Source organism: Sinohyriopsis cumingii, chromosome 2, assembly GCF_028554795.1.
Source record: "Sinohyriopsis cumingii isolate HCF-2022 chromosome 2, ASM2855479v2, whole genome shotgun sequence".
Taxonomy (NCBI): domain Eukaryota; kingdom Metazoa; phylum Mollusca; class Bivalvia; order Unionida; family Unionidae; genus Sinohyriopsis; species Sinohyriopsis cumingii.
The window spans coordinates 61,141,754-61,213,842 of NC_142962.1; the positions used below are offsets into that span (position 1 = coordinate 61,141,754).

Below are 72,089 nucleotides of genomic sequence, written 5' to 3' on the forward strand. Positions count from 1 at the left end.
ACGATATGACGTCGATTTTATGCAAGATATTAATAACGCACAAAAAGATATTTTGAACGAATAGTTGATAGGCTATTTTGACAGGTGTCATGAATCTATTGTAGGCATTGGTATTGTTAAAAGTGCAGTTTTAGCTAAGGCACATTATTTGATCACGCTGTATTTGCAAGGAGAAGCTGACGATATTAGTTCACTTGCTGAACTAATATGCTAAAGTTCATTCCTTGAAGGAAGTATTTACTGACCTACCAAACTGTTTTCTTTGTTGACGCGCCAGAACATGATTCTAAACTCAGAGCTGAATTAGAAAGCATATACTTCAACTCAAGCTTTTCCAGGTGGTTCTTAGGAGAAAATCAAGATCTAAGATAGCTTATTAGTGATGCACTGGCAGGCAAAGCACCCACAGCATTAAGCAGAAAACGTTCAACATGAAATTCCCCAACCACACCCTGAAGCTACGGAGGAAACAAAACTATCTGGGAGAGGTTTATTATCTACTTACATGATCTTTGATGCGACTGGACGTTGGCATCAATTCGCTTTCTGAAGCTATCAATTTAGCAAAAGCAAACTAAAGACATCAAGATTGTACTGAGATACAACACAATGTTTTCTTCGCGAATTCACCAGAGCATGCTGCAGCTTATTAATTAAAAAATGAACGAGCGCGTGCCACCAGCAAGAGAGTAACACTGTTAAAATCGAGATTTGTGGCTGCTTTTCGCGTGCCACACAAAACCACTTGACGTACCACCTTGTGGCACGCGTGTCATAGGCTGACTGCTCTTCGCGTACCACACAAAACCTCTTGACGTACCACCTTGTGGCACGCCTGCCGTAGGTTACCGACCCGTGGGCTATATTGCACTGCATTTCCTTTTCCTCTGCCTTGTGAGTTTTCTCAGCAATTTCGAAATGCAGTTTTGAATGGTATCTAATTTTGTTTCTTCTGTTGTTTCATTTATACACCTCGTGGGAAATTGTCTACATTATAGTAACCTCATTATATTTTTGATGTGTCACATTTTATTGCAAAGCCTGTGCTAGTTTTGTATGCACGTTTCTTTGTTTGCTCTGGTGTTTCTGATTATATTTCTCGTGCCATGCATGTTTTAACTCCTTTATTATCTAATGCGCTACGGGTGTGGAGAGGGGGGGGGGACTTTTTAGATTACATTTGTCACATTCTGGAAAATGGATAGCTTTCAAATCTCAGTATTTTCATGCATTTGAATACTTTTATCTTTTGTGTTATTCGGTAGTATCCAATGGTTTTAGCTGTTGATTTGACTCAAGACGTACGTTCCATTTTTCGTTTTGGTCTTAAAGTTGTTTTCAGTTTTATATATGTTCTAGCTAGTTTATTAATGGAGAGATAATTCTTGTTGGTGAAACATACTCTATCTTTCCTCTCCCTTAAATCACATCAGTTATGAAGGTAGCCCGTTGAACAATATTGTTTTTTAAAATTGTAATATTTCGCCGAGTTTAAATTTACGTATTCTAAATGTATCAGTTGACAGGTAACAAAAATGACTGATCCATACATTTGATTTCTTTCTTACTTACTTCAACCAAAGTAATTTATATTGATAAATGTAGTATGACTGTATCCCTCAATTAGCTTTGCTAGAAAATATACACATGTTCTGGTTTCGTTTTATGTGAAATAAATTCACATTCTAGCCGTAAAGATTTTTCTAAATCCTCCTACTACATATCCCGTATTGTCTGAGTAGAAAAATATTCGATATTTTCCTTTCATATATATGAACACTCGTATTGTATAATTATGCTCCCTTATCAAACCGCATCTTCTCAGGTCTTCGCTTTCGAAATGTTCCTTTAAAAGTATAGTGTATGTCACCTCCCCTTTTGTTTTCACTTTGTAGTTTTAAAAGACATAGCAGTGTCAAATGTATTTGTATCCATGCCACAGCTCATCCATGTGACTAGCACAAACTCTTTTGTAAGAATCCTTTTGCTTGGGCTCCTTTGTATTTTGTCAAGGATAATGATAAGAATTTGTTCTGAGTTTAGAAAAACATTGCACTGAAATAAATGAAGGAACTTAAATCGGAAGGAGTAGGTGTATAAAAGAAATAACATATCATGACACCCTCAAAAGAGGCCCATTGTTCAAATTTTTACGAAATTTTATATGATGTAGGAGTAGAGATTAAAGATCGAAGCATTTCAAACCACATGATGTACTACTATCCACTTGAGTGAAGGATTGATACATAAAGCTGTGATAAGTAGAAGTCATCATTGCAGCAACATTGTTCACTCTGTGTCAGTGAGAACAATACAATTTTTTTAATGGACAAGACAACATCAATTTACTGCCCACCGCCCCCTTCTCCTTCTCCGCGAGAAAACGATACTAGACACTTCAAAGACATTTGAAAGAAGTAATTTCTAAGGAAGTATAACCAGAACAATTTGGTGACCTTGAATCGGACATATCAACAACTACTATTCTAAGTAAGGTGATGATAAAGGTGATTATGAAAGATGGTAAAAGATTCGCAATTTTTAATGTTTAATTTCGGTACATAAACAGGTTTAATCAATTGTTATCTTTCTCTAATCTTCTCTCTCTCTCTCTCTCTCTCTCTCTCTCTCTCTCTCTCTCTCAAATGTAATTTGGTCTGATCCCCACTTAACCTAGATTTCACTCATCCCTCGTTACATTGAGTTGTGAACTCAGTGTCACCCATGACGCTGATAACCAGTCGGCTGTCTCAGATTCACTGGATGGGTTGACCCATTATGTATGATATTTAATCATGCCGATAAGGATATTCCACAAATGAAATTATTATCGAACGTGGTTCGGCACAGCAACTGCAAAAGCTTTACCCAAACTGCATCTGTTGATATACCAACTTCTAGGTCACACTATCGCAGCCCGATAAAACCTAGCAGATATTATTTTCGTTGACATAACGATCACTGAAAACACTGCCTTACATTTCCAATGTACATAGCAACGGTCAAGCCAGATCTCTGACCTGAGAAACATACGTGTCACCTCCACGGATGATTCATGTCTCCACCATCAAACAAAAATGGAATTCAAGAATTTCATCCAGGTGTTGTAGCTTAGCAAATCAGGAATACGTAAAATGTCGCAGTGAAATATGAACGCATGAAATATTTTGAATGTGTGAAATACCTATAATTGTATCTACAATTTTATAGTGTGATGTAATATTGCTTGAGTTTTTTTATTATCAGGTTTAGTTTATTTTTCAGAAACATATCAAACTGAACATTTAATGTGTGTAAAACACGTACAAGATTCATGCGTCATATCTGAGTCCCAAAATTTCTATTTATAAACTTGACGAACACGCCACCGACCTTATACATGTATAAAATTTCCTTAAGAGCTTATTATTAATGCTCATAAATTAAAAAGCAAGCAAATAATATCGACATCTTCCAATAATTAGGCATACCTTTACCTTATGTTATCACCAGTTATTGAACATGACCTGAACTCCAGAAAGAGCTTTCAACAAATAACGGATTATTTGAGTTTCATACATTTCGTTTATGCATGTAAATATTGGAGATACTCTTATCAGAGTTCTAGGTGACGTGCTTTCTTCCAACTTGGGTTATATTATTGATATTAAACTGCCCAGTGTCACTTTGAACTGCGAACCTGTTTGATTCGACTTTGTGTTTGGGAGATTATTTATAAGCAGGAACTTAGCGGTAAAATTGAAGACTTGGTTATTATATACACACAAACTTGGACGGAGAATTAAGCACGATGTCTCGTGTACATTTGTTTTCTGTGTCTTCTTTTCTTTGGATTTGTGGATTGATTATTACTTTCATCAATTTTTGGTTTGTCATGACCCCATGTAAGTATTATTTCATACTTCTACATACAGTCATATATAAAAAAAACTTTTTTGTTTTTCATGACTCCGTTTAAGTATTATTTCATAGTTATGCAAACAGTCATATAAATAAAACCTGTTAGCATTCCAACTCTGAACTTCATAAAGTCTTAGCTAAACTTGATGAATTTCCGTAAAATATATGCAAAATCATATTCAAGTTAAACCCATTATTAATTAAAACTAGAAATCCTTTTATACGACAGTTTAATGACAACATTTTGAGTAATACAGTAATGGGTTTTCTTTTGAAGAATGATAGAAACTCGCCTTGCGTTTTCACCGATTGATCTCATAAGCGTCATAAAAGAGAATCTTATTTGGGGTATGTCGATATTTCGGATAAGAAGACTTTTGATGAAAATATATAAGATTTACGAGACGAAGATTTACATTAGAGATAAAATGAAAAACAAGCGAGACAATACATAAAAGCATACGAACTTGAGAGACAAATTGAAGTCATTTAGCAGAATAAACACACAGTAGAGGGCACTCATTGGGGTGAAACCAAAACCGTATCCTGCTTTTTGTTCAAGTAACTACGTTTAAAAGAGAAAAGTTGACTCGAGACATAATGTTTAAAATCCTTTATTATTTAGGATTTCATGATTTTTTAAACGAAATCAAATTGTTTGCAGATTATTGTCTCTGTATAACTTACGTCATATACATAGGAAGAACGCGGTTATTTTGTATAATTTGGGTCTAACTTTATTGAAAATGTGTATACTAAAATTTCTTTAGTATATCACCTTTCCAGATAATTGCAGTGTTTTTATATACGTATTGCTACCCTAAGGAACCTCACCAGGTCAAATGTTATCTATATATTGTACATTTTCTTATACGTAAATATGCATTCGCGATGGTACAAATGTAAAACTGTTTTCTACGGTTCGAGCTTCTCCTGAAGATTGCGTTTTATACTTGTCCATTTCTTTTGCCACTTGACAGTAAAACGTTGCATTCATATTGTTTAATATTTATAGCTGTATCTTACCTTGTGCCAGCAGGATTTGGTGGAATATTGTTTGAATATTGTTTCATTGTTGTTGCTTAATGTCATGATACAACATTCCTACAACCTCCTGAAAACGTTCACGTTCAAAGGTAATTGAAAACAGCAAAGAAGGAAACAACTTTGTGTTTATGAAAAAACCTATGCCCCTCCATTGTCAAAGATGTTCAATTTTAGAATTAAACATTACAGAAATAACTTAGCGAACCGTGTAGACCCTCGACACTCAGGTATCTTAGTACAGCATGTACTAACACAAATATACGCTTCAAAGGGCGTTATTATAGCCTGTACCTTATAGAAATGCATAACATGTCCACTACGTTATTATAGCCTGTATCTTATAGAAATGCATAACATGTCCACTACGTTCAAGAGTTCTACATCAAGTGGTTTGTGTGTAACTTTAGAAATCAATTTTTTTTAAAGTAAAGTTGTAGTGCTACTAAATCGGCAATCAGTTATTTTGTTTTGCCTGAAATTCAACATTAAAAATGTCTCAGTATAATCTCCCCAATTTGAGTATTTTTTTTTCTTCAATTTTTCTACAGATCCAGATTATTTCTATACATGGCCAATACTTTAATATGATCAATTATGGTGTTTTTTTTTAAAGAGTTAAAAGTCCGGAAGGAATGCAAACTGTTGCTTAATCATGATATCGTGTTTTAGCAAACATTCTTTGAAGATTTTGTCTGATGCAGAGGTCTCAGTCGTTCCAAATATTTGATAATTATTTACAGCTTGATATTTATTTTCTCCTGTGTATCGAGGACAAATTAAGTGTCCTTTGGCAAGGATTAAAAAACAATAAATATGCCAACATGCGGCTAACAGGAAGAAAATTTAGGTTTAGTCAAGTATAATTTTCTTCCTTTCGGTTACTTCTAGTAACCTTTATTTACCGTCTGCTACCCGTCAGTGACTTGGAATAACTTCCTGCCATGTTGTGTGTGTTTTACGTTTCATAATTTAAACAATAAAAAATAACTGATGCTATGACGAATGGGCAAATAAAATAGCACAATGGTACAATGAACATGTTAGTAACTTGAAACACACACACACACACACACACACACACATATATATATATATATATATATATATATATATATATATATATATATATATATATATATATATATATATATATATTAGAAAGAATTATTATATTAATACAAATAATATTATTATTTGCATTTGTATACTAATTCTGCCTAATATTATCAAGCATTCTGCAATAAAATCCTGCTATAGCACTTTCCATTCTTATTGATGTATATTTGTAATTCTCAATAATTAATTCTACATACCTTGATTTAATGGGCGCCATTTACCCTCGGACCTGGGTTCGAATCTTTGATCAGTACCAATAAAAATCCTCTAACCTGTATGATATTGTTATGTATGAATATCATAATTCTGCCTGGTAGTATGAAGTATTATCATACAGAATCAAGGGACCCCAGTTTACGTTCTGTTTAATATATATATATATATATATATATATATATATATATATATATATATATATATATATATATATATATAATATATATATATATATATATACAACACATATAAAAGGCATTGCAACATCAAGACCATTTTTGGGTGGGTCCGTTGGTGGACAGAAGGTGGCAGAGGGAAAGTCCTGGGATGTTGTTGAAACAGATAAATTTTTGAGGGGTATATCTTGAGATTCATAATTTATCAACTTTAATTTCCTTGACATTAAATTAAATTTTAAATAAATTTATATAAGGTCGTGGAAATAAATGTATCAAACGCGGTAAATAATATGTCCGACAGCTAATTCTAGCACCATTTGATGGTTATATTGATCAGTGAATATAGATGATCTTTATGGATAATATCACGTGATCATACAACAATGATTAAACGATGGCTATTTTTACTTTAGTAATGACGTCGATAAAATAGTGGAGGATTTAGGGTTCGTGCTTACTGCAGCAAATCTATTTTTATTATATGTCTGCTGCTTTTGTTCTTTTTTCCCCAGCTTTCTGGGGAAACATTTTTTATAAAGACACTGCAACACTGAGGACCAAAATTGGACATTTTTGGGCGGTGGGATGATAGAGGGAGATTAAGGTCATCCATGACCCTAAGCACTGAAAATAGTAGGGTTCACTCACCTTCTACTAAATGTTAAACTTTAAAAAAAACAATATCAAAAGCTAAAAAATTGGGAAAATACCAGTGTTGTCATCATACCTAATCAAAATACTCGTACATGCAGATCGAAATGGTCATATATAATTCATTCAACCTTTTTTTTTTTGGTGCCCCTGTTAGGCTGGTGCCCTAAGCACATGCTTAGTGTGCTTGATGGGTAATCCGGCACTGCCTGGTGTATATTTTTTTTATTAATAAAAGATCTACTTGAATTTCTTAGACATTATTTATAAATTAAATAAAACTTACATTACGTTAAGAAAGTCGTGGAAATAAAAACATTAAATACGGCAATAATTATCAAAAAACAAATTTTAGCACAATTTAATAATTATATTAAATTTGTAACAAAGTAAGGCCGTGAGCTTGCTCCATGGATCATGCACAAAACCTTTTTGGTCGCTTAATTATACGCTGCAAAAACAGCAGGTTATTAAGAATGTACAAAAGATCTGCACGGTTTGTGTGTGTGTTTATTATTTTATTAAGAAATGCATGGATTATCATTTCATGGCTATTTTACCAAGATTTTGGCAGTCTTAAATATAAAGATAAGATAATGTTTTAAATGAAAACGAAAATAGATGTCAGAGGAAATGAGTGTACTTAATGTAAATATACCAATCATTTAAACATTGTTGCTTAACAAAAAGACAGATTTGCACAAAATATCAATGATTATTACGTATTTTAATTTGTAGATGCATAAGTTTAGATGAATCTTTTGCTTCAGTCAGCTTCAAGAAAAACCCTTAATCCACGAACATATGTGCCATAACGGAGGAGAAAACCATTGCATTATTAATGGTCATTTTTCATTAAAAGCGGTCCTAGATGAGAATTAGACACATATTTAAGCAAGAAAAATGGACTTCTTTTATACGCATGGAATTTATCTGAATTGGACTGGGGGGTGTGTGTGTCAAAATCGTCATTTACCAAGCTTTATCCTTTATAAGTCTCAAACTGACCTATACTATTTTGTTCATTTTATTGTTTAGGTTGTTGTTGTTGTTGTTTTTCTTGTATTTGTTTTTAATTTCAACTCAGTAATATTCTTTACATAGGAAAATGGTTAGCATCACGAGCAATATGGCATACTACCTGCTAACTTAAAGCCCGTCGAATATTCTTTCGGGTGAAGGGATGAAATATTGTGCACAGACATACTGCTACGGGAGTGTAGTATTCATACAACACTTTTAGGCTATTTTTGGGGGTCAAGCGTTTCGGTTAGTATGTCATATTTCAGCTCATTCCTGTTAGTTTTGAATGTATTTTGAGATAATGGAATCACCCTTTATACAGCTGACACATCAGGTCTAGATACTGCACGTATACATCCTGAATGTCAAGGTCTGGTCCGTGATCAATGACACCATACGCGATTGTTAACCATAAAACACTCAGAGTACATGAGATTCAAATTACAAATCTCTTTAAATTAAAGTGTATGCAAATTAAATTTAAGGGTCATTTTTTAAAAAAGAAAACCAAGTCTAATTTTAAATTGTGCTTGGAATAAATGTACTAACTGAACGTAAATAAAATCCAAACTTGTATTAAAATCTACTGGGGCTATTTAAATATGTCACGTTAAAATTTCGAATATTCTTGTCTCTAGTTTGGACTACCAGATTCGACATGATGGATAAAGTTGTAACGTCACTAAATACTCTGGTCCGATTCACAACACAGTTTTATGGTGGTATAGCTTAGTCTTGCAAAATGGATTCTCATTCTCATTATATATTCTCATTCTCATTATATTCTAAAGTAGAACTTTATGTATTTTACTTGTTTTTTATGTGTTGGTTTTGTTTAGCTTTTAATATTTATTCGTCATATTCTAACACATAAGTGTTTGGTCATTTGAGGAAATAATGTTTCTGTGTATTCGGTGTTTGGTTCGTGTTTCTTAGTACACTGAATTACATACATGTCTGCGGTTTGGAATAGCGTACTGATCAGTGTTACGAATCTGAAGCCAAGCAAGTTTTAAGTTAGGGTCTCGTGAATGCGTGATGCTAGATCATCAGAGAAAATTATTTGTGGTATTTACGCGTTGAAGAACTCTTTCGTTGACAACGCCTGTTGTTTTGAGGCCCTTGGAAATAATGGCAAACATTAACCACAAACCAACCTCGCGCATTCGCTTGATAATAAGGCTCCATTGGACCCTTCGAATCTTACAATAATATATTTCTCACTGAACCAGTCACAATTATTGTTGCATACTGTATTAATTTTTACCCCAAGAGACACTTTAACAATGCGATTAGCACACGAAACATAATTAAACAATTCAATTTTTACTGTGTCTTGCTGCTGGACAAAGGGAACCGCCGCACCGGAAACATATCCATATTTTATATTAATCAGAGTTTACACAATTGCGTTAACTTTATCTTTAATTTGATGCCATTAACTGAGTCCTGTGTGTAAAATAACTGTAGATTTTCAACGCGGCACAGAAGTCGGCTACGCTTTACCTGATTAAATAATCACCTTGAATACCAACAAACCCTCATGGTGAATTCTTAAAGCAATAAGTCTCGCCAATGTTCGTCTTTTATCCAATCAGAGCAGAGCAGAAAGTGTATTTAACATTAAATTGCAAAAGCGATTTATAGCTATAGACATCATGATGCAGAGATGTTTTACTGTAGATGATTCGTTTCATAACTATAATGAGTATTACATTAAATGTGCAAGTTATTGAAGTAAATACCATTAAATCTGCGTAAAATGGTAATACCTAATTGTAAGTATTTATCGGTCTTATTGTATCATTTAGGGCTTAATTATGCACACACAGTAAGTTATTTTCTTTCCTTTTACACTGTGCCGGGAATCAAAGTTTAGACACTGTTTAGACTCCTTTGGAATTTACAGAAATAACAGATTTACAGGAAGATACACACATACATATGGTAGTGGTTTCTGTTATTTTGGGCCTGACACACATATTGCCTTTGATTTAACATTGCACTCTCTCGGCTAACTAGTAAGTTTATTATTAGATAAGAAACTGGTTTATCATGTCACCCGATTATGGGTACAGTACAATCAAACATTTCTCGCTATCTGACGCGGGGCCAATGTGGGTATGTGAGAAAGCTTGCCAGTAGCTTCTCGTGGGTCACTGGTTCTTTAAGGGGTTTTCCCGGGTTCTTCCTCCACCATTAATACTGGCCGCCATGTATAGCCTATCGTGTGCTGAAAAATGGCGTTAAACCCTACAACAACAACAACAGCAACAACTATCTGACGCGGGACTAAATTTAATAGCATCTGATTACGTTAATGTGGACCATAATAGTAACAACTCAGATGAATATAAAATATGGATATGTTTGTGTTTAGACGTATCTTTTATTTTGTAAATCTCAAATAGATTAAATAAGCTTGTAGCAGTCTTATGTGACACTTTTCATTACTTATGTGTCACTTTTCATTAGTGTGACAGACAACGATTATTGTGTACAATCAGGACAAACTTTTTTATTCTGCTTTCGTGTAAGTACACTCAAGATCTCAAAACAAATTCCTGTGTAGACTTATAACACATTTTCCATTTGAAGAACTGATGATCATTTTATTGCTAATAACTGCAGGTAGTTAATGCACTTGTGCTATTCATTTTTATTGCTAATAACTGCAAGTACATAATGCACTTGTGATATTCATTTTCTTCGTTTCCTTTCTTTTGTTTTTCTTTGCTGTATAAAAATGTAAGTATGAATAATAATCGTAACATTTAATTACGGAAGGTAGGAGAATAGTTTATAGGTATTACTTCTTTCCCAATTAAATTTCAATACGAACTTACAGTTAATTGAAAAAGAAAAACTCCGATGTGATTTCTGTAGAGATTTCTACTTGAGTCTTGAGACAGAACACTTTTAAAATCGTGCACACATCAACCAATATATAGATAGATAGACTGATAGGTCGATAGATAGATAGATAGATAGATAGATAGACATACTAACACACTTCGACGCACATTTACCACACATACACATGCATACCAGTAATTCAAATATGTGATTATAAAATTCATTGATTGTTCTATTGTCAAAAATGTAGAAGATGTATTATCACATGATCCACATATCTATCTATCTACCTACCTAACTACCTATCTATCTATCTATTGGTTGACTTACAAGCTTGAACTGGACAACTGTTATGTCCCAGAGGAAATATTTTAGTGTCATTCAGAAGTAATCATTAACAACCATAGCAATTAGATTGAAACTTGTTTTAAATCCAAGTTAATTGGAAGGGATCCGTATGACATTGTATATCTTTTGTGTATCTCTGCTGACCTTATTTATGTTATTGGATTATGATACATTTTAAAATTCTTTTGTCATTATTGTTGTTACATATTTACCCGTTCGTAGTAATGACGCGAAATAACATAATCCTGCATATTGAAGTCAGTGAGATAGAGATAGGCCAACATCGAGAGGATTAAGGACTCAAAGTACTAATTCGGTTCTCATGGTAACTATATGCGACCATTGAGATATTGAAAATTCAAGAACTTGATATTTCTGAATGCTCGTCATCAAACCTGTATTTATCAGTATAGGCATATACTTGATGATAGCTTCTGTGTAGAGAAAATCATGAGTCACTGCATGTTTTGGATCTATATGTGTTTGAAACATGCTTTTCCAACAAGTTGTTTTTACGAAAGTGTCGGGTTAATAAAGGGTTTTCCAAAATCAATAAAGGGTTTTCCAAAATCAAGTCTATAAAAAGAATGAAATTCCATCGATGAAACAGTGTCTCTTTTTTCAGTTAAAACTAAGCAATGCTTTCAATAGAATCTTTTTACTAAAATCTTACTTTCAGTATCAACCAATCCTGGCCAGCCAAACCCATAAAATACTCTAATTTATGTTCACCCATTCCCTGCTGGTTTCTATTACTCTATAAAATTAGTAGCGCGAGTCCTATATCCACCCTTGATTTTCTTGAAAGACCTATGCATGGTAAAAGACATACATGCAGACATAAGCAAACAGTGCATGTAGTTCTGCTTGTCAAAGATTACATTTATGAACATGAAGTTATATTGCAAGTTCATGAACACCAAAAATAGCAATGATGCAATTAGGGCAAAATTAAAAAAAATTAACTTTATTTCAGAAAGAAAGAAGAAATATCAAAATAAATTTGTCAATAAAAATGGTTGTCTTGTTTGCTATCACCATTTATCTCTCTTCAATTTATGATTGAAATATATAATCAGCCTTGACATAGTATGCAATAAAAATGTAAAAAGGTCAAGGTGACTATCAATATGTGCATGTTTTACTCCAGAAAAGGAGAATTAAATGACAGAAATTACTTAAAATTCCTCCAGAATACATGAAATTTTAAACTGAAGTAAGGTAGGTGCGAGCCAGTTAAGTACAAGATGCAAAGTTTCAAAACATTCACTGAATGAAATTGATGGGATAAAAAATCATATGTGGCATCAGCATTAGGTATGGTGGTAGAGACCTAGGTGATCATATTTGAAGTGTAATGTTTAGTAACACAAAAAGGAAATATAAAAATGGTGAAAATAATTACTCTATAGAAAATAAAGTGTCCAAACTTGATATATTTGATTGCATAGATATTAACCGATTCAGGAAACCGCTCACCTTATGATAGTCAAATTTAGAAACTCTGCACAACATATGTCATTTTTGAAATCTTGTTTAGCATTTCAATAAAAGTTATTTTGAGTTAGACAAAATGTATTCATTTTGCTTGTTATCAGACTGGTTCCCATTCCTCCATTCCGTTATTACCGTGGATCCCTTAAGAAGTGCAACGCATACCCCATAGCCAGCTTACTTACAAACAGACTGGCATGTTTATAAAAGAAAATAAATAATGACAGGCTTGCCATTGAATCAGATCCGCAGCTGCTGACTTTAATGAAAAAACCAGTCTTCGAGATAACATGTCCTTTCCCGAAACAAATCCAATATGGGAAAAGTTACGAAGTTCTTCGATTAACAGAAGAATGACTAATGAGCCAAACGCAGCGATGTGGCGCAGATTTCATTGAATGAGACATACCAAATCCAAAAATTAGCTGAAACATGTTAAATGTCCTTCGTCAGATTTATCATCGATGTTTTGAATTTAAATATAATTTCTAAACAAACAATTTTAGGAAAACAATTCACCCAGTCACATTATTCTGACACCAGGCCGACCCGTTCTAATACTAACTTCTTAATGCTGAGTGCCTAGCGAGCTCAGCTGTTAGTACCATTTTTGTAAGTTTTTAGTATGACTCGGCCGGGGTTCGAACCCGCGACCTCCCCCATTCGATGCCGATGCTCTAACCACTAGGCCACTGGAGCGATCCGACTAAATTAAGCATATACAGAAAATTTTATATAATTTTTAAGGATTGAAGAGGCACACCGTGAAGAACGAAAATATTACTGGTTATAGTAATTGTGTAACCTTTTTACTTAGAAGAAATGAAAAACCCCTTCCTTCATCATGTTACATGTCTGCGGCATGATGCCCCAGTGCTAGACATCACTATAAACTGCCACACTGCAGACTTCGTAGCGATATGACTGCAAAATATTTTAAAGTAACGTTAAAAATCCAAATCACACACGCACACACACACACTCATTTTGATCATACCAGACACTAATAAATGAATACATATTACAATGCGATCTATCTAAATTAGCATTTGGCAGATATATTTATCTTTTATTGTCTATTTTAATTCGTACCCACGCAATCAAAATTCATATTTATTTTAATAGTAATTATATATTTCCTTAAAACCACGTGAATACGTAAGTGCAATTCTAACATGTTTCAAGAAAAAATACATGAGAAGAATAGAGCTATAATCATTGTCAGGTACTTACATTTGTCGTTGCCCCAGAACCTAGGGATTAATTAAAAGCGTTAACAGTAACATTAGCGAATTGTTGCTTCAAGGTTAAGGTTAACAGAAAAAAATATGAATGTAGAGTCTGATTAGCAGAAATTTGTTCTTACCTCCAGCCATATTGATTGGAACAAAAAAATCTCTTTTTAAGTATTATAATATGCGAAAGGTTCAACACATATTCATTCATGTGAAAGAATAGAAAATTACAATTTTAAACTAAATCCAAGTAATTGTTTAAAAAAGTTATTATTTTATAGTTTAACGCTCTTACCTGTGGCTAACAGCTAGAACTAACACATGAAATCATCCTCATCCTTGGATCATAACGATAGTACTAAAAAAATAAACATAGTTTGTAACAATATGATAACTGCATTTTCAGAACACTGCTGTTATTGTTGTTGTTGTTGTTGTTATTATTATTATTATTATTATGTTGTTGTTGTTGTTGTTGTTTTATTTTATTTTTTATTTTTTGTTGTTGATATCTTTCAGTCCGTGAATTAATCGTTTCGCAAGATGTGCAGTAACTTTGTGTTGTGATCTGTAGACCGTAAATATTTGTAATTGCATCCTGAAAAAAAAAATTGTTGCCAAGTCTGTGGTGTCAGCATGTTTGATTCTGAATTTCCACATATTGAGAGAGAGAGAGAGAGAGAGAGAGAGAGAGAGAGAGAGAGAGGAGGGAGGGAGGGAGGGAGAGAGATATTACCTCATGAATTCGTGCATCATTTGAATATAAGCATTTTTTAAAGGGACTAATTATGATAAAATGTTCAGAATTTTCTCACGTCACGCCAGAATGCTGGGTGTCTAATACTTTATAACTACATAAAAACAATGAATAGAATACAAACATGAGTTTTCTTCTTGAGAATGCTGAGAAAGATTTCAGATTTAAAAGCGTCTAAGATTTTTTTAATTTATGTAACTGTCTATTGAGTACTTATGATCTCAAATTGACAGCCAGGTATTTTCTGTAATGCACTTTCTTCCTTCATTCTAAATTTTTTCAAACGAATCATATTAAGAAGAATGATTCTCCGAGTCACCTGTAATACAAACATTTCACATTTACACCCGTCTCAAATTAATGATGCTTGAAGGTAAAAAAACAAACAGTGTGTTGATGAGAGAGAGAGAGAGAGAGAGAGAGAGAGAGAGAGAGAGAGAGAGAGAGAAAGAGTGTTTGTGTGTGAGAGAGTGAGAAAGAGAAAGAGAAAGAGGGTGTGTGTGAGAGAGAGTGAGAGAGAGGGTGAGAGCGCATAGCTTGTGGTTTGGATTCTTAGCTATAATCCTGGCAGGCCTAAAAGTATGATTTTTATACATTTTTCGAGTAGATAATGAGTTTCCTATTACAGAAAGATTGAATAAGATTTCCGATTGTGAAACCTATTAAAATTCAATGTATGTAATAACAGTATAATACTTATTTACAAGCTCAGTTTCATCGCCAACGATTTTTAATGCATTGTCTTTGTTGTTTCTATCCTAGTTGAAAAAATATTCGACTGCATTTCCACCCCAAGTCCTTTTTTTAATCCGAAGTCTTTCTATGGGTACATAACTGCAATGTATTATATCTTCTGTACGCCAATCTTAGCAAACACTTGTAAGAATGAGAACGATGCAAGCATCCTACGAGGGGAGATCCGCATAGTCAAATGTAATATGAAAACTCGTTATGTTTACACTAGATTCAAATGAATCATACTAAAATAAACATCACAGTTGTATACTTGAGAGAAATAGATGGATCGGGTTCTTAGCTATATGCCTGGTGTGCAACAAATTATTACTCTCTTACCTGTGTCATGTAGATAATGAAGACTTTGTATGCAGCTTCACTTCGTATTAACATGCCCTCTCATGTTAGTTCCAAGGATACATCCTCTTTGTTTGATAAGAAATTGTGAATTTCAATTATTTATGTATCACTAAACCTTTTCCAAAAGTAATCTTGAAAAAGTCTTCATTTAGATTCGCCACTGAAGTTTTTGTTGTAACTTTGCTTTCAAGTTGACATGAATGGACGGTATATAAACTGGGACGGAAGGAGTATGGTTGTTTAAGGGTTTAGAACAATATTTGGCGTATGTGTGATCTCAGTACGATGTCAAAATGTGAGAAAATATATGTTGGAGAAGAAGACATGGCAGGTGCAGTGGCACAACGGAAGGTAGAGGTTGGAGGAACGGAGGTTTTCAAAATATCCTTAAAGCCTCCTCAGAAAGTAACTAATAATCCTGACAAATAAAGTATCATGAACTTATCGGATTCTAAGCAAAATAATATTTTCTAAAACCTTCCGTTGGTTGTTTTGCGACAGAGCAAGCGTGTTTTCTTGTCTGAATAAGGGTAGTGGTATGTACATGGAGAGTAAAGATATAAGTGTTAATGGCTACATTATGAACCTTATGAGTTAAATCACATTCCATTTATTAAAATATAATGAGTTACATCAGATTTAATTTCTTGCAATAAAAATCTGGTATTTTCATTGGGCTTAAAATTGTGGAAACTTTAGCATTTTGCTTCGTGGAGTAGTTGCTAGCTATAGGTCATCGATCAACTTCGTTCCACATTGGTCCTTGGCAGAAGAAGCTATCCTAACCTGTTTTGAACCATTGCTCTCTTGCGAATGAAAGTTACCGTCTATAGCAAGTAAAAATAATTGACTAATCAGAGAGCTTCTTACTTACCTTCAGGTTTTAAATATGATGACTTACTTGATGTCCACCAGCCTTGATTTGAAAGAAAATAGTGTATGTCTTATTCAAATTGGTGAAATGTACACAAGACACGTGTCGCTGTCTACCGATGATACTACAATTAAACCAGACTATCTTCTTATGCAAATTTTACGAATGATATGATTGGATCTGTTTCTTTGTTGTTGCATCCAACCTAGTCCGATAAATCAACCCCCAAATCTGTCTTGATACTGATGGACGATGTGTGGGTATGGTGTCACCTGTTCATTACAATGAACAATTTTGCTGCATTCAGATCTTTCCGGAACAAACCCGCGTACACGTTAAACACATGCCCTTAATTAGTAACAGCCATATCTAGAGCCAAATTCAAAATGACCACACGACAGGTGTTTGTACTATTCCATGTGGATTTACAAGTCAACAAACATAGGATTTGCTCCGAAAACAGAATTTACATGTCACCAAAAGAACCTTTCAGCCGATGATAGCTATACAGCCACGATAAATACCGGGAAGTGTATAAAATGTACACCGAATTTTGCAGCCAAAATTTTCTGGAGATTAATGCATCTTTGAATGAATAGCTGATATCAGCCCCTAAACCGAATATCAATATCATCACGGGTGAGGGGCTGATTATCGGCCTATATCCTAGAGTAACATATACTATTTTGGATTGCTACATATATACAGAGTGGATGTGGGACGACGCGGAGCGATGATCCCTTCTTAGATAAGATGAACGACCAACTCCTAGTAATTGCGCCGTTAGATTTAGATAGAGCGCGTGGTGTGCAAACAACACTCCGCTAAGAAAACAACCTAAACATCCCTTCCTTGTGGACTTGTCCAAACATGACTAAGCATAGTAGTATTGCTGCCCTAGCATAGTATTTTAAGCTGAACACACTGGAAGGCGCGCAGTAACCGATTACCTTTCAGTGTGATTAAATTAAATAGATAAAATATAAAGTGTAAACTCTTTCAACAGATTACCAGTAACATTATAATCGTGCTGAAACTAAGAACAATCACCGTGTGGTTTGTATTTGTCAGTTACAACAAAGTTGATACAGATGTGTTTAACTTTGCAAAAATAAAATATTACTGGTGATAACTTTGAAGTTGAACATTGACATGAATAAGTGTTCGTAAACCCGTAATTGTTACTCATGTACTATATGCATTTGTAGTACTTTCGTTCAAGGTAATAACATTAGTGAATCTTTTTTCCCCGGCCTCATGACACTTTTTAGTACTTTCAAACATCACTTTAAATAGTAGATAGCTGGTAAGTTAACATACCTCCGACGTTTGAAGCATTTTTTTGTAATAACATCAATTCGTCAACTGTTCCAAATTTTTCAGCAGTAACCTATATTCATATTATGTCTTCATTATTAGTCTCTTCTAATGATTTATATTACATATTTCCTCAGCAACAAACAAGGCTGAGAATGAGTTCAAACGTTGATCAGTTTCCGATGATTTAAGGATTTCACGCTATCTTGGATTCGATTTCGGATCTCACACCATCAAGTTTAATTGTCATACAAGTATTAAAAAAGTGATTTGATCTCTGATCCTTTTAAATATCTTTAGATGTTATCGAAATGTTCAGTTCCCTTTCGGTCATGTGTGTTCTTTTATTCTTTCTCTAATGAGATTCATATTTAAACATTGAAATATTTAATGCGTATATCATAGTCGTGATCTGCCAATGAAAGCTTAGTGCGCAGCAGTATGTTGTCCTTCACATAGCAAAATTTTACAGAGACAAAAGTTTTGGTTTTTGTTACTTTGAAGATTACCATCATTTTTTGATAAAAAAATATGTCAGCACAATTACTAAAAAACTATATGATTACATGCAATGACCTTTTCTTCTTCTTATGTATACGTGAAAAACCGATTAAATCTTTGTGCCATTAAAGTGAATTTCGTTATTTAAATTCTGGATTTTTTAACGTCAATGTGTTGATTTCAGTAATTTAGAAACAAACACTTAGATTCAAACGTGAATCATTGAACAAATGTTTTCTGAACGATATGACATTGTTTATTTTTGTTTTGACCAAAGTATCAAGCTTCTTGAAATTTCATAGATTTACTGACAGAGCTTTGAATCTAATATTTATCAAAAGTTATTTATAAGAATGCTGATGATCCAATAAAATTTGTAATTTTTAATATTTTTAGTGTAACTTTAACAATTTGTATAATACCTCTACCATGTCTGAAGTGTGGCACATTATAGTGATGACTAGCCCTGGGGCATCATGCCGCAGACATGTTGTATCATGTCCCACCCAGTCACACATTATCCTGACACCAGGTTTAACAGTCATAACACTAACCACTTAATGCTGAGTGCAAAGCAAGGTACCTGATAGTACCATTTTTATAAGTCCTTGGTATGCCTGGGTCGGGGTTCGAACCGGCGACCTCCCGCATCCGAGGCTTGCGTTCTAACCCGTTCCAACAGCTTTTGAATTAATTCTTATCACAGATAATGTTTTCAAACCCAGTTGCTGGGTTCGTTTTCCATCCAAAATTGCAATCTTACCTAATTTTAAAGAGAAAAAAAGAAAAAAAGATTTACTATGAAATTTTAGCTAAATGTAATATATATATATATATATATATATATATATATATATATATATATATATATATATATATATATATATATATATATATATATATATATATATATATATATATATATATATATATATATATTTATATATATATATATATATGGGAAAATGGTTATTCATAATCAAATCTAATATCATTGCTTTATTTATTATTATGTCTCTGCATAATACGTGATACTGATTTACTGTTTTGCAGAAAGACTGTGATATCGGTTGTCATTCCAGTAATTCTAGTCGAGGTGTTTAAGTTATCAGAGACATTTAATGTTTTCTCCACGGATATAGTTTTGTAAGCCAGATTCATGGAACACTGTTTACATCTAACATTGAACTTTTGTGCGATCTTGTAACAACTGGCAAGGAGAAAGGATTTACTGATTATCGCAATATATTATGCAAACATATATACATGTTACGTTTCTATTAATTGTTAAATATGCAATGAGTATCTGCATGATATGTATGAATGAAATTTCATTGTGCCCAAGAAATGTACCAGGCTTTGTTTCTAGTAATGCCAATCGATTCATGCATTTTTTAATAATGAGAAACATTTAACTTCTTTTTCATGGATACATTTTTGAAATCAGGATGTTGGTACCTAACATTGGAAATAATTCGAGTTTTGTAAAAATAGGCCGAAAATGTGCTTGCGTTTATTTACCATTAAAGTCTAGTTATGTCGGCTTTCTACCAGTAAAAGTACAAATAAACGAATCTTATTATTAGCTGCTAAAATTACTTTATATCTGATTTCAAGAAAACAAAACCTACAGTTAAGAAAAGGGACAACAGTCTAATGTTTCAAATTTAGAGTATTTCCGTGCATTTCTATTAATTTAGTGAGAGATTTTGTGTACCGGATTCCTGGAATAATTGCGATTTTGTTAAATAACTGATGATAATGAAAATAGGCTTTTCACAACGAGGCTACTCATCATATTGCAATGTTGTAAGAGCAAGCAAAACTGTGCGAATTTATAGGGTGAGGGTTGCATATGAAACTTTTGAAACCTAGACAGATTGGAATTTTTCACAAGACCTCAAAGCATTATATGTTCATCACCAAATACTTTAAAGATAAAACAAATCCGTGAGTCTTTCCCATGCCCTAGAACGTTTATATAATTCGATTAAAATAAAACAGATAACAGGTATACAACCTAAAGGCAAATAATGTAAAACACCTAAGGTGCATTTATAATGCTACCATATTACTGTGAAACCCGTCCGCAGGGCAATATCTGTACTAAGAACAACCCCCACTATAGCGATCATAAATCTAGAGAACCAATCTTGTTTTCTTTATTCTAGTGTCGTACAATCCCTAATTAAGACCACTCCGCTATTCAGAGGCGGCGTTAGGAGTAGGCGGGGCCTAGGGCCGACCATGACCGCGCGGGGCCAGAGTATTGGTATCTCCATTGGTATGCTACTGCAAACACTGATTATGTCTAGAAAAACTTAGATCCAAGTTATCGGACAGCCATTGCCCGCTAGTGGCGTTGAGAACATGGCTGCATCTGTCTGCATCTGTGCTGCCACCTGTTAATTGCGTTACGAAGTTGACTAAGTTGACTTCGCAACTTTGCGTGCATTACGTGCGGCCTGTATCAGCGTTTCCAATTTACCGGAGAATATAGCTTGACAAACTCATAAGGACGACCTTAGGCCTGAAGCGCGGGGCCTCCTCAAGAGCGGGGCCTGGGGCTGTCGCCCCATTTGCCATCCCCAAACGCCGTTCATGCCGCTGTTAATGTATTGCAGCCAGAGATTCACACTCCTCTCCCGGTATGAGGGGAACGCCGATGCGGAAAATCCTTATCCCATCTCACAATTGTCTATTATCCTAATTAGAAACCATGTTGACCTACTTCGACCATAACAGAGACAATTTAGCGCAACCTCCTTCGATTCCGTTATCGCCTGAGCATTCTTTCAAAAGAATCACTGTAATAAACATTAACTGCAACATATTTAGGTACTGCAGCTGAGAGTGATTGAAGCTAAGTGTCATTCAAACAGGACATTCACACTAATCGACCTAGCTATATGTACAGCTTCTGTACTCCGAGATCCAGTCGAAAAAGAGACAGTTGTATTTGTTTATTTCAGGTTCATCTACTCGTTATTATTTATGATTGGTAAATCAATTCGAGATTATAGCTGAGTCGAGGAGTATATCATTAATGTATGTTTATCTCGAATAATGTTATGGATAAGAGCAGATTTTATTTATTGTCCTGTTTATATATATGTTTTATTTGTACGAGCTATCTGCAGCACATAGATCGGATGCTCTGTCTTGCTAGTACCTTTGCCGTCACAAACATTGTTGTTTCAACGCTAATATGTATTTAAACATTATCTGAAGTGAATGCAAAACCCCAAGATTTTGCGTTTTATCTATAGGATATGAACTTGTTAATGAGTGTTATCCTGTTTGAAAGTGACATCGCTATCCACAACATGCCGCTTTTGAGTTCGACTCTCATTTTTCGTTTAGTAATGTGAGGAAAACAACTTTGCCTTATGCATCAATGTTAGGTTTGGTTTGGTTTTTGTGGGTTTAACACCATTGTTTAGCACGTGATAGGATTTACACGGCAACCAGTATATTTGTTGGATGAATAACCTGGAGAGACCCAGGGAAGAACCACTTAGCCACGGGAAGCTACTTGCAAGCTTTCTCACATACCCTCGTCGGTTGAGCCGAGCGAAGTGACTTATATGAGTGATCTTTAAAGGCGATTACCTTAAATCACTCCGCCACCCACCACCCCGTGGACACTCATCGATGTTAGGAGAATTCCACCCATGCGATAAAATTAATTCTTGCAGCAATAACTACAGCTTCAGCAGGAAGTAGAAAGTGTAATGAAGCACACACACACAAAATGTGACATTTATCCAACCAAAAGTTTTAATCATAATCTCCAAATGTTCTTGAGTGGTACCTGTTCGACAATATACACTTTTTCTTCCAAATTTTAGGACCATTCAATCTTGCCTCAACGTAAATTTTTTGAACACATCTACCAATCCCATTATATATTCAAACAAAAAGTTACAAATATTTTTCTTCACTTTACCTGGTGATCTATGTACGTGCAACTTCATTTGATAATAATAATAATAATAATAATAATATATTGAAAGTAGTAGTAGTAGTAGTCGCTAAAACATTAGGCAGAATGGAAAAAACGATCCATTGAAAAGGGTCCGAGAGAGAAAGATCACATATTCAATAAACGAAAATATGAGAGAGAGAGAGAGAGAGAGAGAGAGAGCATTCTCTCAGTAATGTGTACATTAACAGTAACGTGTACCTTAACACTGCAGTTTCGGCTAATACTGTTCATCGGAATAAATTTTTCTATCACGGTTTTAGTGGCCGTGGTCATATTATGTTATCACTTAGCATTCCTCTGTAGTACTATAAAATGGAACATGTATACTGTACATGTCATTTATCTGCAGATATATTTCGGTCAATAGTGTATCACTGTCAAACAATATTTTTAAAATTAATTATTTTTTAGATTGGTCGTTATTATAATTTAAGCCCATTCTCGCATAATTCTCCTTGAATATTTGTTTTTCATGGAGGAGGTGTTTCTATGTGTTTTTTTTATATTATTTATCCCGAACCACTAATAACTGGGATGATTATATAATTCATATTTCTGAATTCTACATTATTTAATTCATTTCAACATCGAGAATTATGACAGATAGTAATGCTATAACTGTTGGTGGTCATTTTCGTTCACGCGTTTTTTCACTAATTCCGTTAAGTATTCGTGAAATTAACTTAAACGTGGGTACATAATTTAATACATGAATTATGTCAGTAACGAATCAATTAATTCGGTAATAAAATAAACAATTAGTTATGGTAATTAACCAATCAATGAATACAGTTCTGTTAGAAAAACGATGAATGTCAAACTGAAAACTAAACATTTACAGGACATTAACTATTTTATTTTGGCTAATCAAACGTTTGCTTTATTAGAATGTTTTTGAAATGTCGCAATAATTATTTTATATCGTAAATAATTGAAAAAGTCACACATTCATCACAATTAAAATTCAGTATGTTACAACAGTCTGAATGTAAACAATACCTTTTACTTTTCACGTTTTTATTACAGCACATGTGTGGTCCTTTCAGTTGTCATTGAATTCGTACACTGCATTAAAAATCGTAAATTTTGTAATATGATTCAACTGAGTAAAAGTTTTCATATTCACAATGGTTCTAACTTTCAGAATTTTATTTCGCTTTTAGAATTTTTTATTATTAAAAAGTCACATTCAGATCAAGAGTGGAATTTGTTACAAGCAAGAGCCAGTTGTGTCTTGTGGAAACAAAACTTAGACAATTATTTGTGCTAGCAATAAGCATGTTATGGTTCATGTGCGGTCCGGAAATCACCTATTTAAGACCAAGTGGTATAGGTACAGATAGAGCTGAGAGTTTTCTATTGAAACACTTAGCAAGACACGGATGCACCGTGTCATTGAAATAACCTACAACTATCTCTGCTTTGACGTAAATTATTTCATTACACAAAATAGTATCTTCCCTTGTTAATTGTTTCACAAACTTCCAAACCTTAAATCAAACTTACCAGGAACCTGTTATCAGTCGCTACAAGAGTAGTCACATGAATGATTAATTCATACTTTTTATGGGCTATAGAACGTTATGTATTGGTAAATATTGTGGCTGATGAAAAGATTTATTACTGTACTATTAAAAAGAGTAATGAAAGAAGTGCAATAGATTTTTGGACAGTATTGTAAAATTCCAACATCTGAAAATATGTTGTAAGCAATTTATCAATGGTATCCATGTATTGATCAGTTTATCATTTATTCGAAATACACCTTTAAATTGATAACAAATTTGCAATAAACACATCAGGTGCATGTGTCAAGGAAAATGAAAATATTTTTTTAAAAATAAAAACTTATCCTGTATGCTTTAAGACATTTGATTCTTTGAGAAGTGATATTGTATGGAAATAAAAAATAGAAAAAAGTAATGACATATGTCAGTTGTCTCTTTTGCGAGCAAATAAAAGTCAACACAGATAAAACATAATATGCAACTAATTTATCGATGTCAAGTCAAACTAATTTCCTCACTTAACGAAAATAAACAAAAATATTTCAAAGATCACGTATCAGAATAACAGTTGCCTAGTGCATGCTTCAAGTAGAAAGATAACAATGCAGAGGAAATGTTTCACTGATAATTTGGTACTGTTCATCCTTTAAGTTCTTTTTCGAGTCTCATACATCCATTGACTGTAAAGTATCCTTCATTAATTTTCATTTTGATGCCATGTGGAACTCGAGCATTTCACAGTCATAAAAAGTAAAGAGTTCCGCAATAACACACTTGTAAACTAATTTTTTGAACTGGATAATTTTTACCGTTATCATTGCGTTTAGACCATGTATCGTTTATCATGGCATCATCTTACAAGTAAAGAAACGGTACACACACACACACACACACACACACACACACACTCAAGTATGTATGCATGCATGTGTGTGTATATATATATATATATATATATATATATATATATATATATATATATATATATATATATACACACACACACACACACACACATAAGGAAAATAGGTTTTCCAATAGATATTATATTTGCAAACGGAGAGTTTCCTTGAATGGATAGCATATTACTCCTTCATACAATGGAATGTTCGTGAAAGTACGTTAATTAAAATCTAACATGGTAATGACAAGTTAAACCTGAATTCCTTTCCCATGTGTTATTTAACTGTGTTTCTAACTGACAATTCGGCCAAAAAGCAAGGCATTTTCCAACTCTAGAACAGGATCTTAAAGATCATTAAAACTTTTACATTTCCTGAAACAGCAGCTTCCATAACGATATGGTGTCGAGAAAGTGATATAAATGATTTCAACTCTGTTCAATGCGTTAACAATAAATTATTATACGCCACGTGATTTGAAAAAAATGACCTGACAGCTACAGGGCTGTATCTTTGCTATTTGTTTTATATAAAGTATTTGAAAAAATTTGTGTATACAATAGATTTAATACGCGGCAAACCCCCCCCCAAAAAAAAAAACAGAAACGAAAACGCAACATTTTCCGAAAACTCAGCAGAGGGCTTCAAAAAGGATCTGAGTTGCATAACGCCATCGTTAACCAACATGAAGCTTTATTTGCTAACCAGGAATTTTAATCAAAAGTATTTGCCGCCGTATTTCGTTTCCGTCAATAGGAAGGCGTTTGACGCCAATAAGTACGGAGGACTTTTCATAAAGCTTGCCCTTTGGTAATTAACGACAAATTCTTCATTTTCATTTAGGAGTTCTACGGTAATATCTATAGCATTGTCACTATAAACGTCGCTAAATCTGAGCCTACACCTATCGTGCATAGTGTTCGCAAAGGTTGAGTTCTTTCCACTCTTTTATAACTGCTATATATTACACACACGTAACAGTCGTTAGAAAATTCCAAATTACGAATAACCGTTGGATCAATTGCTTGATAAGACCCTTATCACAACAACCCATGCTCATTTACAAGCAATGTTTGATATCTCTCACTTCTATTCAGAAAACTGGAATTTAATATCAGTGAAAATAAGAGTTGCAACGTCAGTCTCCAAACAAGAAAGGACGAAAGATACACTGCAATTTTCAAGTGGAAATCGGTGCAAACTTTATTCCGATTTCCCGAACTATGACGTGAGCTGCGTAGCAAAAGTGGAATATGCATGCTCAAAATGAAGAAAAATCACTAAATAACCTTACTGGGATTGTGAAAATGGAATGTAGTTGAAACATTTTAACCACTTTAGTTTTACATACAAAACGAACTTGAATTACAACAGCGCTTTGTGGTTGAGGTGTGGTCGAAGATTGGATTGCAAAAACATTAAACAGTATGATGCATTTCAGCACGCGTGAGTGAAGAACATTTAATAATTATCATTTAAGATCAGATCCTCAGTAAGTGAAGCACATTTAATAATAATCATTTAAGCTCAAATCTACAGTGAGTGAAGCACATTTAATAATTATCATTTAAGCTCAGACCTACAGTGAGTGAAGCACATTTAATAATTATCATTTAAGCTCAGACCTACAGTGAGTGAAGCACATTTAACAATAATCATTTAAGCTCAGACCTACAGTGAGTGAAGCACATTTAATAATTATCATTTAAGCTCAGACCTACAGTGAGTGAAGCACATTTAACAATAATCATTTAAGCTCAGACCTACAGTGAGTGAAGCACATTTAATAATTATCATTTAAGCTCAGACCTACAGTGAGTGAAGCACATTTAACAATAATCATTTAAGCTCAGACCTACAGTGAGTGAAGCACATTTAATAATTATCATTTAAGCTCAGACCTACAGTGAGTGAAGCACATTTAATTATTATCATTTATGCCCAGACCTACAGTGAGTGAAGCACATTTAATAATTATCATTTAAGATTAGATCTACAGTGAGTGAAAACCAGCTTGGATCGAATATAATTGTTGATAAAATTGACAAAAGAAGGCTCAGCTTCCTTTGCAAATTATATCATATGCCTGAGAATACGTTGTACTAAAGAACATTTTTAAAAAAAATGAGATTGTTTACCTTTCTTTTACGGAAAGAATGTATGAAACAAATGGGATTTATTCCCGATATATAAATTTCTTCCCAAATATGGCCTGAAAGACTTTATTTATATTTTTTGCAAGATTAAATATTCCCAGATTAAAATGAATTAAATTATGGAACATCATAAAAGAATATGAGGATAGTCACTTCAAGAACATATGCTTTAATGATTCCTCCTTTCAAAGATTAAAAAAGAAGATGAAAAAAGAATATACTATTGTATTACAGACGCCATTTTGTGACAAATGCCAGGGTCAGACAAGAAATTAAATTGATACAAATATTTACCAGGTTTCTTGGTCATTATTGTCAACAATGCAATACTTTATACACTGATATTGTTGCTTATATGCTTATCTCGTGTCCAAAATTACAAAGAATGAGGGATCTATTTGTTTCGCATACTATCAATAATCCTTATATTCTACTTGGTGAATATCTTCATAATATATCTAATGAAGAATTTGTTCTGCACTCACTATGTAGAGAATTTCGCTACACATGTGGACTGAATAACCCCGAAAGTCTAGAATGGTATGATGGCGACTTCAATAATTCTTGCAGAAATCTTACATGAATTTTACAACTAAACGGAATGTTTCTTTTTTGTGTGTATGTTTTGCTTTTTTTCCTCTCAAAAACTGGCCAACTAATAAAAGGATGATACAAAATTAACTCAACTTATCCTGCTGAGATACCTCACATCTAACTTGACTTTATATCATTGATAACGTCGTTATATAACTGCTCGTTATTGGGATGTGATATTTTTCTAGTTCTCAACCTTGAAATTTGTATTATTTACCTCATGTTGAGTTGGAGAATATGTCATTTTTCTGTATACAACGCCATCAAGATTACTATGGTATAACGCATGTCAGCATTTCACACACAGAATGGAAAATCTCGACCTTGAAATGTTTGCTTAATGTCTTCCTAACCACTTGCGTTAGTTGATCCATTTGAATATATTCGGTAAGACCATTCACCCGATAGTGGACTATCATATCACCTTTCTTCCTACGTTGGGAGACTGTACAATCGTCAAATGGCCGGAACCATTTCTTATCGAGTGAACTGCTATGTTATATTTGTACTCCTAATTATGTGTATATACAAGGAATTGTGATTTATACAAGTAACTGTTCGTCATGTCATTGTCATTCTCATGCCTGAACTGCTTTTTTTCTATTCTGTTATTAATATCCTAAGGGAGGATATAAAGTTAGAGGACGGAGGATGATTAGGTCAGGTGAAATTATCGTAAACAATAGTTATTAACTCGGGCTTTTTCAAACTGGAACAGTGTTAGGAGAACGATGAATATTAGCTTCTTCATTACACTGGAACCCGTAACTCCGATTTGCGCTAACCAGATATACTCTAGAACAGGACCTGCCTCAGATATTTCAACTTATTTGAAACACCATTTTTAGAATGGCGTTACATAGACAATCCAAACCGCGGGGTTTATCACCTAGGGCAGAGGTTCTCAAACTGGGGGTCCGTGAGCTCGATTCAGGTGATCCGCGGAAAACTTGCGGAACAATAGAGAAACTGGACTTTGCTCGAAAAAAAAAAAACAACAGGCTCTTGCATTGCATTAGAACTAAAAGACAACCGATATTTAATGAGTTGTATTCTTTTATTTGTAGAAAAAAATGTTAATTATATTAAATTTTTGTATATAGCAGTTTTATTCAAAGAGCTTTACAATAGATAATGTTTAATTGGTCCAAAAAGAAGTTTGTGAACCACTGATATAGAGATAATGACACTTTTAAAAATATTGCTTAATTATGTCTCAAGCAAACCTTTCTTGTTTTAAATTGAAATATAAGTTATGAAAAACCGGACTCACATTTGTATTTCACGCATCTGTGTGAAATGTTAACTCCTCCTTTCTTCTCCCTCCTTGAATATCATTTAAATGTCAAAAAGCTGAAAAACTAATATCCGTGAATATTATTTGATTTCATAAAGCTGTAAAAGTAGCATTCGTGAATACTATTTAATGTATCAAAAAGCTGAAAAAGCAACATCCGTAAAAATTATGTGTTCTATCATTAAGCTGAAAAAGTAACATCAGTGAATAGTATTTAATGTCATTAAGCTGCAAATTGTAGCACTGATAAGTGTTATTTAACGTGTCAAAACTGAAAAATCCTTGATTTTTAATAATACATAAATGTCCCCTGTACGCTTCCTCAGATTTATTGCGATGAAGACCAGTTTTAGTAATTTAACTATCCATCTTCAAGGGATTGTCCGATGGTTTTGTAAATATCTGTAATTACTTTCACTCATTTGCAATCTGATATATTTTATGTCAAATACAAAGAAGCAGATGGACGCAAACACGAGAACGAATGCTTCGAGACACAAAAGGAGCAAAGTTTTAGGTTTACATAATTTCACTTTCTGTCGGTATATATGAGCGCAGCGATAGTGCAAACTCGCGTTCGAATGGCGATGTTTAGAAGCAAAGTATTACTTAATATTGTGAAGTATGGTTGCAGTATATCCTAAACTTGACGATAAATTACTGGTACACAAAAGTTTTTGTTTCAATAGTTATATTTCGGGAAAAAAAACATTATAAATTCTTAATAGCACTGTCACCAATGAATGTCAGGGATAGATTGTTTCTGTAGTAATAATGTCAATCAGGCTTGCTCAAGCCAGTTGACATACTTTTATCTTTAATAGTTTGTTAAATAATTATTTTACAAGCATGCTTGAAGCTATAATTATAGAGTTCAAATTTTCATGTGTGACAGTAAACTGTTATAAAATGTCCACGTGGCTTACATATACCACATGTACAAGTTTGTGTGTGTTGTAGTATGTGTTAATTACAGCCTGTAGTGGGTTTCCAGTAGAACATTTTTGTTTAAAGTTCAATTCTTACTAAAATAAATAAATTTTCCAACTCAAATGTGAAAGCTTTCGCTCGGTGGTATGCCTTGGATTCGATGGTTAACATTAAAAGTCACTTAAGCACAGTACGGGGTCGCACTCTATATATGCACCGCACACTATTTTTGTATATCCAAAGCAAGTGATGTCCAAAAGTGGGGATGGTTGTAGTGCAATGGTCACGTAAATAGACGGAGGTGTGGTTATATAATGTTTGCCCAAGTATTTATTGCCTAGGACAAATCGTTCCCGTGTTTCATCGGCTCCGTCCTCGTACCTCCAACCTGCGGTAAGAAGATAACCCGATAATTGTACAAACGTGACGGCCACACGTAGTATAAACAGATTTAGTTAGGTATGACTAATTGTAAGTGCATCGACATGCGTGGAAATGTTCCCACAAACGGGATTATATATATGAAATACACTGTAATCTTTAGATTAAATATTTTAGATACTGCTGCTGTGATTCATCAAAAGTTTGAACTTATATTTCGTTGAAAACTCGTATGAGAATTCCTTTTTCCCTGAAAGTTATTCGTTTCTATAAATTGGAAATGTAATTGGGAAACTTGATGTATATTTAAGAATTTAACGTTATTATGAAAGAAATTTGTAATTATAATGTTCATAAAGGTAATACTTAATTATATAAATTGATAGTTACATGCTTGTACACTGAAAATATGAATTTCAAATACCAAACATTTTAAAATCTCATGATGTCAAAACAATCAGTTCGTTGTGATAATGGCGAGTTATGACATTTAAGATTTTAAAGCCATAACGTTATCATCGTCGATTGATATGATCCGAGTACAATATGACGGCAGAACAGAGCATACCCTGCTCCCAAATCCTCTTGACTAGGAGAAATTTTTCCCACAAGGAATATATGTATATATATATATATATATATATATATATATATATATATATATATATATATATATATATATATATATATATATATATATATATATATATATATATATATATATATATATATACATGATCCGAATTTTCCACAACGGCATGACGGGACTCTACAACGGGGATGTCTCTGAGCCATTCAACGTTTCTAACGGCGTGAATCAGGGTTGCGTTCTCGCCCCAGTATTATTCAGCCTCTTCTTCACATGTGTCCTTATCCATGCTACAGATCTCTAGAAAGAAGTATACATAAAGAACAGACTGAATGATATACAACTGAGAAACTTATTTCTTGGAGCACTTTTCGCTGATGACTGTGCTCTCAAAGCACACACGGAAGCAGATCTCCAGATCATCGTTACTCGCTTCGCGCAAGCCTCGAGACTCTTCCCACTCACTACCAGTCAAAGCAAGGCAGAGGTACTTCACCAACCTGTCCCATGCTCCATAGCTAGATTGTGTCTATCGAAAACACCCAGCTGAAACCTGTCGATCACTTCAAATACCTTGGAAGCATCATATCTTCCGATGGATCGTTAGACAAAGAGATAACGGTACGCATCAGCAACGCCAGTCAATCACTGGGACGTATCGGCTCTCGCGCATTGAACCACATGAACATCAGACTGTCCACCAACATAAAGGTGTATAAAGCAGTTGTGCTAACAAGCCTCCTATATGGATTTGAGACCTGGACAACATTCAATAAGCACATCTACAGTTTGACTTTTTCCACACGAAAGCCCTGCGTTAGTTTATGGGCATCAGATGGCAAGACAGAGTGACAAACTTAGAAGTGATGGTGTCACGGAATTGTATAAATTCTTTTATTTATTAAATACATGTACTCGGTTTCGTTTTTTGTGTACAACGATACCTGAGGGTGGATTAACAAGATGTCCGCTATCGCTTAACCGGCTTGAAGCAGCTGTTCCGTTTTTTAGTGCCGTTTTCATGATATTTGCGTTTGTTGCTTGTTTTCATCTTCGTTATTGTGTTCATTATGTATTGGCTGTTAAATTCGTATGTGTTTCTTCATCTCCTTGTTTTGGAAATGAGAACAATTAGAATTTTTCTCAGCTGTCTTGCTCCACTGTTTTTGAACAAACCGCCATCACGTGATACTCGTCAGTCAACCCGTTTATGCTACGATGGACCCTCATTAATTGCTTTAAATGATCACTCCTTGACTCTCCACACTACATTGTGTTCTAGACTAAACGAACTGGGACTACATTCATCATTACCTAAATGTAAACAGGAGCGAAAAAAGAAACGTTGTTTCAAAGCTGGCCGGCGTAGAACAGGAAGAAGAATTCCAGTTATTTCCCTTACTTCGGCCCAACAATTTAAAAGAAATTCGACCGTTAATTTAGATAACCTAATTCAAATCCCTATTAATTCGTCAACCTTTGTGTCAACTGTCCAAGAAATACCTCTGCGCATTGTATTATTCAATGCCCAGTCAGTAGGACCACCGGAAAAGCGCACAGAAATAGTTAATTTTATCAACGACCAGAATATTGACGTATTTTTCCTGACAGAAACATGGCTAAAAACATCAGGCGATGAGCCCAGGTGTGTGGACGTAACACTCACTGGTTACTCCATCAAGTCGTTCCCCCGTAATTCTCACGGAGGTGGAATTGCTGTCATCACAAAGAACTCCATGATAAAACGTCTTAATCACACCACAACATTCAATTTCGACCACACATAGTTTGAACTAGTCCAAACCACACTCACAATGGAGCAAAGGTCAGTCCATATTTTTTGCCTATACCGCTCTCCTCCTAGTAGAAAAAACAAGCTGGCTGACTCTCTCTTTTTGGAGCAGTTTCCGAATCTCCTGGAAATTCGATAGGTGGCAACCTGATTATTCTTGGAGATTTCAACTTTCACTTTGACTGTCCCGGAAACTCAAATACATCAAAACTCAGATTTCATTAATGTTTTCAACCTCAAACAGTCAGTTAACCAATCCACCCATAAACACGGTCACATTTTAGACTGGATTCTTCATAAACCTGATGATAACATTCTACGGTCCTCCCTGGTATCCCATGACCTTGCATCAGATCATCTCTGCATTATATGCCATCTCGACGTATCAGTCCCTTTATCTGCTACTAAGAGAAACCTCCGTATGATAATTAGAACCAAACTAATGCACGACATCCAAGCTAACCTAACAACTTGCTTACCTCCTACCGCAGAACAACTCGATAACTGTCTGCGTTCATTGCTTGACAAACATGCCCCAGCTACCAAGTGCAGAGTATCAATTCAAGTGTTCTCCATGGTATAGCAGTGTTAGGGACCAGCTTCGCACTGCTAAAAGAGACCGCCGTAAAGCTGAGAGGCTCTGGCTTTCCACCAGACTCACTATTCATAAGCAAATCTATGAAGCCGCTAAGAAGAATGTCACAAATATAGTCCATGCAGCGAAATCAGCTCACTACACTACTAAGATCGAGGAAAGTACTAGCTGCAAAGAGCTCTTCGAGATTACTATCAAGCTAATGTCAAGGAACAAATCAACACCACTTCCAACTACCTTCTCTCCAGTCGACCTTCCGGATATGTTTGCACATTTCTTCCGTGGCAAAGTACAAACCATTAGAGATAAGCTTGTCACCACAATTTCAATTGACTCGTCGTCACCATACAGTTGGGATACAGAATTAGAGCGGCAACCATTAGCAGCATTTGAACCTGTCTCTGTGGATTTCGTACCTACAATCCTGATGAAGTGTGTACCAAAGTCATGTGAACTTGATCCAATTCCAACATCACTGCTGCTTGAGTGCTTAGATCCAGTACCGCCTTCACTAACTGATGTTATTAATACCTCTCTCTCATCCGGGGAATTCCCATCATTTTTCAAAACTGCCATTGTAAAGCCTCTGCTGAAGAAACCAACACTAGACCATAACGATTTAAAGAACTACCGCCCAGTTTCTAATATCCAAGTCATATCAAATATCTTAGAAAAGGTTGTTCTATCCCAGGTTGTATCTCATCTAAATTCAAAGAGTCTTTTTAGCAATGTACAATCTACATATCGCCCTTGCCACAGTACTGAAACTACTCTTCTAAAAGTAGTTAATGACATTTGTTGGATAGCGGAAAAATTACAGTCCTCACCCTCCTTGATTTGTCTGCAGCATTTGACACAATAGACCATGATATATTACTTCACCGTCTCCAGCATGTATTTGGTATTCATGATACAGCCTTACTGTGTTTCAAGTCCTACTTGGTCAACATGACACAAATTGTATCTGCAAATGGAATAAACTCCAGCTCAGTCGATCTATGTTATGGTGTTCCACGGGGGTCTGTTCTTGGACCTCTTCTCTTTATTCTGTACACTCAGTCGCTTTCAAGAGTCATAGATCATCATCCAGTGTCTCACCAATTGTACGCTGATGACACCCAAATATACAAATCTAGCCACCCAACTGAAGTTGATGCTACCATCCATGGTGTAGAGAGGTGCATTTCTGATGTGAAATCATGGATGACATGTAACAAGCTGCAGATGAATGATGATAAAACTGATTCCAATCTGATCACAACACAAAGACTTTCTCATTCACATCCTTTAGCTCAAACAATAAATATCAGCAACATTAAATTCACACAATCAGTACGAAACCTAGGTGTTACTCTGGACAGTACTCTCACATTGCACCAACATGTCATGAACATATGCAAAGCTGCATAATTTGAGCTGAGACGCATCAGCCCAATTCGCAAATATCTTTCAGTTGATGCCACTAAAACACTTGTGTGTTCATTAGTACTTTCAAGACTGGACTATTGTAACTCAATTCTGTCTGGTTCATCTCAATATCTACTCCAGAAACTTCAAAAAAGTTCAAAACACAGCTGCTCGGATCATACTTAGAGTACCACGATCAGAACACACCTCCCCGCTGATCTGTACCTTACACTGGCTATCCATTCGATCCAGAATCAAACACAAAATTTGTTCTCTGTGTTACGTTTCACTGTCGGACTCTAGTCCAACATACCTATCCGACCTCACCCATGTGTACACACCAGCAAGATACTTACGCTCCTCTTCTGACAATCGTATACGCATTATTCCCACTATGAAAACAAAGTCATATGGACAGCGTTCTTTTGCATACCAGGGCCCAGCAACGTGGAATGAATTGCCCACTGAACTTAGACACAAAGACACAGTGATCACATTCAATAGGGCTCTCAAAACTCACTTGTTTCGACTGCGAGAACAAACTTAAAGACCTAATAATGTTTCCTACCTTAAATATTCTCAGCATGTTTTTCATGTTTTCTAATTTTATGGTGTTGTGTTTGTAATCATATCATTATATATGTTTTTAATCTTATAGGTGTTGTCTAATGTTGTAAACCGCTTAGAGGTTCTAAAGATTAGGCGTTATACAAAGTCCTCATTATTATTATTATTTATGCATATTATGTTGTATTTCGAAATAGTGAGTTCGGTTCATCCTATGCCGCACATGCGAAGTGCTCTCGATGGGAAGAACCGAATGCCTTCAGTGCACAGACTATATCTGTGTACAAATACCTCACCGTAGGTAAAACTCTTTACATTACGGATAGTCTTGTCAGTCAGCGATCTACTTTAAGGACTTGCACATCTTCAGCTGTAGAGGTATGTAAGTTTATTAATTTCTTGCATATAAGTTATAACTATTGTACTATCACGTTTATTTTTGTATGTTTGCTATGTAGCTTTGGTTTACGCAGTATAATGCACATATTTCTATTCTTGTTTGCGACTTAGCAAGGGATTTATATTAGTAATATGAGGTTGCATTTTTTTTTAGAAAATGTTTATTACAGTAGGATTCTTATCGAGCAGGGCTAGGTTTATTTCTGAACCAGTTGTTTTGTAATTATAGTGCCGATAATGTAATCCGTATAACTTAACGTGTATAACGTCATTACGTTTTACCTTATATGCCGTGTCATGTATAATACACGGTATTGAATATATTTTCAGCTGTGTAGAGCTGTTCAGAGTGTCTGGAGGGTCTGGAGTGTCCAGAGTGTCTGGAGGGTCTGGAGTGGCTACAGTGACTAGTGTCTGGAATGTCCAGAGTGTCTAGAGTGTCTGGAGTGTCCAGAGTGTCTAGAGTGTCTAGAGAGTCTAGAGTGATCAGAGTGACCCTAGCGTTCAAAGTTATCGGAGTGATTGGGGTCGACGTGGTGCAAGCTGTAAAGCCAACCACAGGAATTAACCGTAGCAGCTGTGAAGCTGAATTGTAGCAGCCGTGGAGCTGAAATAAAGTGTGCTGATGACGGAGTATATCTCCTTACATATAATCTGTTAGCCGTGGGCTAATTTTTGGGTGCGTAAGACCCATTGTATCTTTCGGGATGATTTGTATATCTGTCCATCTTTGTTTGCATAATTTCACTATCTGAGTGAATTCATTTTACTACATGAGTAAAATTCTACATTGTTTACCAGCTGAATAAACTATATCCATCTTTTCATTGTGAAATCACTGCGAACCATTCACCCTTGACCTTGTATTTTGTAAAGTAATTTATTTGTATTTTTCATTATTAAGTCTGTGCGTTCTTATGATAATTAATCCAATATTTGGATTATATATACGCACACATTATTCATAATTAATTGCTCATTCAAGTCATTCTTTATTAAACATTGTATTTATATCATCGTCAAAACTGTTCTGTTGTGAATCCGGAAATCCCACCCGGTTATCTTGTTATAGATGGATAGAGCAGGCTTGACCAGCATTAAAGGAATAGTCAAGAATGCCCAACTCCGGTGGACTGGTCGTATCATCCGTATGGAGGAGTCTCTAATGCCACGTCAGATTTTGTATGAGCTTTATCTAGTAGACACAGAAAAATTGGTCGCCTGAAGAAAGGATTCAAAGATTCCATCAAGGAGAGCCTGAGATGCGGCTCGATATCTATGAAAGATCTTGAGTCATGCGGCAAGGATAGATCTGGCTGGCGTGCAGCTGTTTGTAATGGGTGCAAAACCTTCGAGGATGCCTGCAGAACGAAAGTAGCCGACGTCAGGGAACGCAGGAAGGCCTCATCGTCAATAACCAACCCATGTCTCCAGTGGACACACTGCTCCAGGACATGCGCATCTCGCATCAGACTCATAAGCCACATGAAGACCCACCATCAAGCCCCGATAGTCAACCAACAACATAATCGTAGTGTTTCTCCATGCTGCACTAAATGTGGGTCTAAAATTAGTAATTTTGTTAGAAACTGTTTTTTATTGTAAACTAACAATATACGCTCATGTAGCAGGCGCAGGAACTTTTTGATTTATCAGATTTGTCTGTTGGTGAATTTTGCAAGTTGTTTGAACCATATGAAAGTAAAGATGATAAAGTTGACGATGTGGATGCGATCATTGAGTCACAAAGGAAACCTTTAATCAAGCAAACGAATGAACGTGATATCCATAATGTCCAATGACGGTTTTATGTAAACATACGTGAGACATTTAGTATTGAAAATATATTTATGATCATGTAAATACCTATTTAGCAAAAGTGTTCATAAAGATCCGCAAATCGGATGGTTCAAACTATGAGCTGTGCTCTCTAGAATCTATAAAAATAGCATAAAAAGGCGTATTAAGGGCTATCATATCTCCTTCAGATACGTCCCATTTTACAAGTTTGTCATAGAACTAAAAACTACAATGATATCAGCAAGCTCAACCAATCCAGAATTTAGAGTCAAATTTCCAACTACAATTCAGCGAAAGAAATAGCGCTAGCACAATTACGAGTATATTATAGTTGGCCAAATATTGGATAAAATTCATTCGGTGGGTTACAAGCAAATAATTCACTGGTATTTTCGTATAAAAATAAATCCGATGGAACTCACGATTGGCGAGTTGTTGGAATTTCTAGGAGCAGTTATTATATTGAAGAAATCAACGATGAATTCGAATTATCGAACAGCTTCATCACATTGATGAGTATATTACCGAAATTAAATCAGATTATCGAACAATTTCATCAAATTGAAGGGGTAAATAATACTCAAAATAAAAAATCTCATCGAAAACAGATTTTCTTTTACATTATAATAATTTTATCCTTGAATTTATAAAGAAAAAAATAAATATATGTAACAGAATTTTATTTTTTACTGATTCTTGTTCAGATTTAAGGTAAATGATACTTAAAATCATGAAAATCAGTCAGATATTATAATTGTTTGGGGTATATGGTACATGAAATTGTTAAAATCGTGATTTTATAATTTGATAGGGTATATGGAACTTGAAATTGTTAAAATCAGTCAGATTTTATAATTTGATGGGGTATATGTTAGTCGCAATTATGAAAATCAGTCAGATTCTTTAATTTGACGGGTATATGGTACATGAAATTGTTAAAATCCTTCTGAAACAGAAAAATACATAATAAATATTATTATCAAAAAAAATATTATTTTCAGAATAAGATGAAATATTACTATCAGAATAAATATTATAATCTGGATAAATATTGTAATCCGAATAAATATTAATATCAGAATAAAAATAAAAATCTTATTCTACATTGATTATCGAATTTGTTCGGGAAAATGATTCTAAAAATAATAATTATAGGACTTATTTCATAATTTTTGGGGTAAATGTTACTAAAAATAATAATTATAGGGCTAAATGAGAATAAATATTATCAGAAATAAATCTGAATCAGAATAGACATTATTATCAGAAATAAAAATAAATCTGAATGAGAATAAATATTATAATCATGTTATTATTTCTTATTAACCATTTTATTGTCACTAGTAACCTTGTCATTGTTTTCATTTCACAATCCGTTACACCAGACAAAGTTGAAACGCTCGCTACCATAACTTTCACTTTCACAATCACTACACTCACTGGTGACACTGCTTTCATTTTCAGGATGAGACAAAATCTTTCTCAACTGCCTCAGGCATGTTTTAATAATATTTTTCTTTCGCATTCGTGAGATAATTCTGATCTAATTTTTTCAATCGCGCCTGAGAGAGATACGAATTCCGAAACTTCTATATCTTTGACTGTCGCCAAGGATTGAAACATAAATTGTTGAATCAGCTTAATAAACCTATCTTCTGCTGGTAGTGTATATCTATTTTAAATTCTCGTTGTTGTAGTGATTCAAAATCACAAATAATTTTCTCAAGATTTAATTCATCAAATATTTTTTATTCCGCTAGGTTTTACTTTTTAATTGCAGAAATAATATCATTACTGTTTTCGTAAGTCATTATACAACAAATTAAAAATTATATTCCTCAACCAAGACGATATACAATTGTATAGTATAGCGCAAACACAACCCCTGGATTGCTAAATAAATGTTTTACGTACCAGTTCACTCCCGAATGCACTTCCAGACAGAAACCACGAAGAATACTCTGGGCGCCTTTTATAGTCATGATGAAGCCTACTCAGAATTTTCCAGAATGACTATCGGAATTCCAAAATAATTGACAGAATGTTCCAGAACAATAGAATAATTGATTGAGTTTCCAAACTAATTGAATTTCAAAACTAATTTACAGAATGTTCCAGAATAACGGTATAATTGACTGAATTTCCAAACTAATTGGATTCCAAAACTAACTGAAAGAATGTTCCATAATAATATAATTATTGACTGAGTTTCCAAACTAATTGAATTCCAAAACTAATTGACAGAATGTTCCAGAATAATCAAACACGTGATTTTCTGGAACATTCTCTCTAGGCCTGATGACTATAAAAGGCACACAGAATTTTTCTCTCCCAGTCAGTCTGGAAGTGTATTCGTGGGAGTGAACAGGTAAGTAAAACATTTTCTTGAACTGTGTTATGTTAATTGCCACACAGACATTTAAATTATTGTAAATTAGGCCTTAATAATGACACAAAAAATCAAATAATCGCGTTAATTAGTCATTAAGTTTTACGCAGTAACAAAGGGGGTAGCTACTTAATTACTCTGCCGGAGAGCTCTTAGCTTGACAGAGTTATCTCCTTTGTTTGTATTTTTATTTTCGAAAACCCCGATTTGGTAATATTATCTGCGACACGTTGTGCAGAACACATTCAAATATTGAAATTTTGCAGCTGCGTTCCTTGATTGAAATGATATTTCTTCTCCTGTCTATGTTTTCACGGATTTAACAGCTCTCGGAAATTTACTGTGTTTGCCAGTACCACCACAAGCAGATTTCTGACTTTGTGTAATAGCTCGTAAATTACCCAATGAATTATCATTCTAATCTGAATTAATTTGATCGATCACAAGACCCTTTGCGATTAATCCGTGAAAACACTAGTAAACGAACCTGTGACAGAAATGATATGTATTCCCCTTAGTATTGAACATGAGATAACCAGTATTAGTGACTTTTCAACTGGCTTTTTAGTCGATAGTTTCCGATTACACCATCGCGAGATGCCTCGTAATTCTTGAAGATAGGATGTTTTACAAATTCATTTTGCTCCATTTTATATAAAAAATATTTGTCTAAATAGGTATTTTGACAATATGGTGAGATGATCTTTAGCATTTTTTATGACCTTGTCATTACTGTCAGTGTTATTTTTAAAATCGTAAAACCGTTTCAGCTCTCTGTATTTTTTTACTACAAATTTCACACACAACTGCGTTTCTCCTCTAACCCCAACACAGCGTTTCAAACACGGTTTTGGTCCCAGCCCTCTGCGACGCGCGCTTTGTAGGTGAAGTCCACATAATTCTTTTACGCAAGTGTCTAAATTGTTATATATATAATATTCGATTTAAATATATATTTGCCTTACTTATAATGTGTAAGAATTTGAGAGATTATCTGTAATTGAACCCTCTAAATCTAGATTCGCGGAGGCGAGCTCTGGTTGATCCGACGGAAACTCTGACTAAAAGTATTCGTTGCGCCAAGAAATAATTCGGGACGATGGTGCATCTCATATGTGGTCAAAATTCAAAACTATTAACGATATAAATTGTTATTGATGCTACAATGAATGACCAACGAGCAGCGGCGATTATTAATTATCTCGACAATCAAAGATATCTTTTTAGAATAAAATTTATTGCCGAAGTAGACGATACTTTGATGATCTGTAACCAACTTGACACTGTTCGATTACATCACACTGGAAATATTGTTACGTTAACTTAAAACTCCAAACCAGGAATGTTAACTAGTATTGATAAACCGTATTATGAACGAGCGTATCCTGTAACTGCAGTTATTTATCCAATATATCCGATAAATGATAAACCTAGCGTTCATGCTCTTAAACCCAGTGAAATTTTCGAAAATATATTGTGTAGCCTAGCGAATTACAGAGCATTTCTCAAACTAAATACGTGGAAATAACCTAACGGATCTAGGTCGTAAAAAAGTAAATGATTGGGCAGAAACAGTTAAAGATATCGGAGAGTCTATCAAAGACGTGGCTAAACTGGGAAAGAAACTAAATTTCCCAATAATTTTAAAAACAAGGACTGGAGAGATTTTGTGCGAATCAAAACATAAATCCAAAGGAGCTCTGATAAATATTGCTGATCATAATGAGCATGCGTGGGCGGTGATAATATTTCCTCGAGATGGAACAGTTAAATTTGATCAAGGAAATATTTTCGATTTTATTAATCAGATTAGCAAAAGTGATCCTGTATCTGTATGGTTGTTCCAAAGCTCTGAAGATAATGATGATCTGATAAGGCCCGATGGAAATATTTATATCGAAGAAAAAAAAGCAGATTTGATCAGTTTGTAAGACCTAATGGTAATATTTATCGAACATAATCTCTTCATACGAAAATGAAAAGTATTACGTTAAAATATATCAGCGACTATGAACAATTACTCTGTAACTGTTTTACTGTTCCATCTGTCGCAGCTCATTTCGCCAGAAAGGAACATTCGTAGGATCCGACTCTGTTTGAATTTCTCGATGATGTAAGTTGTGTCGAATATGGACATGGTGGAGTATGGAATACCAGATATGGTTTAAATAATATGATATCATTTGATATAGTAGTGTGTTATCCTGGAAGTTTTCTTGGAATGATAGAATGTTCAGAATATTTTAATAGATTTGGACATCCAACCCATGAAATGATTCGAGTTTATGTAAACGGACCTCTACCGGATTTTGACGTAACGAGTTTTGCACGAATTACATCATTTAAGTTTGCTGAAAATCTTCATCCGATTTGTTATGTTTGGTTTGGTAAACATTTTTTTAGAGAAAATGCGGGCACCAACAGTATTGTTACGACATATGCTTGATCCAGGAATTTTATTATTATTAACGGTGGGTAAAATATTAATGTCGCATCGTCCACAAAAACAAGTTTGGTTACCAGAAGAAAGAAAGTTTTAGATCCACTCGAGGGTCCAGATATGATTGACCATGAAAATAAACAAACAAAAGATCACGGTAGAAAGATAATTGGAAAGTTTACGGAAAGTGGTTTACAAAATCACAAACGAAACTGTTGTAGATTAATTACTGACGATGCTGAATTAGATTTCATCATCACCGAAACTACAAAAAAAATATATGTATTAGCCGAGAAACAGCTTTCCTGTCAGATGGAACTAAATTAGGTACAAGTGTGAGTTACATCGATGGCAACTCACCCCAGTATACTCATTTAAGATCTTCTATGCTCGCGTATATTCTGAGAACTTCTTTAGCGAAAATAATAATCTGAATATTTTTGACCATAAGCAGCAAAATATAGAAGAGGCGCATTGAGCAATTATATTCACAGCAATAAGAAATAAAGCGGACGAATAGACTATTTCTGACTAAAATAGTCTGTTAAAATGGAATAATGGTAAGAAAAAAATTTCCGTGTATTTTTTCCTTACCAGATCACATTCAGTTACAATTAATATACATTAAAATTATGAAATCAGCAGTGACTGTAGTAAAAACAACTGTTATATTCTCCGATACCTTTGTTCATTTGCTTCAATTTCATGAATTATTTTAGACTGGATTTAAGGTAGAACTGCTTTATAAGATACCGGCACATTATGACACAAACTATTGATTGCGGCAATTTTCAAAGAAATGTTTATTGAAGAAAAGGATTATTAAACAATTTGTTGACTTTTAGTGCAACGATGTGCATAACATCAGTTGGGTATTTGTCATTAAAAAAAAAGAAAATAAGAAGCAGATAATAGATGCTTTGATTTAAAAGATTACCCTAAGGAACCTCATCGGGTGACTTCACTGTTTATGTAAATATATTGTTTGTCACCGTTTTTATATGGAAACTGGTTATGTAAAGTTAAAAGGGTTCGAGTTTTACATTAATGCATCGGATAATCGCTGTTCGAACCCAGCTAGAGACTTACACTTTTATTTATTTTGGATTTGTTTTCTCTTTTGCTTCTCTATCAAATATAAATAAGTTTCTATTTTGTTTGCCTTCTGTAATTCTATTATTCTTGCGTATTCTGTTCACACCATTTCTTTTTTCCATTTTGTTACATGCTTCTGAAAAATAAAACAAACTGTGGCGTAGTGGTTAGAGCGTTCGCCTCGGATGCGGGAGGTTGCGGGTTCCAACCCAGGCCAAGTCGTACCAAAAATATAAAAATGATATAAACAGCTGCCTCGCTTGGCGTTCAGCATTAAGAGGTTAGTGTTAGGACTGGTCGGCCTGGTGTCAGAATAATGTGACTGGGTGGAACATTATGCTACCTGTTTGCGGCATGATACACCAGAGCGAGACATCATTATAAACTGCCACACTGCAGACATCGTAGCAATATGACTGATAAATTGTTAAAACTACGTTAAAAATCCAAATCACGAACACACAGCAAAACACTCTCACACACACACACACACACACACACACACACACACACACACACACACACACACACACACACATCTATCCATTGAATTAAGAGTTTAAAAATAAATAGAAGAATTTTTTCTTTAAAATACTGCAACTTCCATTGGTCGATTACAAATTAATGTTGCCAAAAATGCCGGGGTGGGTGGATGTTGTTTTAAGTTATCCGTTGAATATTACAGAGCTTGTTCATCCTCATTCTTTTCTATTACATATTATAAGACCACAGAGTCGTAATAATATATGGTTATACAAACCTTAATGGCTAAAATCTTTGCTAGCCAAGGTTTTTGTATGATAACCCTATCTACACCTTGGCTTATCGAAAAGATATTTGAGTGTTTTGTCCTAGCGAACTATATTAGATTTGATGAGTTACCTCCGTTAGCACGTGATGTCAACAAACCAATAGCGTGTAACAGCGGTGCATTGTACATCGGCCGTAAATGGTGGAGGCAACTGACTTCAAATGGATAATTTTTAATTTTAACATCGAAAGTATGACTATGTACGAATGTTGTGTGCTTCCGTTGTCTCGATCATGTAAGAACAGTGTTCAAATTTAAACAACTTAATTTTGGTTGGATGCGGTGTGGCTTGCTGCCGCATCCAATGAAATTCACAGACCCGAAGCACACAAATATCTGTTCGATACGCCAAGGTGTAGATAGGGTTATCATATCGAAACCTTGACTAGCGAAGAAGAACGGCCAAGGGCAATCGTCATATGAGACTTGTGCGTATGAACTTTAGTTCAAGATGCCTTATCTGCTGTACCTTTTATGAGGTGATTATGTTATTCTGTGTGCCTCTCTATACATCATCCGAATGCTATGACTATATATGAATATGGGGTATCATACACATACATACTTTTATCTATATTTGACGATGCATCCGTAACAAGAGCGCGCGCGCGGGAGAGAGAGAGAGAGAGAGAGAGAGAGAGAAGCTATGTGAATGACCCTGGCTAGAAAAATGCGGCAGTGACGGGGCACATTGCACATTCCCTTTGTTCATACATACATACATACATACATACGTACATACGTACGTACGTACGTGCATGCATGCATGCATGCATACACACACACGCATGCATGCATGCACGCACGCACGCACGCACGCACACACACACACATACATACATACATACATATGTACGTACGTACGTACGTACGGACATACATCCATCCATCCATCCATCCATGCATGCATACACACATATGCATACATGCATGCATGGATCCATCCATACATACATGCATGCATGCATGCACGCACGCACGCACGCACGCACGCACGCACACACACACACACATACATACATACATACATACATACATACATACATACATAACATAACATACATACATACATACACACACATACATACATGATTTAATTTATATTTAATTTAATTCAATGGATTGTCAGTTTGAAAATCGTTTTGTTTTTGTTTCATTACATGTCAAAATAATGTAATTTTTAACTAGGAATTCGGTATTTTCCAGAAATTAGTTTAACCTAAGAGTTACTTGTAAACACCGAAGTTTTTATCTTATGCTGACCTAGTTCCTGACCTTGATTGACGGGTCAAGTAAACGACTTCTTTTTTTATTTATTCATTTTTAATGTAAGAATGATAATCGTAGAGTCGAGGCTGTACTGGTTAGGTGCCGTTAGACTCGTAGATTCCTTCCAAGCCTTTCTAGAATGTCATCACGTGACCCTCATCCAGGAATCTATTTTACGTCTCCAGTTACTGTATAACATTTGTTTATAGAGATATTTCTCAGTTGTGCTTCTAAACACTGGGACGTAAAGATGTTCGTTTTATTTTTACAGTTTGGAGTTATAATTTTTATTCAAATCATTTGGATTTTAAAAGATGAATTCTTTTCCTGGAAATGTTTGAGTGCTCATACAGAATTCTCGGGCATGACATTTATTTAAATTTTATTCGGAAATTCAAACACCGGAATATTATTGACTTTGAAACAACAAAGAACTGTAGACATAAAAGCACAATACTAGCTACAGTAAAAACCTGAATTCATTAGAACATTTCATTACTAGGACTTCTAAAATTTAATTCGTGGATTATTCTTGGATTATGTTTGGATTTGATTCTTAAAACCGTAAGTTTTTATTTTTTCAATTTTTAGAGTGTTTTCCAGGGAAATAAGTTATTTGTTAACATTTTCAAAGCTTGTTGTTTGCACTCTTTCTTTTGTTACTTTTTATTAGAGCCTAGACAAGTAACATAAGAATTGGGGCTCGTCCTGGATATATTTTTGAATTTTGGCTAAAATGTTTCAGAAAACTTTGTTTTTTGATATTAGAATTCCCCTAGTTTTTGAAATCGTCAGTGAAATCGGCAAGCCTTTTCTAAAATATCATCAAAAGTAGAGAATGTTTTTGAATTATACTCAGGAGTGGTTGGAAATTTTGAAAATGGAAGTACAGCTAAAAAAAGTTGGAATTAGAGATAAGACAGGTTTAGTTTCAGATCGAAAAGATACAAATGGAAAGAGAGATGGAAGTAAGACGAATGCAGTTTCAGAAAGAGAGAGATGAAAGACAAATGCATTTTCGGAAAGAGATGGAAGTAAGACGAAAAGAGTTGAAAAAAGAGAGTGTGGAGAGAGAAAGACAAATGCAGTTACAAAAGAGCAAATGCATTAACAATCAGAGAAGGATGAAAATGAATGTCAAATTCGGTTAGAAAAGAATTAGAGCTGGGATAGGGAAAACACACCCCTAGGTTTGATGTTTTAAGAAATATCAAGTAAGCACATCCTTTTCTGCAGGAAGAAGTGGACAGATATTTTATTCGTTTTGAAAGAATTGTGAGAGTGTTAAGTGGCCAAAAGAGCATTGGACTCTGTTACTACAATGTGTACTCACTGGTAAAGCTAGTGATATTTACAATTCACTGTCACTGGAACAAAGTGCTGACCATGATGTAGTTAAGGGCTATATCTTGATGGGCTATGAGTTAGTCCCTGAGGCTTATCGGCAAACATTCAGAAACTATAAAAATAAAGCTGGCCAGACTTATGTCAAATTTGCATGGGGAAAAAGCACGACAATTTCATAGGTGGTGCTCTTCTAGAAAGGTTCATAAAGATTACGAGTGTCTCAGACAACTCATATTGGTTGAAGAGTTTAAGAATTGTGTCCATAGCTACATTAGGATTTCTCTTGACGAGCATTAGATCGAAACCTTGGAAAATGCTGCTCGTGATGCTGACAATCTTCTGGCAGAGAAGTATTTCAGCTTAGTATAAGCCCTTCTAAATGTCAAACTGGCACAACTTCTAAAAACCAAGCTTTAGATAAGCAATACCAAAGATCCTTGTCTCTTCCTACGTGTACCTATTGCAAGAAGAAAGGGCACGTTATTTCTGATTGCTACTAATTGAAAAATAGGCATCAGAATCAAGACAGACCTATTCCAAATGCTCTTTTTTTCTAAGAGATCAAGGTCGCGGTCATGTATTGAAAGCAACAAGTTTTGTGGGTTTAATAAATCCCAGTCTGATTTTATTATGGAGAATTATGAACCATCCGAATCGAAGGGTTCTATATCACTCGTGGGTGATTCATCCAATCCTATCCCTATTAAAATTTTAAGTGACACATGAGCTTCTCAAAGTCTTTTATTGTCAGGTACTTTACCTTTTTCTGAGAAGTCTTCTTCTAATGAGAGTGTTCCTATTCAGGGAGTAGAGTGCGCCTTTGTTAATTTTCCTCTCCATTGTGTAAATTTGACATCAGACTTAGTCTCACTACCCGTGACAGTCGGCACAGATACTGTTTTACCCCTTGAGGGCATTAATTCTACTGATATTGGAGTGACAAATCTTCGGAGTTCAGAAATTATGAAAGATCTGGACCAGAAACTTTCACATTTGCAAGAAAAAGAAAGAAGTGAACTTAAACAGTTATTATTTGATTATGAGCAATTATTTCCAGCTGTTTCTACAAGAATGAACAAAATTTTCCACGAAGTTGAAATTCTAAATTCAAAACCTGTGAAACATCACCCGTGCAGGATGAACCCTCTCAAATAGGAATACTTGAAAAAAAGAAAAGAAATGCAGTATTTGCTGGAGAATAATTTTAGAGAGCCCAGTAAAAGTGACTGAAGTTCACCATGCACACTTGTTTCAAAACCAGATAAAACTTTCCATATGTGCAATGATTTTAGGAAAGTGAATAGTGTGAGAAAAACAAATTCATTTCCATTACCAGGAATCGATGACTGTATTAATAAGATCGGCAATGCCAAGTATGTAAGCAAATTTGACTTTCTGAAAGGATTTTGGCAAATTCCACTAACGGAATGAGCAAAGGAAATTTCGGCATTCGTGACTCCAGATGGACTTTGTCAATATAATGTAATGCCGTTTGGGATGAAATGGTCGCCAGGCACTTTTCAACGTATGATGAATATGATTATCTCTGGTGTAAGGATGCAAATTTCTGTCGATCTAAGAAGAGCGTATTAACTTGGGCCTGAGAATAATTAATTAGATTTTTGGGGACAGATGCTTGTTAAATACTGCAATGATTTATAATGTTTGTGTCGGGAGAGAAAGTGATTCTCAATTAAGCCTTTGTTTACTTAACCGTTAGACGACTAGAAAGAGAGGTTAACTTCGATATTATATCGGAACTGTCAGATTTGAAATTTTCCAGATCTGTTGTTTGGAATTCTATAAGTCATGCTGACCACAATTTTGGCGCCTTACTATAAAAGGCAGTAAATATATTTAATCCTGATTGGTTACGCTAAATAAGGGACGTGGTTTCCACACGAAAATTCCTTGGGGTTAAATTGCCATCATCGAAAGAAATCTAGTCAGTCTGCAATGTTCCTGCAGGAGTGAAAATATAAGGGACTCCGAGACTGAATTTGAAACAGATTCTCTCGTAAAACATTGGTCAAAGGGACCGGATATCTGGAAAGTCAACGGACATAAATTTGGCTTTAGAAGCAAACAAAGCTTGAAACCACAAGGTATTTGCGTCAATTTCATGTAGTTCGTTGATACCAATATAATGATTTGCTTGAATTTAATTGTTTATATTTACATGAATTTATTTGCTTAAATCCGTAGAAAAATTCTCTTGAAATAAGTGTAACTGTGTTTGAGTTAATCTATATGAATCCGTACAATGATTTTCTTTATATAAGTTTGACGAATTGCTTGAATTTTATCGTCTTGATTGTTATAGGAATCTAAGAATTTCATGCAACACTTTTGTTGATACGAGTTACGAGAATCCGTGTGAATTCGTCTATCTTAGTTGATTTCACGTATGATAAAGACTTGAATGTTTGTTTTCGCTGAAAATAATGTAGTTAAGGCATGCAATGAATTTTATTCATTCATCCATTTGTGTAATTGAGACGAGAATGGAACTGTCATGTGTCGTGTAATTTTAATGGGAATCAGTAACGAAATAGCCATTTGGATGTACATTAATTTTGTGAAACTAGGTTTGTTTATGGACTGGGATGTTTAGCTTGACCAGACAGCCTTTGGTCTGTTTGAATTCCGATAGGACGATACCTAACATAACGAGTGGGAAGTAATGCTATGTTCCCAGTAGGACAACTGACAGAATATTTAGGTTGCTTCTGTTTATTTGAAAGGGGAAATAGCTCACGGAAGTATCCAAGGATGTATCCACATACGTATCCACTTTCCTACTTATCTAAGTATCTTCGTATCTTCGTACTTACGTATCCACCTACCCACACAAAGTCTGAGGGCATAAAATAGGCGAGACAGTAGAGAGATCGGAAAATGGAAAAAGTGAAAGGACCTAGAGGAACCACCACAGTGAAGTTGGAGTGGACCGGAATAAGCAGGGTATGAAGTTGTACAAGGCAATGACTTCGATCGTTCTCTCGATTATATGATGAACTAATTCTATCATTCAAAACAGATCGGCTATTTATATAAATATATTTGTGTTTGAAATTCGGTGAAAGATTTATTTCAAAAAGAAGTGTGTCTTCCTAATGTAATGTATTATTCCAGTTGTTTATGTATTTGATTAAATTTTTGTTTTTCCATGCACGAGGTTCGTGTCATTCTGTTCTATATATCTGTTCATATCTTTATTTATTCCATCTATAATTTCACACTTTATTTTAAAATTTACTCGATCCGGACAACAATATTGTGGGCGATCGCCCTCAGATAACGACAGCCAAAATAAAGCGGATACCTTGTAAGAAGGTACAACTTCACAACACCACCACCAGTAGCAACCACTACATCTGGTCAAGATAATTGTGATGCTTACATCGATAACGTCATCATCTAGAATCTACAATTAAGTTATCCTAAAGTGAGTTCTGCCGTGCTAATGTAACTTTTCTAGGACATATCGTGGGACATGGGCAAGTTAAACCTATAGTATGTATGTATGTATGTATGTATGTATGTATGTATGTATGTATGTCTGTCTGTCTGTCTGTATGTATGTATGTACGTATGTTCTTTTGTTACTTGTTTAGGCTCTAATAAAAAGTAACAAATGATAGAGTGAAAACAACAAGCTTTGAAAAATTTAACAAATAATTTATTCCCCTGGAAAAAACACTAAAAATTTAAGAAAACAACTTACGGTTTTAAGAATCAAATCCAAAACTAATCCAAGAAAATGCACTAATTAAATTTTAGAAGTCCTAGTAATGAAATGTTTTAATGAGTTCAGGTTCGATTCCCCAAGAAAAATCCAAGATGGAAGGCGATGACGTGTAGTGTAGCTAGTATTGTGCTGTTATGTCTACAGTTCTTTGTTGTTTCTCAGTCAATAATATTCCGGTGTTTGAATTTCCGAATAAAATTTAAATAAATGTCTTTGTCCAAGAATTATGTATGAGCACTCAAATATTTCCAAGAAAAAGAATCAATTATTTAGAATCCAAATAATTTGAATAAAAATTATAACGCCAGACTGTCACAACAAAACGATCACTTTTACGTCGCAGTGTTTAGAAGCACAACTGACAAATTTCTCTATAAACAAATGTTATACAGTAACCAGAGACTTATGTGTTTAGATATTGCGCTTTCTTTACTTTTGTATATATATATATATATATATATATATATATATATATATATATATATATATATATATATATATATATATATATATATATATATATATATATATATATTACATGTTTAGTGTACTGTAAATCCATTAATGTCAAGCTATGTTCCTATCTCTTTTTTGTACTAATGAAAAATTAATTAAATGAAATCTCTTCTGAAGGGGAAATAAAGTCAGTCAGTCGTACATACATACATACATACATACATACATACATACATACATACATACGCACGCACACACACACACACACACACACACACACACACACACACACACATACATACATACATACATACATTGATACATACATATATACATATATACATAGATACAGATGTAAATACATCACATCATATTATTTGGTTAATATTGTATGTGGGATGTGTAAAATGTTTGTATTACTTTTGATTGCGTCTGTTCTGAAATGCTGAAAAACCCCATGGTGTCTCTTTTAAAAGCTCATCGTCCTTCATTAATCTCAAATGTTTCAGTATATCTTTTCCTTGACAATTTTGACTTTCCCACCTCAAAAGTTTCGAATTCAGTCAAGGTCTTACAATATATTTTGTCTAAAACATGGCCAACTGGACCAGCAAAGTCGCTATACCTATCCAAAGTTACGTCACTCAACTGATGAACTGTCGATCGTAAAGATATTTTTCAACAAGACCTAAATGGAGAGAAAGAATCGAAGGATAGATCACGATTTTATAGATCAGTCTGAAATATAAATACTATATCGATTATCGGAACTCCTCGTACAGTGATAGCTTACTATTCATGTTCAGAAATGGAACCTTTCCCATAAAGGCATATATAGGTAGTTTATATTTTGAATATCCCCTACGTTGAAAGACTGCTGTTTTTATGCACATATAGAAGATGAGTTTGACTTTGCTGTTAAGTGTCCCATGTACGATAATTTGAGAAATGCATAGGTACCTTAATACATTCATTGTAATGCAAATCACATCAAGTTTTATAACTTTTTCAAGAGAATCAATTATAATATTAATGTCCTGCATAAGGTTGCAATTTGTCAAGTAAAATCTTTAAAAGTTAGAGAATCAGTGTGTTAATCATAAAATCGTTATTGTTTGTGGATGTATCATATTTTAATAGATGCATGTAATTTGGGCCGGTGGCCTATGTTACTAATAAATAAAGATGATGATGATGATGATGATGATGATGATGATAATGATTAAAATAGTAATAATAGGTAAGTGAATGAATAATGAACGAATTATTTAATTGAGAAATATGAGGTCTAATCAAATGATTATTTTATTTTGTTTTATATGCGTGTACCCGTTAGGTGTCTTCTTGATAGTAGAGGTTAAGTTTTAATTTTCTTGCCCGGCATATCCATTAAGATTCCTTTCCTCTCCTGGTCTCGGAACTCCATTTGCGGTTTTGGCCAGTTGCATAATCGTGAAATAATATATCTATTAGATCCATAATCATGCAAATTCAGAATTTTCTTTGTCTGTAAAGTTTTGTCTTCCTTGTCTCCGTTTTGTAATGTTGCCTATGACACACACTCAATAAGAATCGAAAGCACTATCTTACCATAACACAAAGAGAGAGAAAGAGAGAGAGGTCACCTTCCTCCCACCTACACATGTACGTACTTAGAACCTATCTACATGCATATCATGTTCTTTTTCAGATTCTTTTAACAGTTCTCCAAAGATGTTAAATTACATAAGACCGGACCTCTTTGCATCGTCAAACGATGTCACAGGTAAATCTTTGTAGTCTTTGTTAAATGTGGAAAATTGTTTTCTGCTTTTAAATAAGCATCCTTTGCATAGCAAATCAATCACATCCTAGGTTCCCAGAGAGAGAGAGAGAGAGAGAGAGAGAGAGAGAGAGAGAGAGAGAGAGAGAAGGTTGTGTTTTAAAATGTTGCTTGCCTAGAGAGTTAGGTTTTCGTGCAGCTCGAGTATTAACCTTCGACTTAATTTTATACTCTGTTGGAAAAGAGCAAATAGCCAAGTGGGTTGGACTCTGGTGCACAAGAGATATGCGATAATCAGGACACACGTTCTATTTCTGCTTAGAATGAATAATAACTATAAACTTCGTGATTAGTGAACACGGCGCAAGTACAAAACAGTTTCCCCAATCTTACTAGCTAAACAAGCTGTTCAAGGGGAAGTAACTATTTCAATCTCTACAGCAAACACCAAACACAGAAGTCAAGAGATATTCTGGAATCCATGTTTAAATGGCAATGCAAATATACAAACAAGAGTTTTAAAAAGGAAGAAACAAAGAAGAAAAAAAAGGAAAACAGTCTTAACACAGGTTAACTACATATAAAGTACGTGCCGTCGTCAGTCCTCTTTCTAATTTATAAATTTTGTTGAAATCGTCCGATGTCGTTAAATTATATATTTCGTCCACTGAAAGGATTGTATTTGAAATATTTCACAACCTACTAGTCTTACTAGTAATTTGACTTTACGATGTGTTTATATGACATGGAAGTCTATTAGAACTGATTAGATTGTTTCACTTTTCAGTCATGGTCAACGATAGTGTCGCAACTGAGTTGTATCGAAAGGTCAGAATTGTATGTATCATCTTAACGATGGAAAAGGATTTATATACGAAGACTCGGGCTGTAAACAACACATGGGCCAGACGATGTAACAAACATTTTTTCATCATGAATACAATAATTCATAAACCGGACATCATAACTTCAATGTACCCGGATGAACGTCAATACCTAATTTACAAAGTTCAAAGTGCTTTTGAATTTCTTCATGACAAATACGTGGATGATTTCGATTGGATATTGAAAGCAGACGATGATACCTATGTAATAATAGAAAATTTAAGGTACTTACTCTCTCACTATAACGCCAGTAAACCTGGTTATCTTGGTTATAAGTTTGACAAATTCGTTTCCAATGGTTACATGAGTGGAGGAGGGGGATATGTTATTAGCAGGCAGGGCGTTAAACAGCTTGTTGAAAATGGCATAAGAGCAAACATGTGCCCCATCGTTCAGACGGAAGAAAATCCAGAACTGAGCGAAGACTTGCTTACCGGAGAATGTCTCCAGAACAGCCACGTGCCCATATTAAATTCACGTGATATTTATGGAAGAGATACATTTCATCCATACCCACTGGAACAACATATATTAGGAGAACTTCCATCGTATCTTTATTCTTGGAGCAAAGTTCCACCTGTGGAGGTAAGATGACTAAGATAGTATCACATTTACAGTGCTTATACTTATGTTTGCTTAGATTCAAGTGTTACCTTGTGACTAACACATAAACATTATAAACGGTGATTTTTGGTCAGGTTTAATCTGTAGAAAGATGTCTTTCTGAAAGAAACTCGTTACCGACGGACTTTATTTGTGCTGCCTCATTATAGGGTATGAGCTAATAATTGAATTCTCATCGACAGTATTGTTACTGTTTTGCAAAATTAATATACTTTAGCAGCAAGAGACTCAAATTAAGTAAACATCATATTCATCATCTATCCAAGAGAGCACATATGAAACGATTGCCAAAATAAATATGATGTACGGTTCATTTTTTCGATCAAAAATTCCCCTGCTTACTATTCATATCCATCCCTGTGAGATCAATGTTTATATCGGATACCTGATAGCCACAGCGATTAAATAAAATGATTTTATTTTAGGTTACAGCCTAATGTAGAGTACAATTTGGGCATATGTAGACCTCTTCAAAAAAGTTTGCGTTATGTTTATTTGTCTTTCATGGTAACACGTTACAGCCAATTAGCGACTTCATTTGTGTAAAAACAGTATTTCATATTACGCCAAACAGAATCTTCTTCCGTAGTTCGGAAAATATTTAGTTGTTTGTGGCCTTAAATAAAATTAATTTTCATAGTGCGAATTTATGCCAAACAACATTGTCCCTCCAAATCACCTGCTAAAGCATATGGCTGTGTCGCATTTACCGTTTTGAAGATACTGTGGAATTTTTTAATTTTTGAGCCCTCTGTAATGATTCATGGATTAAATTTTCACAAAAGAATCAACATCACCCATCCACTCGACAAAATCTGAAACAGTTTGATATATACGACATGATATGTGGATATGTGGTGTACATCCAAGTTAAATGAATTATAATATATTGCAACACAACTAGAGCAAATGTTGGTGATCTGACAAATAGCCCTTTATTAGTTACAGAATATTCGAAATATTTTGCGTTTTACCATGTACTCAAACAAAAATCGGTAGCACGCGCATTTCAGGGAGGAAATGGTCGCGGGGTTGGGCGGGGTGTCTGGCAAATGTTAAAAAGAGTTACATGCGATGTGTGCGAGTACAGTGAGTACCATAAAACATAAAACGGCCATTTTAAATTAAAGTTAATTAAATATTAAGGTTATTATGTTATTTATCAAACGCAGACGCTTCCTTTACCAATTCTATTATTGTACGCGAGGCTGAATGAGGTCCACCCGTATTAAAATCAGGCAAACAACTGAGGAAATGGAATTTAAAAAATCAGGGATGAATCATAAAATAATTATCATACAATAATTACTAAGGTACAAAAGCAAAATATACTTTTGAGGTCCAGTTTGTATTCCTGGTACGAGTACCTGCTTTAATTGTCTTTTATAGGAAAAATTCAATATTTCTAGACAAGTTTTATTATTTAAATGTTCTTTTCCTTTCTTTGCCTTTGATACTTGCATGCTTTTAGTTCCACGTTTAAAAGTCAAGAATTGTTACTCATAAAATATGTGCCTGAATTACTGAACTTACTAGAGCTGCTGAGAAAATGTATTACACGGCATTTCTTGAAGCAATCATTGCTACCTGCTTTTAAAATTCAGCGTGATAAAAAATTATTCTTATATGTAAATGTATCTAAAATTTACACATCAGGCAAATTACCTTAACGCATTGAAAACATATTTACTTCCGTTGGCCGATAAAATGAGTGATTTAGAAAACTGGATATATTTAATCCCAATCCTTTTCCACAGAATGTACATATTTCTATGGGGCACCTAATCAGTTCCTATTGAGGGTAATGCTAATGGTTTGCAGATCTGATATACTTTCATGGTAAGACCGGCAAATTTATTTTAACATCGTATTCATGATCTATTCAGGAGTCAACGTTTGAAACGTGTTTCCAGAAGTTGAAACATCCTACATACAGACCTGATTTAGTTGCAGATGATTTTAGCTGATTTCTGTTATCAAATTTTCGCTTTTGGGCTGACGATTTGAAAGCCGCCATGCAGTTAGAAGTAGTTTTACAGTATCATGAACAACATACCAAACATCTAAATACAAAATGACATCCAATGAGTGGATAATCCGATTGAGGACATGGGTAGAAGTGCATGGTGAGTACCTGAGCTCATGCACGGACGTCATATTCGCTAATAAGGAATATTGTTGTACATCACACTCAAATTCAGAACTGCTCAAATACCCTTCCTATAACGTAACAATATCTGGCTAATATAATTTTTGTACAATAATATAAAACTGTGAAGAATGTCTTCGTTTCGTTTGAAATAAATTCAAAAGTACTCCGTATCCTCTGCATACACAAACATTGCGAGAAATTATCAGAAATAATGATAGACCTGGTGTAAACTTCTGTTTATGGAAAACTGCATACACAAATATTGATAGAATTCATCAGAAATAATAATAGGCCTGATGTAAGATTCTGTTTATTGAAATATGCATGCACAAATATTGCGAGAAATGATCAGAAATAATCATCGGTCTGGTGTATAATTTTGTTTATGGATAAAATCTCATTTATACTTTATAAGGATGCTTTCATCCAGGGCAACTAATCAGTATGTAATGAAAAAACAGGGGTTGTCTTTTCAATGACCGTCCAGTTCCCTTTAAATGTCAGTTAGTGGACGGGTCAGTTTCAATTCTTTAACACTGTTCTGTAATATTTATTATCAAGATAGATAAAATGTACATCGATTTATCATTCTTTCTTTCATTCCAAACTGATCTATCTATCTGTGATAAGGCGACCAATATTCGCTTGTTTCCTTCATCTGCTGACAATTATTTTCTTTTCACAGGGCATTAATTGTTGCAGCCAATTTACAATCAGTTTCCACTACATGAAGCCGGAATCCATGATTTTAGTTGACCATTTGCTTTATCGTACCTCAGTTTTTGGAAGAACATTACCTGTCAATAACAAAGTGATTTTCCAAGCTGGAGAACCCACGCCTTAATGGAAAGAAAACGGAGATACTAAGCTTGACCAATTTTTGCAAGTCAGCAAAATATTTTGAGAAGTTTGAAAAGTACATTTAGCAACGGCTGTGTATGGAGGTATATATATATATATATATATATATATATATATATATATATATATATATATATATATATATATATATATATATATATATATATATAATACGTATTCATTTATGCATGTTATTCAAATAATATCTTGGTATGTTTGATATAAAAGTAACGTCTCAATTTATGCATCCTATTAAAATTATTGGAATGTGTTCAAGGTTTTACATTCAGCTAAATAATATGAACATTTAGTGACACTTTTTTCATAATATTTTGGTCTATATTTTACTTCCTTAATTTCAATTGGACCTGCACAAACGTCTGTGATGATTTGTTTCTTGAAAGAAGTTTCCATCTTTGCTCTCGTCTGCTAGCTCCTTCAGCATAACATACTGATGGCGATACTTACTGTGAATAACTTTTCTCTTAAAATGATAAAGGTACTAGTTATTTAAAGATTATTAACATCAATCTCTGTGTCTCTGTCTCTCTCTCGCTCTCTTTCAAATGTCAAATATAGGTAGCTTACCTGGAAAGATTTTCTGTTTGCACCTTTTATTTCTAACTTTTCTAACTTCTTGTCTGTCTTCCATCCTAAGACATATTTTGTGAACTATCACAGATGATGTAAACACATAAAAAACTTCTTCCTCCTCACACCCTTAACGGTTTGCATTTTGGGTGCATTTCATTACTACCGTAGGTAATTGCGTATAACAAGAGCCAAGCTGCAAACATGGACCTAGATCTGCCAGCCCATTATCATTGCATACGCTGTTTATACTATTTATGATTTCAGTGGAACAGGATGGTCCCTGAACTATAGGTGAATGATGCAAGGGTAGTTCTAGCCGCACGCCGTTCGTCACTGGGTATGCGTTAACTGAACACTATATTTCAGTAACTGTCGACTTAGTATGCGAGAGCAAGTTAGTCATTTAGTTACTTATTGTGTACAGTGCATCCCCAGCCATTTAACAGTGCCATCATCAGCAAGATGCACAGCCTGCAGTTCAACTTTGTCAGCGGACAATTGTTCACAATGTGTGACATGATCTGTAGAGCACCACCGCTACAGGAAGAGTCAGTGACCTGGCCCCATCCGGCAAGGCTGATTGCACAACGTCCCTGCCCTGTCCGGAAATGGTTCAGCTTGGTCCACTGATATCCTGGAAGGTTGAAGCCAGGAGGGCAGATAGATGACCCAGCTGCGAGGAAGTGGTTTACAACATATGATGTAGACCACTCATCCTTTCATGGCGAAATAGCTATCATATCCTCCGGCAGCGGACCTAACCATATTGGATGTCTCGGAATCAAGCGGACTGCTGGATGTGAGGTGATGTCCATTTACACTGAGCGGTTCTCACTGTGATAATCCTTAGCCAGCAGCTTTGTGGTTGCTTCCTGGCGACGGAGATGTGGAGGAGGAATGTTGCTAAGTACCGGAAACCATGGTAAAGGATTAGTGCTCCAGTGATTATGCGCATTGATGTGTTGAGCTGGACGTCAATTAGCTTGTTATGGGACGATCGAGCCCAGACAAGAGCGCAATACTTTGTAGCGCCCCAGGTTGAGCCAACAAGATTGCGAAGTAGGTTGTTTCGAGTGCTCAGTTTTACTGCAGTTTTCTTCGGGTGGTTGTAGAATGTCAGTAGTCTGTCCAGAATCACACCAAGGTATATTGGTGTCAGGTTATGTGCTGCCCATTGCGAGATCGATGCTAGTAGCACACTATTCGCCTTTGAGGGCTTGATTAAATACAACACGCTTGAGGGTGGCTTGGAAATAAATGGACTCCACATACTGCCGCATATCTCCGGTTGGAAATTAAAAGATTTTGAATAAGTTAGATAATAACCAATAACTCTTTGTCCCCTACATGGCATTAATGATGTGGTTCCAGTTGCGTTGGCGGTATGAAACTACCGAGCTAAAGGTGCATTTGTTTTGTATAGTCAACTTCAATGTAGACCCCAGCACTTATCCAGTATATGTCGATAAACAAGGACTGGTTATGGTTTATCGTACGGTTTTGACGAAATATTAATTTTATTAATTTGTAATTTACTGTACCCCATTTCCTTTTAGTGCTTATGACATTTCCTTACAATACACAAAGTCCGCCATTGTCCGCATCACTTCGTGCGATGATATGGGCCCTGACACTTTCCCTCTAGTTTTGCTACAAAGATGTATATGTGATTAACATTGTTATGTTTATTTAATTGATATTGTGTGCAAAACTTTGTCCACGATTGTAAGCTTTAAATAAAATGCTTAAATAACTAACGTTTGTCCATGATTGTAAGTTGCTTGAAGACTTTTTACAGAGCAAGTGTTCAATGACAGCCATGTTGATAGTTACGTTAGATTGTTCAGTTGGAAATCTTCACATTCTACTAATATGTAAGTCAAGTAAAACTGTGCATAAATAGGGATTGATAAACAAATGAGTAATCCCTGTTTTAGGTTAGTTTCTGAGAATTCACTTGTGATCGAAGATGACAGATGTATTCAGATATAATTTGAGAGAAATTATCTTTCATTATTAATTGTGTTCGGACTCTTAACTACGTAATAGAAAGAGTGAAAACTTTTGTAAAATTTAAAATAAAGTTTATTTCCCTAAAATAGAAGTGAAACACACAAAAAATCTTTACATTATGGCGATTTTAATCCAAATTGTCCCAAAAGTTCTAGTACTTTAGCCGCTAACCGATCAGAAATGAATTTAATTGTATTTCCTTTGGGGTAATCCCATGACCTGTATTGAACTCATCAACGTTTTTACTTAAATAAAAGTACATCTATTTATTTTTCAAACTATGAATATGTTTAATGAATGGCTTACATAGGAATACATATTAATACTGTAAGATTTATACAAAATAAAGCAATATAGTACTTTAATATACGCGAAAGTGCATCGACCAACACTCTTTTAATGAATGACTAAACTCTGGATCTGGAAGAAAAGATGGTCAATGGGAAGTTAGAAATAGAGTCAACCTAATGTTTTACAGGATTAACTTGATCGTGTTCCACATCATGTTCTAAAAATATAACGCATGCACGGCAAACTCACACCTGCCAAAATTAACTGTCAACTTTGCATTACTGAGTCGATCAAAGTACTTCCGAATGATTTCCATGTAATTTTCCAGGTGTAATTGCACTTTATAACGTCATCAATGCAATCCTCACAATTATCTACTCCAGATGTTATCAAGTTCGTTATGCATTGCAAAGTTGAAGGTGAACTTTGCATCCTAATTGCAACCACTTTATATGGGTAAAGTCCATCTGGAGTTACGAATGCCGAATTTTCCTTTTTCCTTTCTGTGAGTGGGGTAAGCCAAAACTCCTTGAAGATAAAAAATCTGGTGACAGATTTTGCATTTTTCAATTTTTTCTATACAATCACCACTTCTGCACCTGACAAACTTTTAATCCAGTTTGTGCACAAGTATAAAATGTCGCGAATACAAATATTACAGTACATTTATGAAATAATAAATCCACGTGAAAGCGGGGATGACTCCAGACGTAATGTTCAAAACATAGAATCTACATGCAATTCAATTTAACCGTGTTAAAGTTTAGTAAGTAGGTCCAATGGCTTTTACTTTGCCAATTATGTTATTTGGAGTTGCAATAATTCCAACATTTAAATCCATTTAATTTGCCTAGGCTGGGTGCAGATCTGTTACTTTGTATTTCTTTGATTTTGTATTGGAGTGACCTTTTAAGCATTAGAGGTGCATTTGCTGCCTTTATTATTCTCTCCGCTGTTTGCGGGGGAAACGAAAGTAACTTAAATGTCATTAAGTTTTAAATCTGCTTATATGAATAGATTGCTTTTGTATTTTTCAGAATATAATCTAATATACATGCTTTGATATATAAGTAGGTTGTGTTTCTCGTTCTTTTTTCAACCGCATCCGCCACCCTGCCCAAATAATTTCGTGTTCCTGTAACATATTTTCGATTCATATGCCATTATTTATGTTGCTTATTTAAAGTGCAGATAGCACCGCGGGAAGTGACGACTGTTGTTGTTTTAGGTCACTAGGCTTCAATATTATAATGACAGAGGCGCCCATAGGTTAACATGCGGGGCCAATATGGCCACAAACGAGAAATCCTGTGTTAAATTTGTTGGGTGGTCTAACATTTGAGGTAAATTGTAACATTGTTAGAAGTGGCTGACCTCAGTTTGGCTTACAATACCTCAATATTAGCCACTATAAGCATGTATGGAAAATCCTATGTTAAATTTATGCACAAGCTTATCATTAAAGGGCACTATAGAAACAATGGTGTTTATATGAATAAAATTGATTTTATGGGATAAAGTATATATGGGTCAAAAAGGTTTATAGAGGAGAAGTGTTTATGGGGACAAGGTAAATGTTATGGCAACTTGGTGGCTGTTGTGTGCCGTGTTAATGTCGACAAATGTATGGCGACGTACGAGAACTGTTATGTTAACATTTCTAGATACTATCCAACACAGTTGTGTTTAGTACTTTAGAGTATCCGCTTTTGGGTTACAGTCCAAACATATCACATCACGTCCACCTATACAATCCAACACCCACTTATTATTTACTGTCCAGCTTGGATAGGAGTCTACGGGAACTTAACTTTGAAAGAAAACTGTCGAAAGTGTATAACTTCAAAGGGTCGAACGTTTATGGGGGTCTACTAGAATTTCGCATGGGAGTAGTTACATACAATCCAATTACGTAGTTATCTACTATTCAACTCCAGATACGCCGCATCCGAAACTGCTTATGTACTCTTTACAAACCACATACATACTATCATACAGGAAGGATATAATGTAAAATAAGAGAATAAAACCACACAAACATACTATCAGTCACACCACCTATACCATGCAACACCCCATACACAATATCCAAAATACCTTGTGTAATGTCTAAAAGAAAAACAACTACTATCAGACCGAAAGGGTATGGTGTAAATGAAGTGGATGAATTCATACATACATATAATCCAACACACACTTGTTTGAGTAATATCCAACACACACGTTTTATTACTATCCAGCACAAATCCTACAATTCAACACCCAAGTTATATACTATCCATCACCACTTGTTGTTAGCACCTAACAACCTACTTTCGGACACCTACATTTTATATACTATCAAAGACACACCTTTATATACTATTTAACACATTTATTATTAAAATCCATCACACACCCTACTATAAAACACCCACCTACTATCCATCACATAAACACATAAAAACGCTGTCAAACTTTTACTTTGCTATCCTCCACCCACTGTTTCATTACTATACAACACATCTGGGGTTGTTCATGATCCATATCAATATTTACCAACGAAGGAGATATGAATGCTTTACAAAAATCATACTTACATGCACACAAACCAATTGTCACATTAGAATGATATGTTGTGAAGCAAGGGGATATAACATGGACGCACTATTATACAGGAGCAAGGACTGTAGAAAAATCTGGTAAACGTGCCGATTTATATGGCAAAGCTCGCACGAAATGGAAAATCCTCTGATTCGGTACGTCTATGTGAAAGAAAACAGGATTACAATCGATGGCGGGAAATGTTAACATTTCCATATGCCATTTTGTTTAAATTAGGAATAACACCGTTTCTATTTTCAAATTTGACAGGTTTAATAACAATGATAAGAAGAAGCTTCTCTAACTTAAATACAAACAAACAAACAGTATTAAACATGAACCTATTTACATGGTTGAAAACGTTGTGGGGTCAAGCATGACTTCCAATGATCCAAGGAACTGTCATTTTGCCATCGATGAAAACTATGTTTTGAATTAAATACAAGATATAACTACAATGTTCACAAAACCGTCTTCTGGATTATCATTATTTCTAGACTACTATCGACCCAAACAAGCTGGCAAACATTGTAAGGGATTGTTGTTGTTGTTGTAGGGTTTAACGCCATTTTTCAGCACACGATAGGCTATACATGGCGGCCAGTATTAATGGTGGAGGAAGAACACGGGAAATCCCTGGAAAGAACCACCGACCCTCGAGAAGCTACTGGCAAGCTTTCTCACATACCCACATTGGCCGAATCCGAGACTCGAACCTACACAGACAGAGGTGAGATGGCAGTGATCCGTAACGGAGAGCGCTTTAGACCACTCGGCCACTCGGGGTCCCCCATTGTAAGGGAAATCCCAGTCTGATTTCATGATGGAGAATTATGAACCTTTCATATCGAAGTGTTCTTTATCAGTCTCAGGTGTTTCTACCAATACTATCCCTGTTAAAATTTTAAGGGACATCGGAGCTTGTCGGAGTTTTTTATTATCAGGTACTTTGCATTTTTCTGAGAAGTGTCCTTCTGATGAGAGTGTTCGTATTTAGATTGTCGTGTTCGGCTTTGTTAATGTTCCTCTCCATTGTGTAAATTTGTCATCAGACTTAGTCTCTGGACCCGTGGCAGTCGGAACATCGTATACTTTACCCATTGATGGCAGTCATCTATTACTAGGCAATAACTTCGCTGAAGATAAGATTATGGTTAATCCACTTGATATTGACAAGGTTTGTGTGGATAAAATGGTTATTATCAATGCATCAATTGTCAACACTTACGTTACCAAGTTATTTTGGATTGTGTTGTTCATTTATTAGACATGGCGCGGCTTTTTCAAACTGTTTTGTATGTGTGTCGATACAAGACCCTGACAATAAATCATATTTTGGTAGTCTTGAACATTCAGATTTCTTTTACGCTTCTCGATCATACTTACATTCCATTTGTACAGTATCAAAAGACCCTTTAAACTAATCATGTGGAAACAGGGTCTGAGGTTCACTAAAGTTGTATTGGCTGGTAAGTTGATATTTTCTCCCTAGTAATATAGTCATAAAGCGATCTCTATATTTTGTTGACTAATTTCACAATGGATTCTGAAGTGATTTGACTAATTTCACAACGGATTCTGAAGTAATTTCTCATATATCATGACAATTACGTCGCATTTCAGCTTACATAGGATAATTTTCACTTCTACACTAGCATTGTACCGCATGTGTTTATCGCTGCACAGTTAGCAACTCATTTTACCTTCGTATATGTACCGTATTGTAGGTGTTGTTTAGCCATGGTGCTAATTTGGGTTGTGTTATACCCAGTATGCTGCTGTCGGGAGTGACGTTGGCCCAGAGGAAGATGAAGGTCATCATATGGTGTAGAAGAAAGGCTTCTGAACCAACGGGTCTGCGGAGAACAACATATTTTACGGATCTTTAGGCAGACCGTTCGTGGTGGCTCTTCAGTCATTCGACAGAGCGTTAGGGATGAAAAGACCTTTCGGATTTGTGTTCGATGAATGTCCCAATGTTTTTAAAAAAATCATATTTCATTATCTGAATGAAAACTTGTCATATTTCACTACTGGAGGGAAAACTCATCATATTTCATTTAAATCGCAATACATTATCTGATTCTATGATTTCTAATCTTGCCCGCTTTTCAAATTCTACCCACCTTTCCTCCGTTTCACTTTCCATTTCCTTTACCTTTACCCTTTCATCCCTCTCCCGGGCTTGTTCTTCCCGAATAAATTTCCTTAAACTTTCTCCCTCATACCCAAGTTCTTTGCCTAAGGCGACCAAATCCTTAAGGGATGACATGACTGATAGTAATATAAAAAAATTAATTTTACAGAAAAGACTAACATTATCTTCCTGATGAAGGCAACCAAAAGAAAATGAATATGTATTTGAATGTACTTATAACGGACCTACGGTCCTAGAAAGGCTAAGCATAAAAACTCCTACTTGAAGATTATCTTGTCAAGAAGGTCACACTCGAATATAAACAATAAGTGAAGACTTTCACAAAGAATATGATGATGATTAACTTAATCCAAATATCCCACTTCTGACACCATTGTAACAGAATAGAAACCGAGTGGGTTTTTGATTAAATGAATAACGCAAACACAATGTGCTTGACCATTGAAATTTATAAAATGAATTAATAAAAATGTATATATATTATAAGTACAATGATTTTCTCACGCTCTTTACATGCGATTGATCCAATCACTACACTAACATTCACAAATTGAAAAACGAAAATATGATTCATGTAATCTTACGTATGGAAAGTGAAATACAAATAACCTCATAGACTGCAAATGCGTTTCAAACAATATTATGCAATGTAAGTGAGATTCACATAATCTCAAGTATGGAATACGATTAAGATTCAAATAATCTCAAGGAATAATATTTAAAATAATACTTTGCACTGTAAGTGAGATTCACGTAATCTCTTAGATTATGTAATGTAAGCGAGATTTCACATAATCTCATTTAATACCAATAAGATTCAAAATAATCTCATGCAGTTGAAACTGTACTCAATCGAAACATCAGTTGGAACAAACATATGCCTCTTGAAACTTGTACAGTCGTATGATTCATAAACAGATGTACCACCCAGTTTCACCGAATCCTTGGGTTGGTCCACACTTTTATCAGCCGCTCACAAACTTCACGGATCCACAATATGTACAGACATACGTATACACATACGTACAGACAGCATATATCATACTTGTATTGCTACGTCTACATTCGTGGCTCCACCATGTGTACATATACACGTATGCACATACGTATAGACAGCACACAGCACTAAACAGATACAGTCAGCCCTAAACAGCTACCGTCAGACCTAAACTGCCTTGAACAGCCACGAACAGCTTAAGACATCCCCTAAGGAGCCCTGAACAGCTACAATAAAACCAAATTGGTCATAATAATGGGTTCTGAAAAAATCTTTAGATATTTGCTAATAAATTAAACTCTAATATCAACTTGTAATTCAAAGTTCACAGCGTTTCAAATATGCGTAGTAATAAATGCATCATTATACAATATGACATTAAAACCTGAATAAGCTTCACATATCAAATAAAATTTGAATTTAATACTTACCCATAGGGTTGGAAAACACAATGGAGAACGTTCACTCCTTGACAAGACCCAAACGACCAGTGTCGGTTAGAAATGGATTCTACCTTAAATCCATAGGAGAGTGAGTAATACTCAGGGTAAAATACCCGTGCATGTCGTTGTTTTAATGTCTCTCGTCGCAAGTAATTTTCGACGAGATGGATAAACAATTATTCACCGTAGTAAACGTTATACGCATCTATCTATCTATCCATCCATCCATCCATTCATCCATCAATTCATCCATCCACCCATTAATCCAACCATTCATCTATCTATCTATATATCATCTATCTATCTGTCTATCTATCTATCTATCTATCTATCTATCTATCTATCTATCTATCTATCTATCTATCTATCTATCTATCTATCTATGTAGTTAGCAAGCAATTGAAAGATGGGTTGAACAGAGAATATAGAGCTAAGGACCACAAAGTAAGGAAAAGCATAGGACGGACGAGAAACGTCTTCAAAAATTAGCAGAACAGAATGATTTGAGAACTCTGTACGAAACATCCTAGATGCTAAGAGTTGCCTATGGAACCACCCGAGATATAGCAGTCAAAAGAACATATGGAGAAAAAAAAATCATCAAAGAAGAAAAAATAAAATAATGCATACACTGTTTTTAGATCATTCTCAACAGACCAGATCCCAATCAGACAAGCAAAAATGACGTGCATGGGCACGATAGTAAAAAGAGGAAGAAATTGATGCCATCAAGAAATTAAAAAGTTCAAAGTCGCATGGTGAAGGTTTGATCAGAAAAATAAAAAAAACGAAATATGCAACAGATAATATGGAAAACAACGAAAACACTTGAAAACTGGATGGCTGAACATATCATTAAGATCAAAAAGAAAGACGAACCGTGGCCATTGTACCAACATGAGGAGAATTAAACAGTTCTTTTTGAGCCGCAAATTCTTCAGTTGGATTATATTAGATCGTATCACCATATTTGGATGGAATCATCAGGAGAGAACAAGTATGATTCGAAAAAGTTCGCTCTTACACCAATCAAATACTTACTGCTCGATGAATTAAATAAATAGACAGAATGGATTAGTCCTTCTTTGTGATGAAAACTACTTCGAACAGACATTTGACAGCGTCTTTTGAGAAACTCTTTAGAAATTGTTTTTGAGTTATGGAATACCTCAGAAGACTGTAAATATAATTAAGATGCTACATAATTACCCCAACAGCCAGATCACATTTAGAGATCAAGTAACAGACAGCTTAAAGGATAGGACAGGACTGAAACAAGTCGATCTATATTTTCCCTGCCTTTGATTTATCATTGCAAAAGACTGGATGATGAAGGAAACAACCAAAGACAAACAACGACGAATTCAAATGTCGCTAACATCTTTCTTCGAGGATTTAAACATAGCAAATGGTGTTCGATTTCTGTCTAATATCTACCATAACATCCAACAAAAACAGAGAGGCTGCCAGCAATAGCAGACACAATGGGTATGAAATTAAGCATAAGCAAACATAAGCTTTTCAAGAAAGACGACACAGTTAAACAAAACACTGTCATCAGCTTGTAGAATGTAGATGATACTATACTATAGAGTTCACATACATTTGTAGTAATGTTACAACCGTTGGTGACAGTGAAGCAGAAATTGTATCTAGATTGACAAAATCCACCTAAACCTTGGCTATTCTCCATGAACTTTGGAGATCAGAACAGATCTATCAATCTCCATCTCTCTCTGTCTCTCGAACAAAACAACAAAATCTATAAATCCAATGTACTAAGCAGTGAGCTATATGGATCCGAACGGTGGAAGACCATCTTATCCATAGAAAGATGCTGGGCTCATTCCACACCAAGAGCCTTAGAAGAATACAAATAATTGTGTGGCGTAATATGATACGGAATGGTGAACTGATGACAACACGCAAAGCAAGGTCTATATCAGAAGAAGTAAGAAAACAAATGCAAATGGGAACAGCTTGAACACTTCTTGAGGATAAATCAAGGAAGCCTCCCCAATAGGGCACTGCGATATACACCAGAGGGAAGTGGAAAAGGGACACCTCAATAAAAATGAGCTTAGACCGATCAGTCTAACATAGGCAACATCAGGTCAATAAGCAGTGCATCACCTGGGTTGGAGGTGCCGTTCCTCATGTGCTATATGTGGGAATGACAATAACTGAATATATATATATGTATATATATATATATATATATATATATATATATATATATATATATATATATATATATATATATATATATATATATATATATATATATATATACGGGATTATATATACAATCCCGTATGTTACCGATTCAGGTATATTTTCATGTGAGTTTGGAATGGTATTATTATCATCAGTCCTTACTATCTAGATGCTACAAAAACATTTAAGCCAACATACACACTGACACACAAAACAGCCGCAATTAATATTTATGCATGTTTTATGTGATCATTAGAAGGTTGGTGCGACAAACTTATTTAGTTTGGGTTGTCTTGGTGTTTCAGCTTTGCACTATTTCATGATTAAGAAGTAGTATGAACAGAAAAGGCATCGTTGGGGATGTTCAAATAATTAGTCACCAAACATTGTTCTCCCAATCTTTTATTCAAATAAGTCCTACTCATTTACACCCAGAACAAATAATCTAAACGGATGGCTGCTTCTTACAAACATAGATAGAACATTAACTATTGCTCCCTAAGCATTAATTAAACCAATGCATGTTGTGTAACCTAAGATGTCAAAATATACAACAACCTTGTTTTGATTCTGTACTGGCAATATGAAAACGATCATGTTTTCGTGATTTTCGTTTATCAAATTGGTTTTCGTCTTTTGGAGATGTAAATTATATAGTAAGATCTGGATAGGCCTGACTCGGTACATTGAAGAAGATTGTAAAGGATCGTGCATCCAGGCATTTGCTTAGACTTTGTGGTCAAACTCCAAAGGTGGACGTTGCTTCTGGAAAGGCTATGCGACAAGGATTGTCCAAAACGGACAAAGCTACTTTATGCTGTCCGTAAGGGACAATGCTTATTTATGCCCTCGATATGGAACAACGCTATTTATGCCCTCCATAAGGAGCAACGCTATTTATGCGGTCCAAATGGAACAACGCTACCTCTATGCTGTACATAAAGGACAACACTACTTTATGCTGTACATAAGGGTAAACACTAATTTATGATGTTTATTTTTCTTCTTTTGGGGCACCCGACAGATGCCCCCCCTTTCCTAATTACATAAATTATTTATGTGTTTTTGTATTCCCCCAGATATGCTGTGATGTATTATTTCATCGTTTTTGTAACGTGAATTTAGGAGTTCGGGTATTTATTCAATCCCTAGTGTATCTATAGAGGAGTATCTCCGAGAGTGATTTAGATTATCCTCTCGGTTGAACTTCCTTTATTTCGTTTTCTCTGTGACCTTGCTAGGGTCTCCTACATCCCATGTTTGTTATATGTTTGTGCTATTGGTTATGTATGCTATAATGTGTTTTTGTTGGGATAGCCTGTTAAATCAAATTCTTGTAGTGTATAAGTTTTTCTACTATATTCCGTGCTCACATACCACGGAAGATCCTGTTTGTACTTTTTGAATTTGGGAGAAAGGTGATTTCCCCTTAATTTTTGAATCTTAATGATTCTTGTGAATGTGCTATATCACCTTTCTTAATAAGATTAGACTGAGCTCCAGGGAGGGTTCACATTTTTTTTAATTATTATGCTTCTCCCCCATGGAGCTGGTCTATCTTTTAGTTATAAATGTTTCTAATTGGGTTTAAAAGTAATATTTGAGAGATAAGTGAGAGGAAAAAAGAAAGAAAGAAAAAAAAAAAAATTAATTAAATTGGTTTGAGTTGCAAACCAAAATTTGTTTATATATATTTTATTTAATTTTAGATAAGTTTTAAATTTAAATTTTAATTTAAAATTCAATTTCAATTCACATAGATTTTTGTTGGAGTTAGTGATAGAATAGATAGAAATTTAGTTTAAAATTTATTTTTCAAGAAGGGTTCCTTTCCACATTCTGCCATGGGCCTGTTCACTTCGCGTAGCGCCATGTGACATAGCCCCATGGCCCCATTATCTGTACTTTCCCTCTTGAAATCTATTTTATATTAAAATTTAATAGGGCCACATATTTTAATGGTGTTTACTATAAAACTAGAAATTTTGTATAGCGTTTCTTTATTAAAATCCCCGTCAAAGTATAGTAGACTTTGCGGCTTAAAAGAGCTAATTTTATTTATTTCATTTATTATTATTGTTCTTTCATTTTGTGTTTCTCTACAGTATAAAATTATATGTCTTTTACTATAAGACACTATTTTACACAGCGGACATTTTGGCGGTACTCTGACCATACGCCGTCTCGCTGCCACCTCTCCTGTCAACCACGCATCATGCATGTATTTGAAGGTGAGGCTTTGTATTTTCAGGGACCCTAATCTAGACCAGTGCCCCCATGCTTTCTTCCAGTTCACATATAAGTTTTCTCTTTCTACTTTAGTTATTATATTTTTGGTCATGTCATTTCTAATCCAATTATATGAGAGCTTTTCGTCTAAGTCCCAAAATTCTTTTTTATCTCTATATTTCATTAATAAGTCCTTTATACTTTTATATTTTCTCGGTGCTTCTAGTAATTTCATGACATTATTATTTTTGTATATCCCCTCCCTATTCCGTAACACGAACCCAAACCAATATATATATATATATATATATATATATATATATATATATATATATATATATATATATATATATATATATATATATCCCTTCCCATGGTAATTTTGGATCGTCGCTCAGTCGTTTAAATCTATTTAGTATATTAGTAGTTTTTAAAATTAATGGGCTTGGTATACCTAATCCCCCCAAATCTCTCGTTTTATACAAAATTTCTTTTATTACGTAGTGTAATTTAAAATCCCATATATAATTAATTATAGGTTTGTCTATATTATTCAATATTACATTATTTATGTTGGTTGATTTCATTATATAGTTAAGGTTACTGTACATATAAGTTTTGGCCACTTGGGCTCGTTCCATTAAGCATAACGGCGTAAGTGCCCAGATATCAATATTCCGTTTAATCTCACTTTCCACTTTTTTACAGTTTTCTTTCTCTTCGTTTTTGCCAAAGCACACCCCGAGTGCTTTAACGGTATCTTTGAATACATGGGCAGGTATGCTTGAGTGCCTACCCCGCCAGTTGCCTATCTCTAATATTTCCGTTTTGTCTTGATTTATTTTTGATCCGGATGCTTGTCCAAATTTCTCATATTCCTTTATTAGGTGTTCAAAGGATTTTGGATCATCTATAAAGTTGGCGCAATCATCTGCATGTTGTAGCATTTTCACTTCATCTGTAATATTTGGGACTTTTATACCTTTAATTTCTTTGTTTAGTTTTATGCTAATGCTCAGCATTTCAATTGCTATTACGTATAACAGCATGGATAGTGGGCACCCTTGCCGCACTGATCGTTTTATGTCGAATTTTTCTGTCATTGCTCCGTTATTTTGTACTCTAGAAGTTATGTTATTATATAGTATCTTAGTCCATTTTCGGAAGGGCTCTCCGAATCCAAATTTTTCCAGGACTTTTTGTATATA

General features: G+C 34.8%; 1 protein-coding gene across 1 annotated transcript; it reads left to right on the plus strand.

The window, feature by feature from the left end:
* Nucleotides 1-3,483: 3,483 nt before the first annotated feature.
* On the plus strand, nt 3,484-57,551 carry LOC149805010 (glycoprotein-N-acetylgalactosamine 3-beta-galactosyltransferase 1-like). Its single transcript, XM_089935732.1, has 4 exons — nt 3,484-3,884; nt 52,763-52,837; nt 53,622-54,304; nt 57,181-57,551. The coding sequence occupies exons 1-4, from the start codon at nt 3,791-3,793 to the stop codon at nt 57,337-57,339; spliced, it is 1,011 nt and encodes a 336-aa protein (XP_089791858.1). The 5' UTR covers nt 3,484-3,790; the 3' UTR covers nt 57,340-57,551.
* Nucleotides 57,552-72,089: the final 14,538 nt, after the last annotated feature.

Coding starts and splice junctions, on each gene's coding strand:
- LOC149805010 (XM_089935732.1), top strand. CDS start 3,791: ATGTCTCGTGTACATTTGTTTTCTGTGTCTTCTTTTCTTTGGATTTGT. Junction 3,885..52,762: donor TTGGTTTGTCATGACCCCAT/GTAAGTATTATT, acceptor GTTCTTTTTCAG/ATTCTTTTAACAGTTCTCCA. Junction 54,305..57,180: donor GCAAAGTTCCACCTGTGGAG/GTAAGATGACTA, acceptor TTCTTTTCACAG/GGCATTAATTGTTGCAGCCA.